This window comes from Borostomias antarcticus (assembly GCF_949987555.1).
Source record: "Borostomias antarcticus genome assembly, chromosome: 5".
In the NCBI taxonomy this organism is placed as follows: domain Eukaryota; kingdom Metazoa; phylum Chordata; class Actinopteri; order Stomiiformes; family Stomiidae; genus Borostomias; species Borostomias antarcticus.
This window is the reverse complement of record NC_140238.1, coordinates 21,471,297-21,528,418: the sequence shown is the minus strand read 5'-3', so window position 1 is coordinate 21,528,418 and position 57,122 is coordinate 21,471,297. Positions and strand designations below refer to the sequence as shown.

Sequence of the window (57,122 nt, the reverse complement as noted above, 5' to 3'; positions counted from 1 at the left end):
TGTGCCCGTCTCCTGGTTCGGCATTCACCCATCACTCCCGGAACGACAGTTGTCTGTAAAAAACACTCAGAAAAAACACTCAGGCCCGATGAATGTGCCTCAAACTATAAACATGAGATATTTAACATAACCATTTAAAAATATATAAATTGGGTTATGAGATGCTGCATTCAGATTAAGACACTGGCAACCCTTATCTATTCCCCCCACTATTATGCACAAACCTTATGTCTTAAGCTATCTATCAGAAAGAGAGACAAAACAAACAGTTAAACAGACAAACAGCAGGTCCCAAGCAGTCCCCAGGAAGGCATGATCCAGGCTCCTCAAAGACCTGCCGCCCAGGGTCCATAGCACCTGAAAAATAAGACTCAAACACAGACTGGGTTCAATAGCAGAGGTGAAGGCCTAAAGCCAACTCCTCAAAAAACACATCATCATTATATGAATGAAATTCATACAGTAGAATGCATAAAACGAACAGCTTATGGCCATTCATTGACTATTGAAACAAACTCCTGAATCAAACACCTATTCAAAACCCTGTCAGACTTTTGAGTTCTCCACTATTCCCTAAAAGATCTGCTCAGAAACATTAACAGCAACTTAAGACTCAAAGGCTCTACATCTATTTCATCCTGCCACCATTATCTTAAAAAAAAATCTCTATCTTGGCTAGTTAAAATCTCCCTAGTGGGTTGTTCAAGGGAACTCCAGCAGGTGGCGCTCGACCCCAAATCGGAGGCTCTTCCTTCCTGACCTGTTCGGACGAATACCTCGTAGAAAGGGGCGCGCTTAACTCGTAAAGAGAAGGGGCGTGGCTAATGGCGGGGGCATTGTTGTGTGATCATGGCGCAACAAGTCGAGGGGGGAAAATATAATTTTAAATCAGAGTTATTCTGCTGGGGAAATGGTGGAGAGACTGTTTGCTGAATCTCCTTATCTTTCCTTCCTGACCTAAAAAAAAAAACAGTGCTCGTGCTACTCTCCCAAATCTTAAAAACAGACCAGTCTATAGAATTAACAGGCTTTTCCCTTAACCTAATCATCTCAACCACCTCTAGCTGAGCCCGAATCTTAGAATTTAACACTAAAATGTCAGATGTGGCTGTAAGAAAATCGAAAATGCTTTAGCGCATAACGAAATCTGCCAACAAACGCTCGCAGAATAATGCTTCAGCGCAACAATCTCATCAGGCTAGACCAGGGGTGGCCAACCAGTCAGAGACTAAGAGCCACAAAAATTACTGTGGTACCACCCAGAGCCACACCATATATACCAGCGTTTCTCAACCTTTTTTTCAGTCACCGCACCCTTCATAAGTAGCCTACTTAAAATTCCAAGGCACCCCAGTCTAAAATAAGAAGAAAAACGTTATTGTCCATTAAATATACATTTAAAGTTAATTTATTTAAAATTAATACATACAGCAAGATATTTTCTGACATAATATATTTTGGACTGGGTTGGGTTACGCTGGGCTGGACTGGGCTGGGTTAGGCTGGGCTGGGCTGGGCTGGGCTGGGCTGGGCTGGGTTAGGCTGGGCTGGGCTGGGTTAGGATGGACTGGGCTGGGCTGGACTGGACTGGACTGGACTGGGCTGGGCTGGGCTGGGTTAGGCTGGACTGGGATGGGCTGGGCTGGGCTGGGCTGGGCTGGGTTAGGCTGGACTGGGCTGGGCTAGGCTAGGCTGGACTGGGCTGGGTTAGGCTGGACTGGGATGGGTTGGGCTGGGCTGGATTAGGCTGGACTGGGCTGGGTTAGGCTGGACTGGGCTGGGCTAGGCTGGGCTGGGTTAGGCTGGACTGGGCTTGGTTAGGCTGGACTGGACTGGACTGGGCTGGGTGAGGCTGGACTGGGCTGGGTTAGGTTGGACTGGGCTGGGTTGGACTGGACTGGGCTGGAGATTTGAGGCTTTGAAATGTCCCAATGATGTCTGGCATATCAGACAGAATGACTTACCATTACGTTCTATGAAGAAAAAATGACTATCCCACTCGAGTAAAAAATGTCCTGTGTTCGTCTTCAAATTTTCTTTTCGCTGCGCATTTCTTTCCAGCCATTCTTTGGTTGTGTACAGTAGCCTAGGCTACGTTAGCTTTTGTCGTAAAAGAGAATGCCCCACGCAAAGCAAATTATTTTGTTTACAATTATTTTGTTACCAAGGTGATTTGCTACCTATATGGTTTGAAGTGGTTCTCACGCGACTTCCTCGCGACCTAGCGAAACGAATCATATGATTTTATGACAAATCTGCAATAAACTAAAATGGGCAGGAAGAAATGCACAGCGAAACTAGAGAGAGAGAGAGAGAGAAACGTTCTTAAGGAATTAATTAATTAATTTTTTTAATGAAAGGATGGAAGAGCCGCAAGCCAACTTTTCTTTTAATCAATGAATGGAGGAGCCGCACATTGACGGGCAAAGAGCCGCTTGCGGCTCGCGAGCCGCGGGTTGGCCACCCCTGGGCTAGACGTTTAGCAGTAGAATCCTGTTACATCCTCTAGCCATATGTTAGTAGCCGGGGTTACAGGGACACCTAGTGGTGGTCCCAAATTGTTGCATGTATGACCCGGAAGTTGTCTTTGGCAGCGCGGGGAAATTTAAAGAAACAAATCCCTAATAACCACGACGCAGCCTAAAACCCCAAAACAGCAATGAAAGGAAACCTTATGGTTAACTCACGGCGGGAAAGAATACAATTTCGAAAGAAACAAAGACACATTAAATTCGACTCACCCAGTCAGGAAGCTCTTTGTTCTCCCTCTGGCTCAAGGCGGATCACCGGGAGAGTTGTTTTCCGGCGTCTCCTAGACAACCAGCTAGCCTACTGGAATCTAGCAGTTACGAAATTTAACAGTCTAAAAAGTATACAAAAATACTTAAAATACTTTACTTGGATCCATGGCGCGCGTAACAAACAATACAAACCAAGAGCCGAGGCTCAACAGTAAACACATAAGACACATAAGACGAAACAAAGGCCCACGTAACAACAAGCATGCCCGGCTGCACCAGCAACTTTGGTCAAGGCTAAACCGGATGTCTAGATCCTACCAAAATACTGTACAGCCACTTGGTCAAAGCTAACGCTCGTTATGTTTACCAAGTCACCCGGGAACAAAGGGGAAAACGTTTCTCCAAGAAACGCGGATTGGAAACACCAATCGCTCCCGTAGCTACATCTCGTTGAGCAAAGCATACAACGACTGCGGTTTTAATTTCACCCGCGACCGGCCAAAAAGGGAAACACGTTCTGTGCCAACTCTTTGGCGTATTAGACCAAACTCACACTTCTTCTGAACACTGCTTAACCCTCGTAACGAAACAAGGACGAAGTCGAAGGACAATACGATATAAATATCTATTGCTGTTCACATCTCCTTGGATAGTTACTTACTTAATACCCACGCTGGGGTTTCTGTTTTCAACACTCCAGACCAACACAACTGAACCAAATCAAGGCAAATACAACTCAGAACCATAAGAGGGTTCGTTTAAACGTACCTGTGAGCCTCAAGAATCCAGTGGTAGAACTGAGGAAATAATCTCGGCGTGCGCTCTGGCGCAAGAGAGAAAATTGATTTTCCAACGCCCACTATGGACCGACACGTCTGTCGACCAATTCATCCACTGGAATCCCGAAGCAACACGCAGGCAGTTCTCCCTTTTTACCATTCCCGTTCGCCAACTGTGATAGTATTTTAAAACTGGTCTAGTCAAAAGATTTACCAAGATACGTTCAAAAGGTTAAGTCTGGTTTATTGTGAAAAACAATACGTGCGCAAGGACTTCCTGAACAACTCAACAAAGGTGGTTTCGTCAGAGAAGTGAATTCAGCCTCTTCTGCTCTGGCTTATATGCAGTCAAAACACAGGTAAAGTCCTTCTAGGATGTGATTGGCTAACTCATTGCACGTCATGTGAAATGGCAGGCGTGGCCAAGAGTACAGACGTGATAAACAAAGAAAACAAAGGTCTGAAGACGAAGGTGTGGCCCTTCTGACTTAAACAAAGAGATGAGGAAGAGCGAGGCATAGGGGGTGTTTATAATTACAAAAGGGGGAGAGTTGAGGTGTGCGAGGCAGAGGGGGTGTTTATAATTACAAAAGGGGGAGAGTTGAGGTGTTTTACAATTACAAAGGGAGATTGAAACTAGGGGTTTCAGGGGACTTGAGGACAAAGGTTTAAGGTGTTTGGATGTAAATTCCTGGACAGTACGCCATGTTTGATAGATCCGAAAAGCGTGTAAATATTCTCGTCGTACGCGGCAGTCCGCCCTTTTCTCGTTTTCATCGTACGCCCTCTTTTACACCTGAATTTACACGCTCTTTGATAAATGAGGCCCCTGGGCGCCGAACCACCGGCCGGTTATCTCGCTACAAGGCCAGAAACTGCTGGAGACCAGGGGCCTGATTTATAAACATTGCGTAGAATCCACGTAACTAAGTTTGCTTAGCTAAGTAAGTACGAAAATATACGCACAAAAAATCTCCGATTTATAAAACGCTGCGTATCACAACCCATGTTCACTCAGGCACACCTACGCCAGCTGTCCTTTATAAATCACAATCAACACTTAACTTGGCGCACGTGAACGCGCGTTCTGATCACACCCCAATTAACACCCACAATTGCCTATAAATGGTCAGTGATACGCCTATACATATGCAACGACAATGGAGCCGAGTGCAAAAGGCAGAAAGAGAAAGGCCCAGTCCCAATGTCCACCCTTGCAGACTCACAGACTTAAGGGCGCGCTCCCGCGAAGTCCGCGAGGGCTTAGGGGTGTCCCAATGTCAAATCGGCAAGTGCATGAGGGCTCTCTGGCAGACATTTTGAGCCCTTTATGGCCCCTTACCATGGAGGTATAATATAACTGGAGACGGCATTGAAAATGGCTGCCTATTCATTTCAATGAAAGTTGCTCACCGGCGCATGAAGCCATTTGACGTAGTGGCCAAAGCCCGGTATTGCAAGTCACGTGACTGCATGCGGCCCAAGACCCTTATTTCCCATGGTTTGTGGATTATGATAGATAGGGCTAGAAAAGGAAAACAAAATTTTTCTCGGTATCATTCAGCATCAGAGACCAATCTAATCAATATTAACTTTTAATTCAATGGGGTTTTGTTCGTTTTTTAAGCCACCAATACCTGTATCGAGCCATTTGAAACATGTGCTGTGCACGAGCCTCGGGGACGCTGGTCGCGCGTTCAAGAGTCCTGTGAACTCGGGAAATCACGTCACCATAGGAAGACCCGCCCTACTCTGCCTCTGATTGAATAGTTTTAAGGATGTCATGCAATGACGTCGGCTAACATTTGCTATGCTTTTAGCAATGAAGCTGCTATGATCATGCTAATCATAGATATGAACGTATGTCTATGATGCAAATGATCATGACATGTGGTTACTTTAGGACATCGTTGGAAAAGATCTAGAGGGTAAGTGGGTCAATGTTGATTAACTTAGCTAACATTATCTAATGTTACATTTCTTTATATTAACATCAACTATATTGATAGGCTAGGGAGCTATGCTAACGGTAGCTAATGCTAACGGCTTAGGGTTAACTTTAGTTAATGCTAACGTTACGTTCGGAGGTCTCAGATGTATTTTAATTTTAACATAATGTTGAGCATGATCAATGTGACATTGTTCATACATTGATTACAGTCTGTAATCTTGTCTGGCATTATTTAGCTATAGTGGGCTGATGCTACTATAGCATTTGCCACATTATACATCAAATTAATCAAGCATAGTTAGTGTTATTACCTGAAGGCATTATTACCATTGCAAGTAAGCATGCCATGTATATGCCATGCCTGGAAATCAAATTAATAGTGTAATTCCTCCCCATCATAGCTCATTGTACACTGATATAATCATTCTCCTTGCCTTTGCTAATACTCATCTCTTTTATCAAACTTTGTGCTAGGAAAGAAATCTGGCTGTGATTCGTCGCTAGTGCTCAACCAGGCTGTTGTCATCTCCCGCCTGGACTCCTGCAACTCCCTACTTGCTGCCATCCTGCAGCGTTGGCCATCAGACTCCTGGAGAAAGCTGCTGCTGACCTGGTGTTCAACGGCCCCATGCTCTTCCACAAAACTTCCCTACTCCGTTCTCTGCACTGGCTCCCTGCGCTGTCCCATCCAGTTTAGGACTGTGGTGCAAGCCTACAGGGCAAATGAACAGCTCCCTCCGACCTCCAGGCTGTGGTCAAGCTCTGCTGCCTTGAGGTGATTGAGGTCAACCTAATGAGACCCTCCTTCATCTTCTTCCACAAGATAGACCAGCTGGCCCCAGTACGCTCCAGCAGACAGGACCAGATACACAGGTGAGGCCTGTCTGTCACGGAGCCACCGCCTCGCTCCGCCTCTGGTGTAACTCGGTTCTTCAGCTTGGCTGCGTACTTGATTGATGTTGCACATGGGCGATTGGAACTAAACTAACCTTGCGTTATGTAATGTTACAACATTAGATAATGTTAGCTAAGTTATTCAACATTGACCCACTTACCCTCTAGATCTTTTCCAACGATGTCCTAAAGTAACCACATGTCATGATCATTTGCATCATAGACATACGTTCATATCTATGATTAGCATGATCATAGCAGCTTCATTGCTAAAAGCATAGCAAATGTTAGCCGACGTCATTGCATGACATCCTTAAAACTATTCAATCAGAGGCAGAGTAGGGCGGGTCTTCCTATGGTGACGTGCTTTCCCGAGTTCACAGGACTCTTGAACGCGCGACCAGCGTCCCGAGGCTCGTGCACAGCACATGTTTCAAATGGCTCGATACAGGTATTGGTGGCTTCAAAAACAAACAAAACCCCATTGAATTAAAAGTGAATATTGATTAGATTGGTCTCTGATGCTGAATGATACTGAGAAAAATTTTGTTTTCCTTTTCTAGCCCTATCTATCATAATCCACAAACCATGGGAAATAAGGGTCTTGGGCCGCATGCCGTCACGTGACTTGCAATACCGGGCTTGGCCTGAAAGCCCATGGTGGCTTCAATGCGCCAAGCTGATCCTGGGGGCTTGGGTCCAGACTAGTCTGATCGGGGAGGGGGGGGGAACGCCCCCGAACCATAAGAACCTGGGTCAATGTTGAATAACTTAGCTAACATTATCTAATGTTACATTTCTTTATATTAACGTCAACTATATCGATAGGCTAGGTAGCTATCGGTAGCTAATGCTAACGGCTTAGGGTTAACTTTAGTTAACGTTAGTTAATGCTAACGTTACGTTCGGAGGTTTCAGATGTATTTCAATTTTAACTTAATGTTGAGCATGCTCAATGTGACATTGTTCATACATTGATTACAGTCTGTAATCTTGTCTGGCGTTATTTAGCTATAGTGGGCTGATGCTTGCTGCTGCTACTACAGCATTTGCCACATTATACATCAAATTAATCAAGCATGGTTATTGTTATTACCTGAAGGCATTATTACCATTGCAAGTAAGCATGCCATGTATATGCCATGCCTGAAAATCTAATTAATAGTGTAATTCTTCCCCATCATAGCTCATTGTACACTGATATAATCATTCTCCTTGCCTTTGCTAATACTCATCTCTTTTATCAAACTTTGTGCTAGGAAAGAAATCTGAGTGTGATTCGGCGCTATAGTGCTCATCCAGGCTGTTGTCATCTCCCGCCTGGACTCCTGCAACTCCCTATTTGCTGCCATCCTGCAGCGTTGGCCATCAGACTCCTGGAGAAAGCTGCTGCTGACCTGGTGTTCAACAGCCCAATGCTCTTCCACACAACTTCCCTACTCCGTTCTCAGCACTGGCTCCCTGCGCTGTCCCATCCAGTTTAGGACTGTGGTGCAAGCCTACAGGGCAAATGAACAGCTCTATACTACCTCCAGGCTGTGGTCAAGCTCTGCTGCCTTGAGGTGATTGGTTCCCCAGTTGCTCCAAGCCCCCCTATGGCAGATTGTAACAGCCAAGGCTCTTTTCTGTCCTGGCCTCACAGTGGTGGGATGAACTGTGCACTGATGTCAGAACAGAGCCAATAATACACACTGTTCATAGTGAGCCTAGTTATTACTAGACTGTTTCCTCTCTCCTTCCTCTCTCCTTACATTTCCCTCCAATGTTATTGCTTGCCCATTTTTTAACCATTTAACTACCAGACTGTACAAAAGAATCGCACACCTATAGTATTTTCTATTGGTGATTTTTTTTACAAGGTATAGCCTACTTCTCCACTTTCTCACAATGTTGGTATGAAATGGCAGTCAAACTATGCAATGATGTTCCACACTGTTTCCACCCAAATTCCCAACAAATGTTCAGGACATTCACAGGTCTTGCTCACAGGGATCGGTAAAAGAAAGGGACATGGTTCCTCCATAATGTGCTAAGGCTCTGCTTAGATCAAAGGCTTGGTCATCAGAAAATATCACAAAGACAGTGATCACAAAACGACAATTAAATACATGTCACCAACTGACCAACTTGACATGCAAGAAAACTCATGTCTTTGCACTGTCCTGCTCCCAGTCCTGTGTCTACAACAGCATATGCCTTAACCCTAGTCAAATTTCTACTATGTGTGAACCATATACATGGCAGTAAACAGATCTTGAGTCATACAAACTGGAGGATGCTTGACTCATACAAACTACTTTAACTCAATTTCAATAAACAACTCCAAAATATGGCAGACAGAAGAGCTGAGCAGACTAGGTAAATGGTAAATGGACTGCACTTATATAGCGCTTTTCCACCTTAGCGGCACTCAAAGCGCTTCACAATGGCCTCTCATTCACCCAATCACACACACATTCACACACCAATGGCGGTAGCTGCCATGCAAGGTGCTAACCTGCTCATGGGGAGCAATTTGGGGTTAGGTGTCTTGCTCAAGGACACTTCGACATGTGGACAGTCGGAGCTGGGATTCGAACCGCTGACCCTTCGATCACTGAACGACCTGCTCTACCAACTGAGCTACAGCCGCCCCTAGGTAGATGACTGGATGATCTTACAGAGAACCAAGGGAAATTGACTGGTATTAATGCTAAGAGTAATGAGGGATGAGGTGCAGCTGGGCAGAGCGGAGACAGGTGGCAGGTGATGCAGGAGATGGGAAGGTGAGTAGGCAACAACCAAGCATGAACTGGAACTGGACCACTGGCTGGCTCCCCTTGACTGTCCAACCCATCCATCAGCGCCAGCAGAGTGGACACGATAGAGCCAGAGAGAGAGAGAGACAAATGCAACGCAAGGTTAGTTCCAATCGCCCATGTGCAACATCAATCAAGTACGCAGCCAAGCTGAAGAACCGAGTAACACCGGAGGCGGGGCTCCGTGACAGACAAGCCTCACCTGTGTATCTGGTTCTGTCTGCTGGAGCGTACTGGGGCCAGCCGGTCTATCTTGTGGAAGAAGATGAAGGAGGGTCTCATTAGGTTGACCTGGGGAGAGACCAACAAACAGCCATCACAAGCTCTCAGTCAACACTGAGGATGATGGTCGGTGTCCTGTCCAATAATTATACTCCCCTCCCCCAACCGCCACAGTTGCCCCATTGGCTAACCTGGTCAAAGAGAAGGCAGAGCTGATTGTGTTCTGATTCACCAACCCACTTGCTAAGGCAGTCAGCTCCTTTCCTTATAGACACCTTTGTGTTTCCCTGCATACACTCGTTAGTCTGCATAAAATCTGCATAAAATCCTCTAAGTCAGTGGACAGACTTCCACCACTGTGAGGCCAGGACAGAATAAATGTACCCATCCATGGGTTTTACCTTTCATCTGCCTCCGCCTCAGTGTCATGCATTCAGGTCCACTCCCCGTAGGCTAACGAATGCATGAATGCATGAATGCATGAATGAATGAATGAATGAATGAATGAATGAATGAATGAATGAATGAATGAATGAATGAACGAACGAAAAGCTTTATTGCCCCAAAGGTAATTTGTCTGGCATACAGCAAGTAACATCAAAACATACATACAGGTAGCAGCAGCGTGTAAAATATAACATGACAATATGTGAGTTTATAAATATCATAAAACAAATTACACAATTCAATGTAATTTTTTATTTGAATTGATAGTAGACAATACAGCAGGCTAACTATTATTAAACTGCCAACAAAAATGTCCAAAAAGGTCTTTCACATTAAAAGATCATCTAGGGATGTATAGAAATGAATTACTGGCTTCTTCCAATCTGTGGACCGATGTTCTGGAAACATTTGCAAATTAATATTATTTTATGTACAGTAGGACCCCACTCATCCGAACTTCAGAGATCCGAACCTCCCGGTCCACCGAACAGGCTTCAAAAAACGTTGTTTTTTTTAGCCTGCTATCTGGTTACTGGTGGGATTTTCATTACAGTAGGCCTACTGTATCCTACTGTGAATAAAAACAGAACTGTATGTAGACCTACATGTTGCCTGTAGGCTGTAGCCTACTGTCACGTTTCATTTCTTTTTTACTCTAATGTCGAGCGCAAAACGCAAACGAGTCTGCTGCGCGAGAGCTGCATTCTTTGGTAGCCAGAAAGCGCGTCAGCAACCTGAAGCAGAGGAGCATCGAGTCATTTTTCGTTCCCAGTTAATGGACTTCAGGAACACAGACGTGTTGTAAGCATGTAGATTAGCCTACTAGGCCTACTGTATTTGTTAAATAATAGCCGACAGCCTAGGCCACGTTAGCCTACATCGGTTGTTTAGGCTGCAATAGCCTAAGACACGACAACTTGTCTGTCATTTCATTTATTTATTATCATTTGCTCTAATTGTTCTAATGTTGGGTTGTTTTTAGGTTATACTATTTTGTTCTGCGAATACAGTAGCCTATCGATGCAGCGTAGGCCTCATTTGAGAATAAAGTACTGTATTTGATCAAAGCACGCACTCGAGTGGAAATTCGTTTATTTTATTCTAGGCTACTATTATATTATAACCTATATTATAATATTATATTATAACCTATTATAGGCTAGGCTGTATGAGTTTAGTTGGCTATTTGATTGCAATTTTGATGCATTTTCACAAGCAATTAAAGGTATGTATCGGTCTATTATGAGTCTATATGAAACAAGTAGCCTACCACTTATTGAATTTGGTGCATTTTAACATATGTTTCAGTCATCCGGACATTTCAGAGATACAACGACCTTCGGTCCCATTGGGTTCGGATAAGTGGGGTCCTACTGTATATGATGCATTATTTGCATATTTAAACATAACATTTCCCAAAACTTTCTATACAAAACATGATTGTCTCAATGTGAGTAATCAATTGGGGAAGTTTCGTGGAGGTATCTATTAGGTAAAAAGTTTTAGTATATTCAACTTTTCTGTTGGAGCGAAAAAGGCCCCTTCTATATCTTGCTCCCCTTCGCGTAATTCGCTCATAGTTCGGGCTGAGGTTGTGATAGAGACATGATCTTGGATGGGTTTTATGCGCTGAGTCTCCCGAACACGTAGAGACAAACCCTGAGTCAATCAGAGCTCCCTACGCTGAGCTGTGGTAACCTTCGCGCACCTACCACACAATACCCTGTATGACCATAACTCAGAGGAGGAAGGTCTGATCGATTCGTGGTTGATCTCCCCGTCTTCAGGAGACCCGGGCACATGAAAACGCCATCGGGATCATGTCTCTAGCATTCCCACAGCCCGATCTATGAGTGAATCTTGTTAAGGGGAGCAAATATGGCAAGAGTCTTATTTTGCGAAAACTCCGGTTTTTAACAAAAGCACTCCATACCTTTAGTAGGTGATAACCACGAATAAGCTACTAAACCAAAAGGTCTATCATATCAAAACATAATCTAGGGATGTATAGGTATAAAAAAAAAAATCACATCTAGAATTTGCCCACCCAGATGGTACCGAAAAAGTGTTTGGCCCAAGGACTATTTGGGACAGACAGCCATACAGACAGGCCAGCTGAACACTAGACTAGATGCCATCGTCTTTTGTATGCTATAACCTTCTGTAATTAAACAGCTTTTGATGGTCGCTCAAATCCCGTGGAGAAAACACAACGCAGAGCTGAATAAGGACAATAATAAAAGACAACGAAAGTCAACAGCGCACATTAGCTACTGACCATTGAAAATACTCTTCTTGACCAAATGGCTGGAATGCTTCTGGTGGAATGCTAGTTTAAAATAATACATTGCAATCAGTCCATTGGAATCATGTACTGTTAAAGCTTCCGTTTAAAATTAAAATAACCACAAGTGTCCCAGAAGACCATTCAAAGTCTGTTCCTCTGTAATGTCCATACAATGTTCCCTCCTTTTCCAATAAACAGATTGGGCCTCATTTATCATTGTGGATACATCCTTTTTCAGTTACACCTGATTTTTGTACTTGCTTGTCTCCGCAAATAATGTGATGTATCATGCCAAAACTCGATGGGAAATATTGTGTATATTTTGTGTATAATATTTAGTTTTGGCAATGATAAATGAGTCCCATTGTGTTCTCAGGGACAGAAGTTTAATAAATAAACAGTTATGCAGCTCATTACTTGGGAAGCCTGCTGGGTAAATACAACCAAAGCAGCACTGCACTCTGACAACTTACATTACACAGCAGAGTACTAAAAATGTCCTTTCTGAGCTTACCTACCTGCAACTGTGTTGCTTCTCCCTGCCTCGCCCTCCCTGTCTTTCAAAGGTACCACCTCATCTGATCCCTGATATGAAAGCAGTTGACATGAACAAGATAACATTGTACAACAGTGCTGAATATGGGAAAGCCAGAGCCATGAAAGGCAATGTTGCCGTTCATCTGAATTAAACATATCATTTAGCTAGTTACAATAGCTTCCTCTACTTCTGTGGTAAACTAAGATATCCGCGGGAAAAAATAATAGACGAGTTCTGTAGAGGTAGTTGTTGCCGCCCTCTGGTGGTGGGTCAGACGTATAACTCATTTTCATAAGAGAAAAATAATTTGTGGATGCGCCCTGTAGTTCAGATACGCTCCAAAATCGAATCGGGTCCACGGTACCTTGGGCGGACATGTACCAAGTATGAACGTCATAGGGCTATTTGTTTTTTAACTATGGTGTGAACAAAATACCCATCCAGCCACCCACATATCCACACACAGCAAACACCCTACTTGCATGCCTCGGCAGTGCAAGTAATAAGATCATGTCACTGTACTTCATTAGCCAAGCATAATGAAGCAGTCCATGTAGAGTGTACTGTAAACACCTGAAAATTGTGCATGTAGAAAACTGTAGATGTAGAAAAATGAGTATGTCACACGTTTGTTTATTCCCAGCTTGATAGAAAACCTTTTATTTCCCCATTCACAAAAGTAAAATAGAAAGGGATACATCAGTTAACATCCCACCTGCACCACAGTTGAGAAAAAATACCGGTACTACATCAAATTAATTTGCCAGACTGATTTAAGATTGCAAAAAAATGATACATGAGTTTTCACATTCTTCCCTTCTTCCCCCAGGTACGCACCAAGCTCTGTCTCTCTCCCTCAGTCCTACCAGTTTACACTAATTTGACTAAATCAAATGGTCCGCTATAAAACAACGAAAACAAAAAATTCTTTAAATAAAAAGAACATTACAGGAAAAAAAACTTTTAAAGTCTAAAACATTTGTGCACTTAAGCACAAAAAACAAAATATAAAAAAATCTCAATGGAACCAAAATGGACATAAATAAAATTTAAAATTAAATAAAAAAACAAAATAAACAGCCTTGAAATAAAAAGGAAAAAAAGAAAAAAGTAATACCTCTACTTGTGAAAAACTGTTACACTTGAAAATAGGTTTGCCTGTATTTTGAGATTAAAGTTTCACTACAATCCTAAAAGGTGCTTAACCTTGACATTTCACCCACTCTTTCTGGCATAAAATCAGGGTAATTTTGGGGGCAGGGTGCAAAGACTGGCTGTAGTCAGTCTGTGCACACCTGCCCCTCTCACCGCCATTTTGAGAGTGGAAACCTATTTTATCAACACTTGCATATCAGGTCACCCCTAAAATATACCGTTTACGTTTCACCTTCTAGGGTGGAGCAGTTTACAAAAGTGTGCAAGGATCCAAAATACTGGAGTATCAACCACATACGTATTTGTGGGTTTGTGTTACAAAACAATCCATGTTGCATGGATAAAAAAAGACATCTGTGCAAATCTGTGCCTTCATTTAATTTACACAGTTGAGTTGATGCTTAAGGCAATGTCATCTTGCTACTGGATATTTGCAAATAAGACAAAGATCTAAACATTTTCAGTAATAACCCGCTAAATCTTAGAGCTGAGCGACCTAGGGTCCGACTGTCAATCACAAACTGATATGGCGACTGACGGGCAAGTGTTGATGCTCCAGGTCTGTCCACGTCTCATGGTGAGTGACATGTCTATGACATCACCTTGGGGGAGGGCCGGTGCCAAGTTCAAGCTGCACTCATACTTACAGTAAAATACAAAGTACTCACAGGTACTCACACGCACCCACACATTCAACTCAATGGAGTAGTCCAGCGTGACAAGACCCACGACACCGACAAATACAGATGGACACAGACGACCACCATTGCAGATGTTACCATGACATCCAATCTCACAGGAGAACTAAAACGAGGATGGGCGTACCCCGACATCCTACACAGTCGCAACGGTTGAGGAAACGGCTCGACGTGGCAACAGCAGCCACCACCTGGAGCCAGCTGAACCTGCACGCTGTTCTGTAGTCTGACTGGAGCTGGGCTGCGCTGTTATTATCACAGACGCATGCTGCGTTGCCTTGAACCATAGCTCTTTAAAAAGGTACGACTCTTTAGTCACGAGAGCGTGCCGGTCTTGAGATGATAGTCTAGAGAAAAGGAAAACGTCACTGGAAACGCATGCAACTTTGTTCATGACCACTGGTAGGAGGGCCCTGTCACGATCTTCCACAGAGACCCTCCCAAGTCTCTCTCCTTCTGCAAAAAGCTCACATAGAACAGCTGGGAACATTCTACTGGACTGGTTGGAACACTTGGATGGGCATTGGGTCCAAATACTTGCAATGTCCCTCCCCTTTAAACCTACCCCACCCGTCGGATTGGATGGGTTACTTAAAGCTACCCTATAAACGGAGGCGTTAGTCTTATCTAGTCTTAAACCACTGCTTTATTATGGTCATTACGTCTGAGCGTTTAACAGTCCTAAAATCACATAACAAAAATACCTATACTTATTGAATGTCATTAAGAGTGAGATTCTAATTTCTTACCAAAGGAAAAAAAGTGCATAATATCAGTAAGAACCTGCAATTCATTCTGTGAAGTTCTCACTAATGCCTTCTCTCTCACCGTCCACGCTAAATAGTCTAAAAACAAGAGCAGCAGCAGCAAATGGGTTCTCTTTTTTACTACAGCATCAGTTGATCTTGACACTATACCCCTGTCCCATGGTAGGAAAGCGGACAGACCACTAAACCCCTGTCCCATGGTAGGAAACGGGACAGGCCACTAAACCCCTGTCGCATGGTAGGAAAGGGGGCAGGCCGGAGCTGCTCACAATAGGGGCGATGGGGTGGGGGCGAAATAATCACAAGTGTTTCATACCTTTTAGAACGATTAGCCTCCTACTATCACCATCTACATGTAAAAATCAACTTGCAGCACCCGAGAAGACGCGCGCACACAGACATACACATGCACGCAACTTAACAAGAGGTCATCGTTAACATGCAAACCTTTCTCTCATTCCCTTATCCGAATTAAAAAAAGAAAAACATGAAAGATTTCAGCATTAGTTAAGATTCCTGGAAGGAGGACTGTGGTGGCAACAACTTAGGAGGAAACTATAGACTAACACGTTTAATTATTCGTTTTCTTTAGTGGGGAAAAGGTATCATAAAAATAAAAAATAAACTACTTTTGCAACCAAGGGAAGAAGAATTCAACTAAATGTACACAAAGAAAAAAAGGTAAGACCCAGTATGAACTGTGTGTGTACAGTCTATGAATGCTTGTGTTGTGTATTAGGAGTAAAGGTGCAATTACTCTTGTAGAACTCCCCTTTATTAGGAAAGCATCTCATGCTTTGACCTCTGGCTTGCCTCTGGGCAGCTAGAAACAACGTTAGCGCTACAGCAACCCCGCCCACAGGCCCATTTTAAAGAGATTATCCCAGCCTACTGGACGATGGCCACGTGTGCTTGTGCACAGGTCTCTGGCTCAGGGCAGCGAGCTGCCTGCCTGAGCACGTCTACATACACATGTGCCAGTCCTATGTATTTATGTGCGTGTCGTTGTGGTTCCCTTAAAACTGCGGGTTCCCCAGGCTGCTTGAAGATAGAATTTTGTTGCGTGTATGCGGTGGCTGCCGACCCCGCCCTCCCCCCTCCCTCCCTCCACAGCTCAGCTCTGCCCTCATTATTTAATAAGAGTTATTATCCAATCAGGGGCCCTCAGCTAGGCCCCGCCTATGCCTCCCCTCCCTCCCCCTCTAGAATCCCTGTGATTTTGCGTCGTCTTTTTTGAGTGTGTCGGATTGAAGTTAGGCGTTTGACCCAGAGGTTGTGGTTTCCCCCCCAGTAACCCTCCCACCACCCATCCCCCACCCTCCCTCACAGAGACACACAGGGCACGGGGTCGTCCGGAGGGGCAGGCCAGTCGCGTTCCTCCTCCCCCCACCATCAGGGCAGTGCAATTACACAGATGGATGAGTTCCCCCAGTAACCCTCCCGTACATTAACCTGGGAGAGAGAGAGAAACAGAGAGAGAGAGAGGGAGGGAGAGAGAATGTGTCGGAGAAAGAAAGAACAACGTTTTACCAGCGGATCACACGCATCGTCCAGAAACACTGAATTTTTGGGGGTGAAAATAGCCGTCTAAGCAGCCATGGGGTGCGTCGGTACCTGACAGGCGTGTCCCATGTCGTCTAGGGGGCGGGGGGGGCTACACGCCGTAGCAGGCCGACAGCCGCTCCTTCAGCAGGGGGGGGAACTGCTCAGAGAACTGCTGCCAGTTCTCCTCGCCAACCTGGTCCTTGAAGCCATGCAGGATCTACAACAACGACAGGTACAAGGTCGTCAGCGGTTGGACCGTTAACATTTCGACCGCCTCACTCCGCAAGAGCCCAAAACATCCACAGACACGGTGGGTTTGGGATCTCGAAAGTCTACCGAGGTCGTGCGGACTAGCGTGATTTCCACCGGGGCCCCAGGCAGGAGCAAGGTTTGATCAATCGGAGGACTGATCGACCTGAGCGCTCACCTTGTAGAACATGTCCCTCAGGTCGTCCTTGGGGCTCACCCAGGAGGCCACGGCGTCACAGAAGAAGATGAAGTCCTGGGCACCGAAACCACACAAACAAGGGAAACGTTTATCATGTTGACTCCGCCCACACCACCGCCTGCCGACACGTTCTCTACACATTTGTCTTGTTGTATTGTCGTAACCATTCAACCTGTTTTATCAACCTGTTTGATCCATCCCGTGCCACAGCATTTTAATACATTTAACGAAAGAGAAAGAGACATAACAATGTTAAAGGAGTAGTAAAGGGGAAATCATGTTTAGCCCTGTTTTAAGGTTACTTATGATCATATACAATGGTTCAGATCAAAACGTTGACAAAACTAGCACTTTTGAGAAAGTCTGATAATTGCTCTACCACCATTTTGGTCATACAATGGATGTGGGTGGGCACCTTGAAAAATCATTCAAAAAACATGTTAAACTATCAATTTCAAAGACAAGAAGCTCACCGAGCTGTTAGTTGGCGTTCTGACATATAATTCGCCATAAAGTAAGATTCTAGTTCATCTGGAAAGGCTTTTTAAAATATTTAGCATATAAGTATTTAGTCGCAGCACATACGTGTGTAAACTTCTGCTTGAACCGATTCCGATCTCGCGCAATGCCTTGATCTCAGGCAGGCTTGAAGCGCTGCCGTCAGTCTAATTCCTCGATCAAATTCATACTCTTCAAGATCAGCCATTTTGATAAGCGTTTTCTGAACTGTAGCCTAGGGCTTCCTTGTCTGTGAGCGAAAGAGTAGCGTGAGCAAACTAGCTAGCCTAGCTAATAGCTACCGCAAGCAGTTCCACTTCCTGAATCCCCTCTGTGGATTGATCTACACCGATCACGTCAATACAAGTCAATGGATTTCATAAAATGATCAATAAAACCCTACAGGATTCATAGTTTGTGGCGAATTTGATGTCAGAACACCAACGGACACCAATTACCTAGGGCTGGGTATCGAGCTATATCGTCTTTAGACACAAAATAGCGTCCTCACTTGCTCCAGCACGCATGCGCACAGCGTGCTGGAGCAACGATTGCGCGCTGTGCGCATGCGTGCTGGAGCAAGTGAGGAAGCTATTTCGTTTCGAAAGATGTTTCTAAAGATCATATTACAGAGGCATGTGAAAAACCACAACAGGCCTATGCTCTATGTAAGCACAACTAGCGATTCATGAAGACAGATTGATGAAAACAACCGCTTCGCGGCAGAAAATAGATTTTTAGAAACTGCATTCTAAGTGCCCCGGCCACCGCCATTACATGGATATACTGGCTCGCGCTGGATTTTAAATTTCTTCTACATGCCTCCGAACTACACCAAAGTGATCTCGGTGAGTCAAACGTCTTATAATATGTCGTAAATAAGGTCCAGGTTGTCAAAAACGAGCATTGTCCTTTAATTACATGACTGCCAAGTTATGCAACACATCAGTACTAGGGCTGGGTATCGATACAGATTTCCAAAAAAGAATGAATGAATCATTGAATGAATTAATGAACTATTGATACCTTCATTTATTCATTAAATAAAAGATCGATTTTGGGATTCATGAATCGATTCTGAATCATTTGATTTTAACATGTTTTTGAATGATTTTTCACGGTGCCCACTCCATTGTATGACCTAAACGGTGATAGATGTTATCACTCTTTCTCAAAAATGCTAGCTTTGTCAACTTTTTGATCTGAACCATTGTATATGATCATAAGTAACCTTAAAACAGGGCTAAACATGATTTTCCCTTTACTACTCCTTTAAATATCATGTCTGTTCAGTCTTTGTCCCAGTCTTCATGGTGCCTCTACAGTTCCTCTCTCTCCGCAGAGCCATCTCAGAGTCTAACAACATCCACACGTCTGATTCAGATTTCGAATGTCTGTTTAGAGTTCATCACAGATACAGAACCTGTAGAGGCCACACAGCCCTTTTCCACCAAAGTAACGGGACCGCGTTTCGACCAGTTTTGAGCGGAACCGTTGTACGTCATTAGCTTGGAGATATGTGTAAAAGTTGTTTAGGTGGTTTGTCAAAAGTGGCTTGCGTAGTCTAGTTCATTATAATTGTAGTAGGTTGTCATCACACTATTGTTTTAGGGATTGTCAATTATATAATCTGTATAAAGTCAGTTTGATGGCTGGTTATTTATTCAGATAGTTGGCACTTAGCATAGAGAATGAGATCATTCACACTTGGGAGCCTTCCTGGCGCACATTTACAGATAGCTGAAGGGCTCGATTACCACTCTTATCATCGAGTAACATGTGTTTACAGCAAATTTAGTAAATATATAGACCACGCCCGCGATATCGTCACGGTTCGCTGAAAAACCTATTTTTGGGTGCTGGTTCAGAACCAACTTTGGGGTTCCCGAACTAATTTATTTTTGGTCGAAATGCTCGGAACCGTTCAAAACTAGGTTTGCGAACCGGCACCATACCGGTTCCTTCTTGGTGGAAAAAGGCTAACAGAGAACCAGGACAAGATGGAACCAGAACAGATCCTAACTCAACATGGTTACACTCTCCCTTGCTGTGCAGCCGTTTCTATATGTGATGTGTGTGTGTGTCAGTTCTTAGCATGAGATTTAGACCAATCAGGAGTAGCCAATACTGCTGCACATCAGCAGAGGGCAGTAGAGACTGTTAATTAACCTAAACTTCACCACCTGGGTGGGATTTTTCGTCTTATAATGGAAAAGGATGAGTTGGGGGCTCAGGGTGGGAGAGTCAGAAGACTGAGGTCTAGTCTGGGCTCAGGGTGGGAGAGTCAGAAGACTGAGGTCTAGTTTGGGTCAGGGTGGGAGTTCAGAAGACTGAGGTCTAGTCTGGCTCAGGGTGGGAGAGTCAGAAGACTTAGGTCTAGTCTGGCTCAGGGTGGGAGAGTCAGAAGACAGAGTCAGAAGGTAGGTGTGTGACTGAGGTCTGCTCTGGACAGTGTGGTGCTCCTGACCTGCACCACGCCCCCAGGGTTGACTCCAATCATCATGCAGATGCCACGGAAGGCCGAGTCCTTCTCCTCGTTGTCCCGGATGTTCCTCAACGACGTGCACCTAACCCAGGGGGAGCATTGTTAGTAACAGGTCAGGACTGCAACATCATTGTCTGGCGGACTACACGACACCCCGCCCCAGCTTCCACCCTTCACGATCTCCACCTCATGTTCGGTTTCTTATCTGAGTAATGCAACGAAGGCCAACGCTCCATATGTGCGTGACTAGTCCTGGCAATGCAGTTTGACGTGTGTGGGAGAGAGAGAGAGAATACAAGTGTGTGTGCGCGTGCGCGCATGCAACTCACCACGGCCTGATGAACTGCTGCAGCTGCGGCGCCACCTCCTGTGGACACACGTAACCCAGCCGGCCAATCGTAATGGCTGCCCAGGGGGGAAGAAAGGAAGAGGTGGGGTTTTTAAGTGACAGGATCACCACCCCATGAAGGCTCAGAGGTTTTAGGAGCCTTATTGTGCTATAACATGCTAGCCACACGCTCAGAGACATAACTTCAACAAAGTACAGTTCAGATTTCGAATGTCTGTTAAAAAGAGTTCATCATTGGTGTGGACTGCCAACAGTCGAAGCTGGGAGGTGTGTGTGTGTGTGTGTGTACCTGTATTCTCCAGGAGGGTCTTGGGTGTGTTGGGTCTGTTGATGATCTCCACCAGGTTGTTGAGAACCATGCCCACGTAGGGCTGCATCTCAGCTCCTGAGGTCCCAGAGAAGACCCCACGGTCAGTCCCCCATACCCGCCATCACCGTTCCCAACCGCACTCCTCCTCCTTTCCATCAATCTGACAATACACTGTAGACGGCTACGGACGTTTGTACTTCTATCGTGATCTTTGGGCATGGTTGGCCTCCCTAGCTCACCTGGACAATCCCCTTCCTCCTGCTTGTGCTCTCTGCCTGTAGAGAATAGTACACACACTGTCACTACTCTGGCGGCTGCTCTGACATGCAGGGGCGCTCGCGCGCACACGCACACGCCTGGCACACTGTTAAAGAGACAGCAGGCCGGCCTGGCGGCTCTGGACCAGCTCGGGATCATCTCCTTACTGGAGGCGGAGGGAGAGCCTGACTTCCTGGTTAGGGCAACACTAACATGCTGGGCGTGCAGGAGGAGCACCAGGCCGGTGGTCCCACCTCCGCGTGGGCGCGGCTTCTACTGAACACACTCCTGCATGCAGGTGAGACCAGAGACCACGGCAGGTGAAACCAGAGACCACGGCAGGTGAGACCAGAGACCACGGCAGCGGCCCCGGCGATGTGTGATCCGCTACAGAACCACCGCTTCTATGCTTTCAGTCAAACGCTCTAGCCTTGTTGGTGAGCGTCAGAACAGAGATAGGAGAGAGAGAGATACATAGGGGGGTGGATAGAGATCAGTGGAGAGAACACAGACAAGAGATGGGCAGAGGGGGACAGAGAGAGAGCAGTCAGTAAGCTTAGCTCACCCATCTGCATGGAGATCTCCCCGATGGCCCACGTGGCGTTGTTACACACCGAGATGAACTCTGGGTTCAGGTTCAGGCCCAGGATCGGCATGAACTCAGCTGAGGGGGGAGGGGACACACACACACACACGTTAGTGCTCACAGATACAAAAAAAAAAAAACACATTAGCCCATAAATACCAAGAAATAAACACAGATTAGCGTACAGACACACATAACCACGTTGTTCTGAGTGCAGCGTTTCTGCTGGTAAGGTTTTGCTGTGGCGCACCGCCACGGCAAGATCCTTGCCGCCACACCAAACATTTGATAGAAAAATACAATACAAATTAGGCTATACTGTATATATAAAAGTCTTAAATTAAACATCTTAAACTTTCTAAATATTTCTGCCTAAATGCGCTTTCAAAACCACCGTCATGCCAACATTAGGACTATTTATTTTCTATAAGACTAAGAGCCTATAGGCCGCGCACTCTGTGCCGCTCCATGCTGCTCCTTTCTGAGGTGATCGGAAGACTCGACGCGTGAAGGGATTTTTTCTTTAGTGAGCGGCATGAGGTTACAACTAAAGATAGGTAGGCTATTGACGCTCAAATATTAACATAGTGTTAACCAGTGTTTGACTTGGGCCAAACACTGGTGCTGGCACCTAGGCCTACTCCTCAAAATGCCTAGCCTACTGTCTAAAATACATTTATGTTAGTAATCTAAGTGCCGTTATAGCTACAGTTAGACGTACCAACAGCTCCTGCCCATCTCAAGCACGTTGGCAAAGCCTTTGGTTTTATAATTTCCTGATGACAACTAGTGGATCCTATAACCTAATATATCAATACAATTTGCCAGATAGACATACGACGATTTTTGAAGAGGAAAAGAGAGGGGATTGATGAGACCAGTCAGGTAGCCTAGGTTATTGGCGGCTAGCCATGATTCACACCGGGGGATTAAGGAACAAGGCAAGCTACCTGTATGCTAACAGTTTTGCCAGCTTCCCAGCGAACAGTAAACTCTGTTTGGACAAGAGGAATGCCTCATGCAGTCGTCTGATCGGACAAGTAAAAAATGAATATGATAAATTGGCCTTGTGTTGCTAACGTTACGTAACGTTATCTGAAAATACAGTTTGAGCCGAAGCGGAGCCTGCTCCACATACACCACAAGCGCGAGTAGGTTTTGCAACTTTTGTGCGAGTCAGGTGCAGTGCTGCCTGATTGTGCGACCGTCTTTTTGGCTGGCTGAACTAACACTAGCTTGCACCACCTAAAAAGTGCCAATCAAAATAACAGAAAAAGCAACAAATTATTTAGGCATGTTTAAAGACTAGCTTACCTTTAAAAAAAATCTACAGCTGCTGTTATAATGGTAACCTGCAATACATCTGATTAAAATATGTCTATAAACCATATGATTTATGAAGTGCCTGTGTGGGTTTACTGTTTTATTCCGTCCAGTTACATGTCATTAATTACATTTTAAGCTCTATGACTTTACCAGCCTTACGAGATAAGTTAGGCCATCTTTATAGGCCTACTCTTCAGTTAATTGTTTTTTTTAGGCAGAGGCAGGGATTGTGGTAGGAGAGGACAGGACTGTGGCACAGGCACAGAGTGGAGACACAGGTGAGAGAGGAGAGAGCGGTTGTTGAGAGAAGCGCAAGAGAGGAGAAGGAAGGGGACAGGAGAGGAAGAAGGGTGGTCTCCGATCCCCCACTGTGGTTTTGAAATCAGACTCTTTTTTTCACACACCACCACACCAAGAGATCAGTTCCACAGGAAACACTGTCTGAGTGTGCAGCGTACTCTACGCCCCGGGGCACGAGACTCACCGATGCAGGGCTTGACGTGAGGGAAGCAGGCCTTGGTCAGGTCCCCCAGCAGAGCGAAGGAGCTCTGCCTCACCTCCGGCATACTGTCCTGGAACACACACACACGCGCAAACACACACTCAGACAAACCCTGGTAAACACTGGTAATGCATGTGAAATAGACAGACATGCTGAGTTTAGATCTGCAGAGGCGAAGGGTTAGAATTGAATTGAATCCCACTTCAACTCAAATCTCTCAACATTGTGGGAGATGGTACCTGTAGGTTCCCGGCCCTTCCAGCCCCCCCCCCCCCGCCCAGCCAGCGCGCCGTACCTGCATGCACTGGAAGAGCAGGGTCATGATGTTGGAGCGAGCCACCAGCTGCTCCACGTGGCCCCCCAGGCCCTCGGCCAGGCCGCTCAGCAAGTCCAGGGCCACGATCATGAAGTCCTTGTCAGGGGCCTCGTACTGGTCCGGGTGCTGGTTGTACATCTGGAGAGGAGGGGGGGAGGAAGGAGGGGGGGTGGGGAGGAATTTATTTATGTATTATTTCACGACTACAAAAGTGGACAGAGGAGCGCTGCCTAGATACACCGCCAACTTTGGACTAAACATACATAATAAAAACAGTGGCAGGGTGTGTGTGTTCTGGCTGGTCTCACCATGGCCTGGGCCAGGGTCTTCTGTACCAGGGTGTGTGTGTGTGTGTGTGTGTGTTCTGGCTGGTCTCACCATGGCCTGGGCCAGGATCTTCTGTACCAGGGTGTGTGTGTGTGTGTGTGTGTTCTGGCTGGTCTCACCATGGCCTGGGCCAGGGTCTTCTGTACCACGGTGTGTGTGTGTGTGTTCTGGCTGGTCTCACCATGGCCTGGGCCTTCTGTACCAGGGTGTGTGTGTGTGTGTGTGTGCTCTGGCTGGTCTCACCATGGCCTGGGCCAGGGTCTTCTGTACCAGGGTGTGTGTGTGCGTGTGTGTGTGTTCTGGTTGGTCTCACCATGGCCTGGGCCAGGGTCTTCAGTACCAGGGTGTGTGTGTGTGTTCTGGTTGGTCTCACCATGGCCTGGGCCTTCAGTACCAGGGTGTGTGTGTGTGTTCTGGTTGGTCTCACCATGGCCTGGGCCAGGGTCTTCAGTACCAGGGTGTGTGTGTATGTGTGTTCTGGCTGGTCTCACCATGGCCTGGGCCAGGGTCTTCTGTACCAGGGTGTGTGTGTGTGTGTGTGTGTGTGTTCTGGTTGGTCTCACCATGGCCTGGGCCAGGGTCTTCAGTACCAGGGTGTGTGTGTATGTGTGTTCTGGCTGGTCTCACCATGGCCTGGGCCAGGGTCTTCTGTACCAGGGTGACGCAGCGCTGGTAGACTGGCTCACAGTACGGCAGGAAGCCACTCTGCAGCGCTGTGGCAACGGACGACAGACACTGGAGGGACAGAGGAGAGAGAGAGAGAGAGTGAATCACTGCAAATACACCAACCCCCCCCCCCCCCTCTCCTGAGATCCACCCCCCACCCCCTCCTCTCCTGAGGTCCACCCCCACACCTCCAGCAGGGGGAACAGATCCTTATCCTCGTCCTTCAGCTCGTTCCATTTGGCGATGAGGGGGGGCATCAGCTTCTGGATGTACTCCTGCACAAGGACGCACAAACAAACACACCTCAGCGCCATCTTTCACCGCCCTGAGATTGGGAGGTTCGATCCCCGGCGGAGTCATACCGAAGACTTTTAAATGGTACCCAATGCCTCCCTGCTAGCGTCATGTCCGGGGGGTGTACTGGTACATCAAGCTGCCTCATGCTAAGATATCAGGAGATGGGCTCCTGCCCTGTGGGCCAGTTGGCTTATTATATTAAATCACTATGGACCAAACGAGCGAAAGACCAGGGCAGCGAGACATCGTGGGAAATGCAATTGTCGGTCGCGGTGTTTACTGGTAACGTCGGGGGTCCACGCTTACCGGCTGGTTGAGGTGGTGTCCCACCGAGTCGGCCAGGGTGCCGATGGCGTCGTAGAGGATCAGCAGGTTCTTGTGCTGGTACTTCCCGAAGGCGAAGACCAGCGTGTCCAGGATGAAGCTCAGGTAGGGAACCAGCTCCGTACACGCCTCCTCCTCCAGGGTGGCAAACGCACTGCGGGGGGGGGGTTAGTGAGGGGGGAGTGATGATGCACTAGACCTGCATATACACGGGTATCACACTATGGATTAATGATTCTGCTGCAAATCTAATTTCCATGTGAAAGTTTACTACTAAACTACTACTGCGTTTTCCAGGAGCTTGCTCGATCATCTCGTTGAGAGAGGTCAGGGAATAATTTTTACAGCTCACTTATTCAGCTCTTGGGCGAACTGGATTTTTGCTTTTCTCTGTAATATGTAGGGGTAGGAGGACCTATGTCCACCCCCCCATTGCTCTCTGTAAAGCGCATTGTGTGTATGAAATGCGCTACATACAAATAAAGTTTGATTTAGCATATCCATGAGCTCACGTAAGGGTAACACAAACACGCGCGCGCACACACACACACACACCTGCAGGCGGCCTCCTGCACCCTCTTGTTGCCGTCCAGGATGCGTTTGAGCAGCTCCGTCATCAGGGGCTTGAGGTGGGAGTCGGGCGGCTGGCTGACCACCCAGTGGGCGTAGCGGCTCAGTGTCCAGCAGGCGATGGAGCGCACCAAGGCCTTCTTGTCGCACAGACACTGGATGAGGTGGGGGATGAGTTCCGGCAGGTAGGGCACCATGCCCTGCATGCACCCTGGAGGGAGGAGGGGGGGGGGGGGGGGGGGGTTGAGTAGGGACTATCTGCTTCCTATTTCCAAGTCTAGTGAATTGTGAGATACCCTAACGTAGGGCAGCACAAGAGTATTGCATTTATGTGCATTTTACATTAACATTCATGAATGTTAAGAACTAACATTAATGAATGGTTGTGGTCACTGTGGCTTTGATTTCCATCAAGTAGCGTGCGAGCGACCATTCCTTGTGTCCAGTAAGCCTCTTTGAAATGACACGGTTCCTTCCTGTTCACACATCCGCTATCAGCGTCAGTCGTTGCCATGAGACGCTGGTCATCTGGGGTGGCGTGCGCGCGTGTGTGCGTTTAAATAAAAAATATTATCTGGAATGAAATCCAGTTAGTCCATATCCTATTAGGCCATGCTAACTGGGTCAGCAGTTCCTACATCTGTCACCATAGCGCCAGATGTGCAGAGTCACGGTAGCAGAGCTTCCTGTTAACGTCTAAAGCGTGGCGGCTTAAGGATGAATCACTGGCTGATGATGGGGCTAATAAAAGACTACTTTCACAGGACTAATAATGGGGTGGACACATTTCAGAGAAACCTGAACCAGACAGACGAGGACAGCGAGAGACAGAAGGAAGAGTCAGACAGACACAGAGAAAGAGAGAAAGACACAGCGAGAGAGAGAGAGAGAGAGACAGAAGGAAGAGTCAGACAGAGAAAGAGAGAAACAGACACAGCGAGAGAAAGGGAGAGAGAGAGACAGAAGGAAGAGTCAGACAGACAGAGAGAGAGAGAAAGACACAGCGAGAGAGAGAGAGAGGGAGAGAGAGAGACAGAAGGAAGTCAGACAAACAGAGAGAGAGAGAGAGAGAGAGAGAGAGAGAGAGAGAAAGACAGCGAGAGGGAGAGAGGGAGAGAGAGACAGAAGGAAGAGTCAGACAGAGAGAGAGAGAGAAACAGACACAGCGAGAGAGAGAGAGAGAGAGACAGAAGTAAGAGGCAGACAGACACAGAGAGAGAGAGAAACAGACACAGCGAGAGAGAGAGACAGAGAGAGAGAGAGAGAGAGAGATACGAGCCAGTGTGGGTGTGTGCGTACCCTCAGCGATGGCCCCCAGCACCAGGATGCCGGACTCCTTGATGACCCAGTCGGGGTGGAAGAGCAGGCCCTTGAGCAGAGGCAGCAGGTGGGGCAGCAGATCATCACGGAACACGTTGGCCAGCACGTCAAGGGCCGCCGCTGAACACTTACCTGAAAACGGACGGGGGGGAAAAAACAAATTAACGCCGCAATTAACACTGAACTACCATGAACACTAACACGTGTTCGCAGAGCCACAGGCAGCCGTCAAAAAAGAATGATAAATGGACTGCATTTATATAGCGCAGCTGCCATGCAAGGTGCTCGGCGGCTCATTGGGAGCAATTTGGGGGTTCAGCTTCTTGCTCAAGGACACTGACGTCAGGAAGGGCGGGATTCGAAACGCCAACCCTACGATGATTAGACGACCCGCTCTACCTCCTGAGCTACAGCTGCCCCTTAGAAGCCGTTGTACATGGTATGATTTTGGTTACTGGTTTTTCTGACCTCCAATAAGCAGTTGCCGGGCCCACTAGAATATACTTCAGACTGTGTGTGTGTGAGTCTGATTAAAGGTCCACCACTCACCAGGAACTATAGTGCCAGAGAGCACCTATAGCCAGAAAGCGCCTATAGCCAGAGAGCGCCTTTAGCCACTAAGAGGTGACTTGTTGTGGCATGGAAAAAGCTTCCTAACATGGAGCCATCGTCTCCAGAGCGCTGGGTCAGACAGTATGAATACCAGGAACATCACAGCTGAGGCTCAAAGGTGAAACTGTCATCACACCCAACCAGTCGAGATGGAGCTAGACAGACAGGCGGGGAGGGGCTGAAAGATGGCAATGGAGGGAGTCTCACCTTTAGAAGGATGATTTTGGTTACTGGTTTTTCTGACCTCCAATAAGCAGTTGCCGGGCCCACTAGAATATACTTCAGACTGTGTGTGTGTGTGAGTCTGATTAAAGGTCCACCACTCACGTAGGTTCCAGTCGGACAGCGTGTCGTCATCGTCGTCGTCATCATCGTCCACGTCCTCCCCCTCCTCGCCTTCGCCGCCCTCGTGCTGCAGGGTGACAGTGCGGGACTTGTGGAAGCGGGGCTTGATGTCCTGCTCGCTGTCTGGCACGGCCTCGTCCTCCTCCACGTCACCCTGGAGGAGGGGAAGACAACGTACAGAAACATATGAAGGGGAGGGGATAATAGATGCGGATGAGAGAGAGAGAGAGAGAGAGAGAGAGAAAGAAAAAGCATTCATTCTGTAAAATAGGTTCTACTGACATTCAGACTTAAGAGCGCAGTGCGCATGTTTTGCGGAGTTGCTATGCTCGGGATATTATTACCAGCTAAGAGGAGAACATTCACAATGTGATGAGTGAAGTAGTCGCTAACTGCGGAGGTTGGTGACTACTTCACGTACGAAGTAACATAGGCGATCCATATTAGCTCTACTGTCTCGGTTTAAGTTTATACTTGTGTGCGTTATCTGAGGCTTAAGTAAGCACGCATTTCTATAGTTTCGGTTTAGAAATGTGTTTCCTTGTTGGTTCAGATAGCTAGTAACAAGCTAATTTCAGTTCAGATGCTAGCTCAATTGTAGCTATTCTAAGTGAAGCTATGGTAATTTCACAGTTAAGTAACAATTGTGTTCTATAGAAATGGTGGCCCCTGTTAAGGCTGCCCCCTTAAAGTCAACGAGTCGCATCATCAGTCAGAGATCCGCAAGTCGACAGATTCTTGAAGTGGAGCTGTCGTTTTTTTGCTCCATTGTCAAGATGCGCTGTTGGGCTAAGACCGACCACTCACCCGCCTTGGGATTCATGTAGGACAGGCTAATCATTAGCTGACCTGGACTATTACCGTAGCCATTAGCTGTGCAGTAAAAGGAGACCTCAGACTGATATAGTGGAGGGAAGGCGGCAGGGAGCCTCTCTCCCCTCTGCTATGTGTTCAGCCTACTATGCGCCAGCAATCACCTGCATTTCACAAACACAATATCACAACACAAAACTGCTTTCTAGATCAATATTCTTGTATTAACCAAGATATCCGCTGAAAAACTTTTACCGTAGACAGGTTGAGCTCTAACATCCACAAAAATGCTTTACAGCCAAAACATTTCCTTGTTTACTGCTGCCCAACGCATGAGCCTATTCGCGCACGCTTTCAAATGCACAGTTGAAGAGACTGTCGTCAAATTGCCCAACTGTAGGCTATGGGAAACGCTGCATAAAAACAAGGGGGCATCTGAAGTAGATGGACAATGTGGGCTAGATGATGCATGTTTAGCAAGTAAAACAGCTGTCTTTTGTGCTGCCCCTGAGTTTGAATTTGAAGTTTGACAGCTGTCCCTACTCCGAGTCTCCCCTCAGCCTAGACATATGAAAACAAAAAAAGGAGGAACGAATGGTCGAATCTCTGGTTTGAACAGGCGAATCTGATTCAACTCACAAAATTCAGAGTTGGGTACAACCCTAGTTATAAGGGAAGTCTAGGTTAAACTTTAGTTGTATTATAATGAATACAGCCTACCTTTTCCTGTAATGTAATGCAGTTGTGTATTATGTTGCTTATGGTGTTAAGTTAGATTATTGAAGGGTTATTATGCATAAGGTATACATGCGTGTGAGCCTACTTGTTTATTGGTAATTGTATGTTATACTGCATAGTGTGTAGACTGTATAATGGATGTTATGTTTTGTTTATGGTGTACTAAACCAGCTTTTATTGCTTGTTCCTTTTAGACCGCACGCACGCACGCACACACACTTGTATAAACTCAAATATGGGAGAAATGTAACAACTATGGGAATTAAACTGGCTAAAGGACAAGACTGCCACAACTTGTGTTCTTATAGACGACCACCCCATCTGAACCTCTAGTCACCTACACCTTCACTGTTCTCTATAGACGACCACCCCATCTGAACCTCTAGTCACCTACACCTTCACTGTTCTCTATAGACGACCACCCCATCTGAACCTCTAGTCACCTACACCTTCACTGTTCTCTATAGACGACCACCCCATCTGAACCTCTAGTCACCTACACCTTCACTGTTCTCTATAGACGACCACCCCATCTGAACCTCTAGTCACCTTGTCCAGGAATTTACATCCAAACACCTTAAGCCTTTGTCTTTGTAATTTATCACCTCCCCCCAAGTCCCCCGCAAACCCCAGTTTCAGTCTAATGTAAAACACCAACTCTCCCCCCTTTTGTAATTGTAAACACACTCTGCATAGCTCTGCCTCGCTCTTTTGTCCAAGTCAGAAAGGCCACACCTTGTCCTTCCTGCCCTGACTCAGACCTTTGTCCATATTCAAAGTGAGTTTCATCCCACATTCCTTTCTTTCCCACTGAGTGATATCCGTCCCCTCACGATGACGCATGGACTGAATATAAGCCAGGGCAGAAGTGACTGACTTCACTTCTCTGACTTAACCACCCTTGCTGTGTTTTGCAGGAAGTCCTTGCGCAAGTATTGTGTTTCACAATAAATCAGACTTAACCTTTTGAGCGAATCTTGGTAAATCATTTTTACTAGAACAGTAATTTCTTTAACAATTTGGCGACTCTGGTGGGACCGGCTACTGTGAGGTTCGCCTGGAGTGAACAACGAAGGAAGCCAGACGTGCGGAGCAGTAGCGAGCTCTGGAAAATCTTCTCTCTTTGCGCCTATTGCATTGGTTCGGAGAAGTCCGCCTCGTTTGGTTTCACTCGGCTAAACTCACGGTACGTTGAAAAACGAATCCTTTTATGCTTGGTATTTGCCTTGGTTTCGTTTCAGATTGTGTTGTGGGTCTGGCGTATTGTTGAAAGCAAACTCCCCGGGGAAGGTGGTGGCGATAAGGCGTTGGTTTTAACAATGGCAATTTAGGATTGGTGATATTGCATTGTTCTCTGACTTCGTCCTTGTTTAGGCTACCGGGGGTTCTCTTCAGAAGAGGTGTAATTTTGGAATTGGGACTCGTTCCCTTACAGTTGATGTAGACTACAGTTTAGATTGTTTGTCGGCTCGGCTGTAGTTAAGAAGTGAGAGTGCACTTCTAGGATAACGTTTTGGGTTGCTTTAGTTCGATGTTCCAGAATTAGCACAGAAGGGAACCTGTTGAAGTTCGCAGATAGTGCGATTTCCACAGAATTGAAGTTCGCAGATAGTGCGATTTCCACAGGGTTGAAGTTCGCAGTGAGTGCGATTTCCACAGGGTTGAAGTTCGCAGTGAGTGCGATTTCCAAATGGGTTGAAGTTCGCAGTGAGTGCGATTTCCAAATGGGTTGAAGTTCGCAGTGAGTGCGATTACCAGCTAATCTCCGGAGTGTCTGTTTTTTGTCCCCGAACGGGGTTGTGTTGTCTTTGTTTGTCTAAGCGCTATTTTTCGCCGGCTCAGTGGGATTTTTGATTGCATTTTTGAGCCTCGGCTCTTGATTGTATGTTTGTTACGCGCGCCATGGATCCAGGTAAAGTATTTTAAAGTATTTTTTGTACACTGTTAAATCGTAACTGCTAGATTTCCAGTAGGCTAGCTGGTTGCCTAGGAGACGCAGGAAAACACTGTCCCGGTGATCCCGCCCAAGCCAGAGGGACAACAAAGGACCAGTTGCTGGGTGAGTTAATTAGAATTTTAATGTGTCTTTGTTTCTTTCGAAATTGTATTCTTTCCCGCCGTGAGTTAACCATAAGGTTTCCTTTCATTGCTGTTTTGGGGTTTTGGGCTGCGTCGTGGTTTTAGGGATTTGTTTCTTTAAATTCCCCCGCGCTGCCAAAGACAACTTCCGGGTCATACATGCAACATTTTGGGATCACCACTAGGTGTCCCTGTAACCCCGGCTACTAAAATATGCTAGAGGAGGTCACAGAATTCTACTGCTAAACGTGTCTAGCCTGAGGAGATTGTTGCGCTCAAGCATTATTCTGCGAACGTTTGTTGGCAGATTTTCGTTATGTGCTAAAGCATTTTCGATTTCTTACATCCACATCTGACATTTTTTAGTGTTAAATTCTAAGATTCTAAGCAGCTAGAGGTGGTTGAGATGTCTAGGTTAAGGGAAAAGCCTGTTAATACTATAGACTGGTCTGTTTTTAAGATTTGGGAGAGAGTAGCACGAGAGCGGGTTTTTTAGGTCAGGAAGGAAAGATAAGGAGATTCAGCAAACAGTCTCTCCGCCATTTCCCCAGCAGAATAACTCTGATTTAAAATTAGATTCCCCCCCCCCCCCCTCGACTCGTTGCTCCGTGCTCACACCCAACCAGGCTGTTCTTCCCCATCTTCATGCTCCCGCCATTAGCCACGCCCCTTCTCTCATTTCGCCCCTTTCTACGAGGTATAAGGAAGATTTGGCTAGAGCTATATCTGAGGCTAAGGTTAATTTGGAACAACTGCAAATGGCTAGAGATAGTCTGGAGGGACCGCAAATACACGCGCCTCTGATACGCTGCCCAAACCCTGTTCCTCGCCCTTCACAAATAAATTATGCAGCTGGTTATGCGGCCTGGACTCCAGAGATTACGGTTTATAGACCCTGGCGCTCTGATGAACTACGTGAAATAGCTAAAACCTTGCCCGATCCAACCAAAGACATTGACGAGTTTGAAAATCTTTTTAACAGTTTAGTTCGTATGTATGAGCCTCACGCAGAGGAAATCGCCATGATCATGAGACAATGCCTTGGGCTAAAATGGGTGGATGTGAAACATCCGTTTGACATTACATTGCCTTTTAATCATGCCGATTTTTCTGACCAAAACACTGCGCTGTTGAACAGAATCAAAGCTCAATTCCCTAAAAAGATGGATTGGGACCGTATCACATATTGCAAACAAAATTCCGATCAACAGTTCGAGAGATTTTGGGAACGACTAGAATCAGTTTTCGCCGCACACAGTGGCATGGACAAAGCGAACGCCGATTATAAAAAGATTTTGAAACAACAATTGATGAATAACTCTCTCTCCTCTTTGTCCGACCAAGTTAGGTTGATGTGCCACACCTGGGAATCGACTTCTCTCGAAGAAGTTGTTGATCATTTCCGCTATGCGGAGCGTCTTCGTGATCACATTGAAAAGAGGGAGTTGAAAGAAATGAAGCTAGGTGCAGCCAGATTACAAGCTGCTCAGTTACAACAGCTGGACAATCAAACTGCTGGTGCGAGGTGGAACCAACAACGACCACAGTGGCGACAGAGAAACAATAGGAAGCGTTCTGGTAGGGTTAGGCGAGGAAAAAGGTATAATCGAAGTGAAGATAGAGATGATTCATGCTTCCATTGTGGTCAGTATGGCCACTGGATTGAACGGTGTCACAGTTACCGCAAGCTGAATGAAAAGGAAGAGCCTCAAATTTGGGGTCGAGCGCCACCTGCTGGAGTTCCATTGAACAACCCATAAGGGAGATTTAAACTAGCCAAGATAGAGAGTTTTTTTTTTTTTTTTTTGACAGGGTTTTGAATAGGTGTTTGATTCAGGAGTTGGTTTCAATAGTCAATGAATGGCCATAAGCTGTTCGTTTTATGCATTTCTACTATATGAATTTCATTCATATAATGATAATGTGTTTTTGAGGAGTTGACTTTAGGCCTTCTCCTCTGCTATTGAACCCAGTCTGTGTTTGAGTCTTATTTTTCAGGTGCTTTGGACCCTGGGCGGCAGGTCTTTGAGGAGCCTGTATCATGCCTTCCTGGGGACATTGGAACCTGCTGTTGGTCTGTTTAACTGTTGTTTGTTTTGTCTCTCTTTCTGATATGTAGCTTAAGACATAAGCGTTGTGCATAATAGTGGGGGAATAGATAAGGGTTGCCAGTGTCTTAATCTGAATGCAGCATCTCATAACCCAATATATATATTTTTTTAAATGAGTATGTTAAATATCTCATGTTTATAGTTTGAGGCACATTCATCGGGCCTGAGTGTTTTTTTCTGAGTGGTTTTTTACAGACAACTGTCGTTCCGGGAGTGATGGGTTAATGCCGAACCAGGAGACGGGCACAGACCGGAGGTGGAGATGGAGATTACTGGCCTGTTTCCCTACAGATAAGCGATCTGGGGTTCGTGAGATGCAAAGCCAACGCCACGTCACCAACTCACTGTGAGCGACAGATAAGTATGAAACATAGAAGAGACCATTTTGTCCGAAGCAGTGCCCAAATACTCTGTCCTCAAATGCAGAAGAGGGAGGGTTTAGATATACAAATTTTTAGCTATACAAATGAAGCTTTGATGGAGTTTTTTGATTAGTTAATTGTAAATGAAGCCAGTTCATTTTAGTGTCATTTTCTTTGCCTCATCTCTATTTTTATCCTGACTTCAGGAAATTTTTGCTTTCACCCTTAGGGGGTGTTGTTTTGTTGAGGCGAGAATATGGTTATTTTATTTTCATAAAATCGTGAGAGAAATGCTAGAGCCAAACCCAATTGCCTTGATCATGACTGGGGACTGGGCGTATTGAAGTCATTCTAACGCTGCCCCTGATGTCACTGTAGGCTACTGCAGACTGGCTCTAAATGACACTTGAACAGTCACCCTGTTTAAGTTTTCCTGACAGAATAACAACATTTTTTCCCCAAAGCAGGAGCTTGCGCTTAACCATGTTTCTGAGTATCTCCTACAGACTGTTGAATAACCGTTCCTGACCAAAGAAGGGAACAGGGAGACCAGACCAGAGGACTCTCTTTTGCTCTTCTGTTTTGTCTCTGTTTGTCTCTCTCATCTGTGGATCCACAGACGGAGCACTTCATCAGCCTGTGCTGGAGGCGGGAGCGCCGAGGTGAGCCCTCCAGCAGCACGACCCGGGCCGGCCCTACGTGGAGCAGTACAGGGATGGACCGGGTTCAGTTCAAGAGCCTACATTTCTGACCTACAAGCATCTGCTCCACCTGCGGAGAAAAAGAAATGAAGGACTAAAGTGAGGACCGCCATTTCCTGAGGCTAAGGAGGGGTTCCTGCATCACATCTCTCCTGGGGATTGGGTCCTGGTCCACGACCACAGACGAAGGAGCTGGAACTCGCCGAGGTGGCTCGGGCCGTACCAGGTTCTACTCATCACGCAGACAGCGATCTGAGAGAACTTCGTGGACCCATGCAAGCCATTGCCGACGGGTCCAAGCAGCAGAGGACGGTCCACCAGGGGATCGCAAACACCAGGAGATCAGAATGCAGCTGAACCAGAGGGCTCAGAGGCCAAAACCATGGGCCATCACACTGTCCTCTCCTCTGACGAGGAATCGGAGGAAAAATGACCTTGCTGGTCACCTCCTCACAAGATGCACCACACACGCACATACACCTGCACACACTAACATTGAACATAACTGATTCAAGCAACGCGACATTGAAGTTGCGATCTAGAAGAGAAGACGCCTTGCATTCCCCAATGACATTCTATTGCCCAAAAGAGAAGTGTCACCTAAATGACTGTTGGGATACACTGTGAACAAGAGTGACCTTGACAGTCACCGCCCACTCTCCTCTCCTCTGATGGGCAATCGGAGACTGACCTTGCCGGTCACCTCCTCACAAGAATGAATGAACTTTGAAATAATCTGAAAAATATCATATTTGTTTACAAGAATTGCAATGGTTGAAACATGAGTTGATAAATAAGTTTGGGTTTTTCCTCTAAATTGACCAAGAGGTTTTTTGCCCCTCTTACACTGGTAACCATTTTATCTTTTTTTTTGCCTTGTTAAATCAAGTTTGTTTTTTGGTGAATGGTTGTCCACTCTTAGACTATAAATAGTATATAATCATGTCAATTTTTTATCTTGTTTCCTGTCAAATTTCTGAAGCAAGGGGTTTTGGTGTGTGATTTTGCACGTTGAGAGAAAATAATTAAAGTTTCCACCTAGTGGAGAGATTATTTCCTTTCCACATGTATAGCATAGCTGACTGTTTACACTGTGTTTGGATTTTATATTTTATTTTTGTGTGCCTGTTCAGGCACAAATGAGGGATTGTCCAGGAATTTACATCCAAACACCTTAAGCCTTTGTCTTTGTAATTTATCACCTCCCCCCAAGTCCCCCGCAAACCCCAGTTTCAGTCTAATGTAAAACACCAACTCTCCCCCCTTTTGTAATTGTAAACACACTCTGCATAGCTCTGCCTCGCTCTTTTGTCCAAGTCAGAAAGGCCACACCTTGTCCTTCCTGCCCTGACTCAGACCTTTGTCCATATTCAAAGTGAGTTTCATCCCACATTCCTTTCTTTCCCACTGAGTGATATCCGTCCCCTCACGATGACGCATGGACTGAATATAAGCCAGGGCAGAAGTGACTGACTTCACTTCTCTGACTTAACCACCCTTGCTGTGTTTTGCAGGAAGTCCTTGCGCAAGTATTGTGTTTCACAATAAATCAGACTTAACCTTTTGAGCGAATCTTGGTAAATCATTTTTACTAGAACAGTAATTTCTTTAACAACCTACACCTTCACTGTTCTCTATAGTCGACCACCCCATCTGAACCTCGTCACCTACACCTTCACTGTTCTCTATAGGTCATGACAAAAAGATCATCTATCCCCCTTCTTACTGAAATAGACACTAGTTAGACTTTAGTCTAACTAGCCCACTGACGTCAGGATAGCAGAATCACGCCCATCTTTCGCCGCAGGCTCAAAACTCACCTCCTCAAGAAGGACTACCAGGATCCTCCCTCTTAAGCACCTATTCTACTATTAGCTTGCTATATTCTTCACTTTGCCTTCTGCATTAGATTCATCTCAGTCTGAGTCACTTGTTTTAGAAAGGAGATGCACTTTTGAGTTCTAGCAAGTAGTAGTACATTTGCCTTTCCTACATCAAATGCAATTTTTGTAAGTTGCTTTGGATAAAAGCGTCAGCTAAATGACTAATGAAATGTACAAGGTGAGCAGGCCAATAAGAACCCAGATTGCAGCCAGGAACAGTCGACCAAATAACACCTCTGGGAAACGTGCAAGAGAGCGCCTATAGCCAGAGAGCGCCTATAGCCAGAGAGCGCCTATAGCCACTAAGAGGTGACTTGTTGTGGCATGGAAAAAGCTTCCTAACATGGAGCCATCGTCTCCAGAGCGCTGGGTCAGACAGTATGAATACCAGGAACATCACAGCTGAGGCTCAAAGGTGAAACTGTCATCACACCCAACCAGTCGAGATGGAGCTAGACAGACAGGCGGGGAGGGGCTGAAAGATGGCAATGGAGGGAGTCTCACCTTTAGAAGGATGATGTCGATCTCTGAGTACTTCATGCCGTTTACCAGGATAGGGATGAGTCTGTGGGAGGGGGGGGGTCAAAACAAGATTTCAGAGAATACGACGCCTAGTTAAAAGTAGTCTACATTGTCGTGACTTTTCTTAACCCTTGCCCGCCTATATACTATATATCACATGGATTGATAGAAAAGTGATTTCCACACGTCCCGACATCTCTCTGTACATCTCCCCGACTTTATGGGATTAGAAAAGCATCAGTGTCCCCCAGCCAGGGCGGGAACGCTGCGGAGCTGCTACTCACTGCACCAGGTGTCCGGACAGCACCTCCTTGCAGATTGGCTGCTCAGCCAGGGTGAGCCAGAACTCGCAGGCCTCCAGCGCCACGTTCTCATCCGGGTCCTGGGTGCGCTGCAGCATGTACTGGAGGAGGGGAGAGGCCACGGCGTCAAGAGGCGGGGTGGGCAGCAGCGTGGTCGAGCGTCCCGATTGGGTCGGCACCGCGAACCGAGAAGTGGGGGGGCGGGGGCTCACCTGGATGATGCTGTGCATGTGGGGGATGAGGCGGTCGATGCGGACCTCCAGCAGCATGACCAGGGCTCGGCACACGTTCTTCCTCACCTCGCAGTCCTCGTCTGCAGCCAGCGCAAACAGGCTCTGGGGGACGGAGGGAGGGAGAGGGAGAGAGAGAGGAAAAAAGAGAGAGAGAAAGAGGAAGTAAGAAGGAAAGAGTTAAGAGTGAAGACCCGAATCGTCATTGACTGACTTGGACGAAGACGCGCCTCGGTGGCCCCGTCCCCCGGCCCGGCCTCACCTCGATGAAGGTGTCGATGTTGTCCATCAGCGCCTGGGCTCTGCCGATGATGAACTGGTTCACACAGGCTATGGCGTGGGACCTGAAACACCGGGAGAGGGGAGCAAGGCGGTTACGGAGTGACGGGACGCGAGGCGGAGCGTCCTCAGGAAGCGTTCAGACTGGGGGGAACTGGGGGTGGGGGGGGCGCCGTGCCGACCTGATCTTGGGGCTGCAGTGCTTGAAGAACTGCAGGAACTTTGGGATCATGATGTTGAGCGGCCGGTTGAGCGCGTCGCTGTCCAGGAGCTCAGAGGAGTCCTCACAGATCTTCTGGAGGGCGCCAAACGAGCCCTGGAGAGAGAGAAAGAGAGAGAGAAATAAATAAATAAAACAGACATGAGTCAACTCAGAGCGACACGCTGCGTGAGGGGGATGGGGGGAGCGGCGGGTCTCGGATCAAAGGGGGGGGGGGGGGGGGGGGGGGGGAAACTAGCGTTGCGCAACACATCCGGGTGGCGGCAGAGAGGGCGGGGACGGAACGGAAAGCGCAGAGGGAGTTCTCTGAGGCTACGATGAGATTGGAGCTCAAGAGAGAGGGAGGGGTCAGGGTGATAAAGGAGTGCAAGGGAGGGATGGAAAGGAGGGGAGGGAGAGAGGGAGGGCGCAGCGCGGACCTCGCAGGTGTTGTAATCCTCCGAGTTGAGCAGGTTGCACAGCTGGGGCAGCAGCTCCGGCCACGTCTGCAGCTCTCCCTTGGAGGCGATTGTTGTGATCAGGATGCCTAGGACAGAAAGACAGAGGGGAGGGACAGGAAGACAGAGGGGAGGGACAGAAAGACAGAAGGGAGGGACAGAAAGACAGAGGGGAGGGACAGGAAGACAGAGGGGAGGGACAGAAAGACAGAGGGGAGGGACAGAAAGACAGAGGGGAGGGACAGAAAGACAGAGGGGAGGGACAGAAAGACAGAGGGGAGGGACAGAAAGACAGAGGGGAGGGACAGAAAGACAGAGGGGAGGGACAGAAAGACAGAGGGGAGGGACAGAAAGACAGAGGAGAGGGACAGAAAGACAGAGGGGAGGGACAGAAAGACAGAGGGGAGGGACAGAAAGACAGAGGGGAGGGACAGAAAGACAGAGGGGAGGGACAGAAAGACAGAGGGGAGGGACAGAAAGACAGAGGGGAGGGACAGAAAGACACAGGGGAGGGACAGAAAGACACAGGGGAGGGACAGAAAGACACAGGGGAGGGACAGAAAGACACAGGGGAGGGACAGAAAGACACAGGGGAGGGACAGAAAGACACAGGGGAGGGACAGAAAGACACAGGGGAGGGACAGAAAGACACAGGGGAGGGACAGAAAGACACAGGGGAGGGACAGAAAGACACAGGGGAGGGACAGAAAGACACAGGGGAGGGACAGAAAGACACAGGGGAGGGACAAAGACAGAGGGGAGGGACAAAGACAGAGGGGAGGGACAGAAAGACAGAGGGGAGGGACAGGAAGACAGAGGGGAGGGAGGGTTGAAGAATCATTGCTTATTCATGGACAGAGTGCGTGAAAGACGGAGGGGTAGACACGGGTTGGGAGAGAGGTCTCTGGATCAGACAGTATGAATACGAACACCATCATTAACAGTCAGCTCTCATCGTGGTATGCATCATTTCCAGAGGGCCAGCCAGAGAGAGAGAGAGGCCGACAGAGACAGGCAGACACAGACAGATAAACAGAGAGAGAGAGAGAGAGAGCGAGCGACAGAGAGAGACAGAGGTAAAGAGTGGAGGAGGGGAAGGGAGGAAAAACATGCTTGAAGAGGGGGAACCGACAAGAGAAGGAAGGCAAGACGGCCGACCCCCCCAGAGAAGACCACCGGCCAGCCACGCCGAGACAAGACGCCCGCGCAGAGGGCCAGGCTCACCGATAGTGGCGCGGATGAGGGGCGAGGGGTCGCCGATGTTGTTCAGACATTCCTGCTTGATGAAGTCGGCCACGGCCGGGGGGAAGCTCTGGTAGTGGGCCTTCACATTGTTCTTCAGGATCAGACCGCTCAGCGAGCGAGTGGGTTCATCTGGAGAGGGAGAGAGAGAGAGAGGGGGAAAGAGAGAGGGAGGGAGAGAGAGAAGGGGAATCAAATCATGATCGACCTGGATATGGGTGCAGACAGTGTATAAGTGGAGTGAAGGAGTGAGGAGGAAGCAATGAGAATAAATTCATTAAAAAAAATAAAGAACGGTAGGTGGCAGTTGAGGAACGACGAAAAGGCGCCAGAGAGAAAGGGGAACAGCGTAGACGGGGTGGCTCGAGGCGTTTGGAAGAGAGGAATATCAGAAATGTGAGAGCGAGGGGGGGACATTACCGTCAGTGAGACAGTAATGACTAGGCTCGCCAACCGTGGAATGCTGACTGGGGAGTGTCAGCGGGTGAGAGAGAGCTCAGGACGCCAACACATCAAAGCTCACCTGGCCACGATGACTCACTCTTAAACGGCAGAAGGCATTCCCAGACATTCAGGGTTAGTTCATATCTGCTACTCCATAACACCACATCCATCAGCTCCCGCTACACCAAACTGTCCCGTTTGACGCTTCGGTCAGAACTTTTTTTTAGCTATTCTTTATGGCAACATTGAGGAAAGGGGATTTGCTGGGCTAGCACACATTGAGGGGGTAGATTAGGTGAGGCAGGTAAGCCAGCAGCAGAGGGGAACGAGGGGGGGGGGGGGGGGGGGTTCCACTCACCTTCGGTTTTCAGTCTTGTGAGGACGAAGATGAGATAATTGTTGAAATCAGGGAACTGGTTGAGCTGTTCGAGTTTCTGTCAGCGTGGTTAAGGGCAACGACACATGGGCGACTGTGTCATCGTACAACAACAATCACACAACGAGTGGTATCATCACGGGTCGCTCACAGCGGGGGGGAGATTTCTGCTGCATTATATTTCTGCAGCATTGACCCCATTTGTTTTCATGCAACATAAAGAAAGTACACAATGGCACCGTTTGAACACAGATCGACGTCACCCCGCTGGATATCATCTCCGTCTGTGAGATGAAATACAATAGCACCACTGCTACAAGCATTCAGGACCACAGCTACTATAGCTCTTAAAAACGATTCAGCGTTGCCAGAACAGAGAGCAGAACACAGAATAGCACAGCTTACTAGCAGGATGCCAGTTATGCAAGCGTCCACACCCCACCAACTTCCTGTGTCCAGTCAAAGTTTAAGGATACTTGTTGAACAGCTCTCTGTGTGGCGGTGTTGGGGGACTGGGAGTCTTTGAGGAGCTGGAGGACCTGCTGAAGTCCCTGTTCGTCTGGCTGCCACTCCATTCTGGACACGGACACACACACACAAAATCAATGAATGCACAAACTGTTACACACAGCTGTTACACACCAAAGTAAAGACGAGCAGGAGAAGGGATAGTTGACTGTATGTGCGTGTGTGTGTGTGCATGTGAGTGTGCGTGTGTGTGTGTGAGTGTGTATGTGTGCAGTATATCAGAGTAGAGGAGTGCGAGAAGGCTCTGGATCAGACAGTATGAATACAAACACCTTCACTGACAGTCAGTTGTCATAGTGCTATGCATCATTTCCAGAGGGATGAGAGTCTCAGATAAATAAATGCGAGTTCAAACAGGCAGGCCTGTGTTGGAATTGTGGGAAGGCTCATTGTTGCTAATGCTGCACGCTGACCTTTTTGCAGTTTGAATAATTAATGAAGCAAATAATATGGTAGTCACTGAGCCCTGGATAACTCTTTGAATAGGACAAAGAGAGAAATCTGGGTGTTCCAAGGAACAAGGAATTCGATTGAGTTGTCTCAAACATGTGCCAGCTACTCATTGCATGACTTGGTGTGAGATTCAGCCTATGCATGCTCGAATACCAGACTGAGACGGAGCAAAACAAAGACCATATGCTCACTAACTACTCGTATCATGAGTGGCAATGAGGTGAGTGGCAATGAGCAGTGCACATGTTCATTACCTAGTGGGCTTCTGGTGGCCAGATAAAAACACGCGGCATGCTAGTTTCTCGGCGTTCGCATGCAACGCCTAAATTATAATTCGGTTTGTGGCACAAAAACGAGGCCATGTCTGTTCCAACACAAGGAACAAAATCTCTGGATGACCCGGCTTAGCCGCCCTAATCCTCCCTCCCCCACGCCACCCGGCTCGCTTCCGCCGGTGGGCAAACTCTTCTGGTTTGAGGTTGGGAACTTGCAGGGTTCTAGTTAGCTCTTAGCTACCTAGGTCACAACATTTAAATTGGCACAATGGTATCTTAATAAAGTTTGAACGTGTATGACTGACTTGAGTTCGGCTCAACTAAACCTCACGGCACTATGATCCAGATGAGATAGCCCCCGCCACACGACTCGCTTGTTGCTAGCTAAGCTAACTAGCGACACACTCACTGCTATGGTGGCTAAACAGCAAATAGACTGAGCATAACTTTACTTCACATCTGATCAGTCTGCTAACGGAGCTACATGTTTGGGGAAAACGACCTGGCATTTTCAAGGGAGTCTTGAAACAACAAAAAAATCTTTCCAAGCCAAGTTGGGTCGACGCCACTTAACTTGTCCTTCTCGGCACGGCAGCCCCCGGCTCAAGGCACTAGTCAAGGCCACACATGCGGCCTCGACACAGAACAACACGCATGGACCACAGGGTCGACCAGTAGCCATGTCGCTAGTTTCAACAATTCACTATGTAACTATATAACAAGTCAAATATGCCAATATTCAAGGCGCAACGGTCGCTAGACTTAGCTAGCTACGTTTTATTGCTAGCGAGAGATACTAGCTAGCCAGGTTATTTCTTCGCTAGGGCTCCGACTATTCCCTGGAAACGTCACGACCCATGCATGCTTTTCTCTGTCTAATGTTTACAGTTTTCCGTCGTAAGTAAGTAGCCAAATTAGCTTGCAAAATCAGAGGCGACTATACAAATAATTAAGACGCGTGAATAAAACTTACACCACTTAGATCTCAAAGGGTTTCTTGTTCGGCTCCGAACCACAGGACGGTTCTAGTCCAACAAATATACTGAGCCTAATTAGCTAGCTAAGCTAAGCTAGTAACACAGCTACGTTTGGCTAACATTCCAATTGCTCAGCTATTTGCTAGCTAACAATGTATTCTTTGCCCGTTTTATAAATGTCAATCTGTCCACGTCAAAGTAAAAAAACGAGGTTAAATAATAAGTTGTGAGATATTTACGTACAATATTGATTTATAGATTGAAGTTTTTCGACGGGGCCGCTTCTTTCTGGTGCTCGTCCGCGGGTCCTTGCTAGCTACTGAACCAACGAGCACGCCGATTCACACACTGATCCCTGTCGGCTTCCGTCCTTTTCGCAGACCGTTTAATCGAAGAACAAAAACCTACCTCCCTGCTTTGGCACTTGGCAAGTCAAGACTACCAAAGAAACGTGTTGCAGCACAAAATGTCCACAGGTTGAACTATTATATATAATGTGCAACATATCAACTTCATTGTATTTTAAAAATCGTATCTTTTTTAGAATCAAAAAAATATATAATAATATTAATAATGATAATAATAATAATAATACTAGTAGGCTAATAGTAGTAGTAGTAGTAGTAATACGAATACTACTACTACTCATAATAATAATAATTATTATTATTATTATCTTTATTTATAGAGCACCTGTCATGACATAAAATGCAGTTCAAAGTGCTTTACAGAAGATCTTAAATTTTTTTCCAAAAATTCAAAATGGTGAAAAATCTACATAGCCGTAAATTATGGATTGTGGATTATTATGGATCTCAGCGGAGAGGATGATGCGCTGCAGTCTGGCCTTGTCTTTATCTGTTGCGGCAGAGAACCAGATGGTGACGGAGGAGGTGAGGATGGACTCGATGATGGAGGTGTAGAAGAGTACCATCATTACCTTTAGCATGTTGAATTTCTTCAGCTGCCTCAGGAAGTACATCCTCTGCTGTGCATTTTTGGTGACGGAGCTGGTGTTCAACTCCCACTTGAGGTCCCAGGAGATGGTGGTGCCCAGGAATTGGTAGGAGTCAACAGTGGCCACTATGGTGTTATTCAGAGTGATGGGGGGGGGTTCTTTCTAAGGTCTACAACCATTTCCACTGTCTTGAGAGCATTGAGCTCCAGGTTATTTTGGCCGCACCAGGACAGCAGCTGGTCGACCTGTAGGTGGATTCATCACCCTAGGGCATGAGTCCAATGAGGGTGGTGTTGTCCACAAACTTTAGGAGTTTGACAGACTGGTGGCTGGAGGTGCAGCTGTTCGTGTTCAGGGAGAAGAGTAGAGGGGACAGAACACAGCCTTGGGGGGGAGCCTGTGCTGATGGTCCTGGAGTCAGAGACATGCTTGTCCAGTTTCTCGCGCTGCTTCATGTCAGCCGGGAAGTCTGTGATCCACCTGCAGGTGGGGTCGTGGACCTGCATCTGGGAGAGCAAAAACCTTCATTGCTACAGAGGTCAGGGCAATGAAGGGAATTTCATATCTTCCTTACATTATCATTGCTATGCCTGTGTAGAGGGAACCCTCCATATATCACTGAATAGCCACCAAGTTATTGTTGGAATTCCAGTGTACAGAGGAGTCCGCCAGCGCCCTTTATATCATGATTTCCTTAGTCCTAGCATCGCTTACATTACTGAAAAGAATGAAATCCAATTTCAGACATATATTGATGTCTCCAATGTATTTGTATTTGTCCTGTACAGGACATTATGTATGTGTATAGTATTTATACAATCTTCCCAGAGCTTGTTCAATGGCATACAAAATGCAGTCCAGTGTATATGAGCAATGTATTTCATTGGCATTTTCAAACATGTACAAAATGATCTACCTCCCTTTTCCATACAAAATCATATCAACAAGCACAAAAAAGGGTGGAGTAGAGGAATTGGTATTTAGTCTGGGATCGGGATTTTGTGTTCCGGTACTCACTGTTAATCAATGTATTCAGTAAATAGAATCATTTCAGAACATACCAAACAAAGTAAAAAGGTAAAAAAGCTTATTGTAAGACATTTGGAGTTATGTGCCTAATGCACAGGAGCATTGTAGTACTCCAAAAAAAATTGCCGTGACTTCCTGAAATACAGAAAACCCAACCTGGAACATGTCAGACACCATACCAAATGAGAGAACATAACGGACACAAGAATTCAAATAGGGCCATCACCATAGAGGAGAGTAGACCATGCCGAGAATTCATTGGAATTTGGTCTTTCTGCAAAACTCTTACATACAATACCACTAAAATAATCATCAACATGGTCATACACTTGGCGAATAAAAGTGTTCAATGTAGCCTAACATTTACAGAAACACAGCTTTTAATGACACTTTAATTGTCTTCATCAGTTAATATTCCTCTCAGATGGGTGTGAAGGCTCTCCACATGTAAATTCAAGAGTTTGACTTCAACGGTTTCATGCACAGGTCTCACCTGAGGGAGCAATAGTCCAGTCATCAGTGAGTGTGTTCAATGATCTACTTCATCAGGTCTCCTCCCATTCAGCTTAGCTACAGTTAAAAGAGTTGAGGTGAATATCTGCCTGTGTCGCCGGGTCATTCATCCATGGCGGTTGGCATGAAGTGCTTCTCATAATCTGAAAACTGGTGCTCTTTTTCGGAGCAGCTTGAGGACTCCGCCATGTCATCCCCGTCCCTCTCCTCGTCAGAGTCCAACATGTTACTGTAATCCTCCCCTCTGACTCCACTCCTCCCTTTTAACAGTAGCCACTCCCCCTCTCTGACAGCATCCTCCCCCTCTCCCCCCTCTCCGTCACTCTCTGTCTGTAGGCACTCCTTTCCTGTCAGTCCGATCCCCTCCACCAGTCTCCCTGTGTTAGTTTTTCCAGGGGAAGCTGTGACATCCTGGGGCTGAAATAGGACCACCTCCAGATGAGAGATCTTGGGATTGGGCTCTGAAGGAGCGCAGAACCAGGTGAAGGAGCCGTTGAACTGCAAAACAACCACAAAGACACAAACAGGCAGACATGGTTATTATTATGGCCCTCTGTCACACCTGTGATCAGGCAATTTTCACCTTTCAATCCTGGTTGGAATGTCTACGTTAAAGTAAATAGAAGTGAGGTGAAATAATGAGTTGTGAAACATTTACGTACAATATTGATTTATATATTTATAGAGTTTTTCGACGGGGCCACTGAAACTGTAGCAGTAGGCCGATATCGGCCATTCACAGTCACACACACTGGCTTGTCTCTCACCTGGGACTTCATCTGCTTGAACAGTTGGCTGTTGCTAGGGTCAGGGACCTTGTCATAGCACCACACAGGCACCAGGGGGCAGGCTTCCCTCTTTAACCTAGACACAAACTCCACATGCTCAAATACACAGATCAGCCATCATAGAGATCACAGACCATTACCCCCAATACTGTAATAGAACCTAAATCTATCTAAATATCATACAACCTTGAAAGAAGTTAAATACTGCATTTCACTTGCTAGTGTTAGTCAACCACTGATTGTAAGAATGGAAGGGGAGGGGCAACTTTCCTGCCTAACAACAAAACAGCGACACACTCGGTTCTGCTTCCCTAAGTGTGGTTTCCCTGTAATTTCCCTTTGCCATTGGGTAACATTGACGAGATGGAGAACTGAGAAAGCCTAAACCCTAGTTATCTCACTGGCAGGCATCGGGGAGAGAGTCTGTTAGGGTGGTAGTATGGTGTGGTGGAATTTGGGGAGTTTTTCTCATCTTCACGACCATATTATTGTGTTTTGTTATAATGGACCTGTTATATGACCTGTCTAGTGTAGGCTTGAGAAAATAGTGACCTTTGACCTTAACCCATTTAGTGGGGGGGGTACGGGAACGCTGTTTCATTGGAGCCTTACGCTAATCGACTTCTCATGCGATCTCATTGTCGCAGACAATGTCATAATAAAATCTGGTGAGTTTTGACGTAGCGCGCTCCCGTCATCTCGATCGTTTGGCGTAAGGTGGCAGTCCCAGCTGTCTTGAGTCAGTCTTTTTCTCGTCTTGACATTCCAATAAAATCAAACGTTCAATATTATCAGAAGTTTGTAGTCTTGGCTCATGCAAACAACCCTGCATGATCCCAGACTTATAGTCTGTGACTAAAAACTCAACACACTTTAGATGTGAGAGGGTGTTATTTAGTCTTTTAGTCTTTAAGTCTTTGAGTGTATGGTAAACTACATGACCAATAAACTGATTTTGTATAACCAGATATAGTTAAACCAATGCATTGGTAGAATGGATGAATTTAACTGAACAGTGTACAGTATAAGGGGGGTGGAGATGTCTCTTGCCAGAGAGCTGTTGTGAACTTTCTCTCCATGCATGAATTAACCTGAATGATTCTTTGTTTATTTGTAACACAGGGGAAACAGCCTCTTACATCAGAAGGAAGACAATGCAAGCCACCAGCATGACCATGACCATGACTACTGTGACTGTGTAACCTGTGACAGACGGGAAGAGGGAGAGAGAGAAAGAGAGAGAGAGAGAGAGGGTGAGAGAGAAAGAGAGAGAGAGGGAGAGAGAGGGAGAGAGACAGAGAGAGAGAAAGAGACAGAGAGAGAGAAAACAACAAAAAACACACTATGATGTTACACACATAACAACTGTGCAGGTAAATAAATATGATCTATTTAAGGCATTAGACACCAAACCAACACATATCTTCTCACTGTAACATCTGAGCTAGCCGGTCAGTGTTACAGTACCGTAGTTGTTCTCCTCAGTGGAGAACAAGATGGTTCTAGCAGGTCCAAACCCGGCCTCAGTCTCAGCACGGAGCCACAACCGGTAGGACAGACCCGGCGCGAGACCAGTGAGTACGTAGCGGTTCTCCTCCGCACTCACACTGTACACTGGCCAAAAAAGAGAGAGGGAACTTGGAACATGGTAGCTCTATCTCACGCTGTCTCCAGAAACTGTGTGGCTTTAGTATACCAGCTAAAGATGCTACCGTTGGCTAGCTGCACATGGCATGTTGGCTGAGGTACACGCTGTGCAGTTCTGGTCTGCGGCTAAGATAGCTCAAACGTGCCCTAGTAGTGAAAATGTGCAATATACATAAAGATTGATTAACTGATATAGACAAGTTGACTAAGTTGTGGCCTGGTATCATCGAGGAAAAATACATATTTTAATCCTGTCAAGTCTATGATCTATCTATGATGTCATTGTTGGATCATAGTGGTCCTATAAGACCACCAACCCGTCTGGTTGTCTGTCCCCAGCTGGTAGCGTGAGATCAGCCCTCTCCTCTGGCTCAGGGGAATGTGACCCCAGGTCACGGTCACCTCACAGTCGCTGATGTCCTGGACATGGATCCAGGGCACCTGGGGTGGGGCTGGGGAGGAGTGATGGAGAGAGAGGGAGGAGTGATGGAGAGAGGGGGAGGAGTGATGGAGAGAGGGGGAGGAGTGATGGAGAGAGGGGGAGCAGTGATGGAGAGAGAGGGAGGAGAGTTAGAGAGAGGGGGAGGAGTGATGGAGAGAGGGGGAGGAGTGATGGAGAGAGGGGAAGGAGTGATGGAGAGAGGGGGAGGAGAGTTGGAGAGAGGGGGAGGAGTGATGGAGAGAGGGGGAGGAGAGTTGGAGAGAGGGGGAGGAGTGATGGAGAGAGGGGGAGGAGAGTTGGAGAGAGGGGGAGGAGTGATGGAGAGGGGGGGAGGAGTGATGGAATGGATGTGGCTGACACACTCAGGGCAGCTGTACTTAAATGCAAAAAAAAAAAATCCTTATTTATTGTAATTTGATATTGATACTGAGCTGGGTATTGTACTATTGTGCATTGCCCTACTGAAAGCTATGCCTTCAATCATGCCGATAACCATTTAGGTGTACTAGTGATTTGTGAGGAGGTGCTTTGCAAGGCGTATAATATTGATGCTAACATACTTACTGCCCTGAAGCGCATATGTGACTGTAGATGAAAGCAAGATGCTGATGTTTCTGGATGTGGCAAACAGTGACCCAATGTAGGGAGTGTAGTTCTCAAAATAACCTGCAGTTGAAGACAGAGACAGGAAATCATTTTAACAATTACATTAACAGGAAGTCAGTCAAGGGTTTCCTCGGCTGTGTATGATAACTGAATGAGAATGGAACCAGAGTGCCCCCAGACCTGTAAGATTGATCGATGTCTGGCTATTGTTCACTTTTGTCCAATCAAACCCCTGGGACGGAGGAAGTCCCGCCTTTTTGTACTGCACCACCAGCTCCTGCAGGGTGTCGCTGAGTTGGGGGGACAGATCCCAGGACACAGACAAATTCCCTCCATCCATCTCACAACTGAGCTTTTGCTCTGGCACCTGTGGGACTGTGAAACCCACGGATGTGTGTTATCACTGTGAAGTCACTGAGACACTCCACAACCAACCTGGACCTCATGCACAGACACACAAACACAGGGACAACAGCAAACACAGGGACAACAGTAAACACAGGGAGGACAGCAAACACAGGGACAACAGCAAACACAGGGAGGACACATTTTCGGGGGGAAAAACATACTGGAATATAACTCACATGAGTTTTTCATCTAACCACTTCCCCGAGTAACCAGCTAGGTTAGTCATGATCGTATCAGATCGTAGATAAACCAAATATCATATTACACATCGGTCTCTAAGATGTTCTGGTGCCTTCAGGACTCATTTGCATACCGTGTGTGACGACTGCTAAGGACGCCGGTTCCGTCGCGCCCTTCGAGTTGTACGCCGACACGTGCACCCCTGACACACCCTGCAGAGAGGAAGCGTGATGACAGCGCTTCCCTTCACAACCCCACGAGTCAGAGCTCCGGTCGGCCGTGGACCGGTTCACCACCGCCACCGTCCCGTTAATGTACTCCACCGTCAGCACATATCCCAGGACCTCGCCGCGCACCAACGAGGGGGGCGGTTCCTAGGGAGCCAAATGGGTTACGCCGATATACATGTTTGACATTTCAAGTTATGAGGGAAAAGAATGATCATTAAATTATTCTCATATGGGTGTAGTCTTTAAGTTTTTATGTTTCATCAACACACCTTCCACATAACGGCACACTGAGAGAGGTCAGAGAGGTCACAGTCACGCCAGACATCCAGCTCACCCACAGGGGCTGAGAGAGAGAGAGAGATGGAGAGAGAAACCACAGGACATGATGTTCTAGCAACATAGTACAGGAGGACCATAGTCTCCAAGTGGAGTTGAGAGGCACTAAAGGCTAAAATCAGAATCAGAATCAGATTTTATTTTTGTTATTTTATTTTTTACACATAGTAGGAATTTGTTCTAGTCAGTTGGTGCACAACACTGATGGATAGACAACAACACTGATGGATAGACAACAACACTGATGGATAGACAACAACACTGATGGATAGACAACAGACAGGCTGCAATGACTAGATGGGACAGCGCAACTGACAGGAGAGTGTAAATGATAGGACAGTGTAAATGACAGGACATTGTAAATGTCAGGACAGTGTAAATGTCAGGACAGTGTACATGACAGGACAGTGTAAATGACAGGACAGTGTAAATGTCAGGACAGTGTAAATGACAGGACAGTGTAAATGACAGTGCAGAGGCAGGACAATGCAAAATATATAGTAATGCAGGGAGCAAAGGGCAAATAAATAATGATGTGCAGTGTGTATATACACAGTATAGCATGTACCCACCCGCCTCATCACTCCTCAGAGAGTAGACTAGCATGTACCCACCCGCCTCATCACTCCTCAGAGGGTAGACTGAGGTCCACTCGCTCGTCAGCATGTGTTCTCCACAGACACAGCGCACCTGGAACTCGTACACGGTGAAGGGCTCAGGGCTCAGCAGCAGGAAGCTACTCTGGAGCATGTCCTCATACTGAGTAGCACAGAGAACACAGACACATCAACATATTACAATTAACAGAACTACAACAAACAGACTACATTAGTCACTCAGCAGACTTGGAAGACTCGAGCTTGGTAGACCATTCTTTTTTTTTTCATCCATTACTTATACAGGGAAAAGGTTTTTGAGACCTACGTCTCCTGTTTAAAAGCACCCTGTGAGTACAGAAATGAAACCTACAGACAAGAATGAAACACCTGCAGTACATGAGCCACATTTACAAACAGGCTACAGCAAAGGTACCCAAGAACAAGAAGAACAGACACAGCAGACTTTGTAGCATGTCAATGGGTCAAGTTTAAAACGGGTAGAGGATTGGCATATCGGTAATGGACACCGAGGACGACTGAAGCAAGCCCAAACCGAGCTCAGCTCACTGACCTCAGGCCGGTCCTCCGTGCCCTTAGCCCAGTAGCGGACCTCACAGTCTCTCTCCGAGAGGCCGTGCTGCGCGCAGTGAGTCGTCCACCTGATCTCCACAGGGGCCTTGCTGTGCTCATAGATGGTGGGAGTGGGGGACATCACTGATGGACAAATGGACACCGGCAGGAAAAAACACAAGAGAGGGGGAGAGAGAGAGAGAGAAAGTGGGAGGGAGAGAGAGAGAGAGAAAGAGGGAGGGGGAGAGAGAGGGGGGGGGGTCAGAAAGATACTTTAAGGGAGTAAAAAGAGTAATGTGATCCCACCAGGGGACCAGGATTGTTAAGTAAGTAAGTAAGTAAGTAAGTACATTATATTAACATAAAACTTCTCACAGAGAGGACTCAGAAAGTGCTTCACACAGGTTCTAATGCATACAAGGAATCAACAAAATTAAACACAGGACAACACAGGCCACAGGACAGCAGTCGTAGCCATGCAGTCAAATGAGGTGACTCACTGATCTCATCCGGGCTGATGTCGAGCTTGCCGGACATGGCGGAGCCGTGCTGGTTCTCGGCCTGCACCCACACGGTCAGGGGGTGGTGTCTGGGGATAGGGTCGCGGGGGATGACTCCGCTCACGTTGGTCGCCTTCACCCACGTCCCATGGTAATCCAGGTAGCTGTAAAAACATCCGTCCACAATGCAATCCATATGCTGTATACACATAACACGTGGCATTTATAAACGTGAACAGTAAGGGTTTGGTGGTCCGCGTGTGCAGGATTGAGGGAGGGAGGGTCTTTACTAGTCTGGGCCTGCGTCCCAGTGCAGGCTGTAGGAAGTAGAGGTCTGTGAGTCCTGGTCCTGCCCTGGCTTCCAGGAACAATGGATGCTGATTTCATCATGAACCTCAAAGGGTATAAAACACTGCACATTGGAGGGAGGTGGGGGAGGATCTGCCGAGAGAGGTAGAGAGAGAGAGAGAGGAAGAGAGAGAAACAGAGAGAGAGGAAGAGAGAGAAACAGAGAGAGAGAGAGACAGAGAGAGGAAGGATGAGTGAAACAAGCAGAATCTGTAACTTCTTGTAGCAGCCCCCACTTAAAACAACTTTGAAACCACCAAGTGCACAGAAGTGAGACTGTTTCGGAGAACATGTGGCACGTTGCACAGAATGCGCAGCCTCAGCAACTACTCGTACGTGCTTGATACAGAATGTAGGTACAGTACAAGGCAACAAGGCAACAAGGCCAGCTCCTTGTACATCAAATCCCTTAATCTGAGGCCTCGTGTTTAGAAATAAGGACTGTGGTGCCACCACAGTCATCAAACAAATCATAGCAAGATAAATTAAAGAGATCAATCATAAAGAGATAAAAGATCAGTTCAAACAATTTTACTCCTCGTTATACACCTCAGAGTCCCCTCTAGACCTTTTACTGATTGATTCATATGCCGAATTTAGGCAAGAGTGAGTTTTTTCTTGAGTCGGACCACTCTAAATTGCTCTTTCACAATCGTTCAGTTTAGTTGTCTGGCACCAATTTACCTATTTGGGAGCAGGAAAGGTTCGACCTCCCCCAATTCTACTTCTTTCGTTATCTATAAGATTAGGAATTTTGTTAAAGCTAACACACCTGAATTTCCCAATAGGCCTGTAGCTATTGAGAGCATCTCAATTAGAGTTAAAGGAGTAGTAATGGGAAAATTAATGTTTAGCCCTGTTTTAAGGTTAATTATGATCATATAGAATGGTTCAGATCAAAACGTTGACAAAGCTAGCATTTTCGAGAAAGTTGATAATTGCTCTACCACCGTTTTGGTCATACAATGGATGTGGATGGGCATCTTGAAAAATCATTCAAAACCATGTTAAACTCGATTTCAAAGACAAGAAACTCACCTAGGTGTTAGTTGGCGTTCTGACATATAATTCGCCATAAAGTAAGATTCTAGTTCATCTGGAAAGGCTTTTTAAAATATTTAGCATAGAACTATTTAGTCACAGCACATATGCGTGTAAACTTCCGCAAACTAGGTAGCCTAGCAACATAAACAATAACAATAGCTACCGTAAGTAGTTCCGCTTCCTGAATCCCCTCTGCGGATTGATCTACACATCTACAACGGTCGCTTCAATACAAGTCAATGGATTTCATAAAATGAAACCCTCGGTGAGCTTCTTGTCTTTGAAATCGAGAGTTTACATGTTTTTGAATGATTTTTCAAGATGCCCATCCACATCCATTGTATGACCAAAAAGGTGGTAGAGCAATTATCAACTTTCTCGAAAATGCTAGCTTTGTCAACGTTTTGATCTGAACCATTGTATATGATCATAAGTAACCTTAAAACAGGGCTAAACATGAATTTTCCCTTTACTACTTCTTTAACTCTGATTGAGATGCTCATCTCATACTGTATCTCATACTGTCGAAGTGTCCTTGAGCAAGACACCTAACCCCAAAATTGCTTCCAATGAGCAGATTAGCACCTTGCATGGCAGCTACCGCCATTGGTGTGTGAATGTGTGTGTGAGTGCCGCTAAGGTGGAAAAGTGATATATAAGTGCAGTCCATTTACCATTTACTGTATATGCAAACCATAGCCATATGCAGAACCCATCTTGGCTATTGTTAAATACTCTAAGGGCAAACAACTTGGGTGATGACATGTGGGAATCTGTAGTTCACAAGATTCCTCCTCTTACAGCACAAGACACAGCCTTGTCAACGCATCCACCTACTTGTTGGATACAAAGCAGCTCCAGACACACTTTGGGACTATCATAAACTGTCAATTTTGTCTAACCCATAGACCCCCTCTCTCTCAAGAGCTCAGACAGACACTACTGCTTTAACTCACTCATTTAGCTGTATGACCAGGGGTGTAGTAAATGGTAAATGGTAAATGGACTGCATTTATATAGCGCTTTTCCACCTTAGCGGCACTCAAAGCGCTTTACAATGGCCTCTCATTCACCCATTCACACACCAATGGCGGTAGCTGCCATGCAAGGTGCTAACCTGCTCATTGGGAGCAATTTGGGATTAGGGTTGTCTTGCTCAAGGACACTTCGACATGTGGACAGTCGGAGCTGGGAATCGCACCACTGACCCTTCGATCATTGAACGACCCGCTCTACCAACTGAGCTACAGGCGCCCCTTACCGTAGTGGTAAATACAGAGGTGGGTCAACGCTGTCGAGTGCAGCAGAGTTTACCCACCTGTTTTCCCCTCACTGATTAATACAGTTGGTCAGAAAACCACTATCTGTGTTATTGTATGTAACCATCTTTGTTATTTTTGAACTGTAAAACAGCGTCTATTGTCTTAACTTTATTTTTTCACTTTCTGGCTGACTGTACTGTGGTGCGAACTGCATTTACTAAAGAGAACCTGAAAAGAGAAGGGCAGAACCCAAACAGGAAACCAGTCTGTGCGCAGGCTGAGAGGAGGAGCCAGTGACACTAGTGGCAGCATCCTTCCTTTCTCTGTCGAGGGAGAACACTTCTCTACCACTATTATCAGTTTGAGGGATCAAATCAGGACTGGGGAGACACGACACAGTACCACACTGTAACACGCCACCATGCTGTGCCCACCATGCATCTAAACTCCCAACATCTGACCCTTTATATCTACCCAAGACACAGGGCCCTACCTGGCCTGCTGCACCTATTGCAGAAAGCATTATACATATTTGACATTGGTGAGAGGACAGATGCTGACTTTCTGTACACACAGCAAAGAGTTGTGAGTCAGAGCGGAGCCGTTTACCTGTCTGGGTAAGACTGGTGGACAGGGTGACTAGCAGGAGCAGGGATGTGACCCAGACCATGGGTCTAGCCATCACACAGGGCACCAAGCCTTCAGCACCTTGAAAGTACCCATACACGCACCCACACAGGCACACAAAGAAACAAATACAATCTTCACGCTACACACAATCTACAATGTCAATGTACATTCCTAGCCTACTATGAAAGTTTACTTTGCAAAATGATTGATAAGAAACATTTCCGAAAGAACTGTATAGTTATTAATTTCCTCTTAATTTGTTATCTGTAGCCTAATTTTACTTTCAAGAACGTGTTCATGAGGAATAAGAGCAGAGGGTCGTTTAATGAGACGGAGTAGTGAGTGACGTAGGCGCTGTGTTGCACTTAGGCTACTTGACTTGGCTACTAATCCACACACAACAGGACGAATTCATATAATTTACAAAAGAGGATATAGACAACGTTCTGTAGTAGACAGCCCAATTAGGCTATTTAAAATAAGTTGTATCAACCAGAAATCAAGTTAGTTTAAGTCAATCGCATCAGAGACGCAGCTGAATCGTTGTTGTGGCCCATAAATTATGGAATTTTCACTTATCTAGACACTTACCTCTTCATGATGATCAAAATAGTCCCTGTAGTTTGTATCGAGTCATCTTGCGTGGGTTTGTGACGGAACACATGCAAAACGAAGCAGTGGAGTAGCGGAGCAGAGCCCAGCAGCGTGCGCGTTCCCGAGCGTACCCGGATAGACCTCTACGGAATTTCCGAGAATTTCCGAGTAGTGTGTAGCCTATACCACCATGGGTGTATCTGCAGAGCCGCAGAGCGGGGTCTACAGCTCGATGTGGCTAGTGCGCAGGATCGAATTTGGGTTGCTGGGTTCTGTTTAGCCCTTTTCAGTCCTGTAGTCGCATTACTTACCCCATATTAAAATAAATAGTAATTTCCCATTTAAAGAGCAGTTATGTGCTGGCCACTCCGTTAGCGCCCTTTCTAGTTACATTACATTACAGTCATTTAACATGGCCCTAACCCTAACCCTTTATCCAAAGCGACTAACAATAATTGCATTTAACGTAGGAAAAGCCAATGTACTACTACTTTCCTGAACTCACAAGTGCATCTTCTTTCTAAAACAACTGACTAAAAGCATAATCTAGTGCTGAAGGCAAAGTGCAAGAATAGCAATCTAAAATAGTTCCCAGCTCACTCGCTTCTCCCTCGTTGTGAAGCTAAATGTTTACCCTTCGATCAACTCTTTCACAATGTTCCAAGTAGCAACAAAGGGCTAAAATCATGCCATATCTACAAGGCAAACTTTTGACACAGGGCTTGTACAGTATAGGCTATAAGACACAAAACGATAGCAAAACATGAATAAGTAGGCTAATTTGTTAATATTTTGTTAATATTCCTTATTGATTAAATTATGCATGAACATGTTATTAAGACACTAATCCTACATGTTATTAAGACCTAGTTCTAATTCTAACCCTAAAGCAAAAGATTGTCACCATTAACATACATTGCAGGCTATATTGATGTTATGAAGTAGGCCTATTCCTTCATTTCATGTGGTAGCTACAATGTAGAGCAGGCTCGCTGGAGAGGCAGAACAGAGACATAATAAAACAAAAGCATTTAATTTCAACAATTGAATAGTCACAACAGGCTGCTGGATTTGTATGCATCAATTATACACTGTCATCACATGT

At 46.4% G+C, this 57,122-nt stretch overlaps 2 protein-coding genes across 3 annotated transcripts; both read right to left on the bottom strand.

The window, feature by feature from the left end:
- Window positions 1-16,601: 16,601 nt before the first annotated feature.
- Window positions 16,602-43,647, bottom strand: LOC311308831 (transportin-2). 2 transcript variants are annotated; one of them, XM_084437893.1, is made up of 25 exons: window positions 43,577-43,647; window positions 41,577-41,676; window positions 41,083-41,158; window positions 40,263-40,412; window positions 39,021-39,127; window positions 38,564-38,697; window positions 38,365-38,446; window positions 38,085-38,207; window positions 37,855-37,973; window positions 37,553-37,613; window positions 28,344-28,515; window positions 27,384-27,536; window positions 26,070-26,295; window positions 25,497-25,668; window positions 25,082-25,168; window positions 24,855-24,962; window positions 23,880-24,038; window positions 23,567-23,654; window positions 21,736-21,834; window positions 20,892-20,987; window positions 20,583-20,658; window positions 20,236-20,335; window positions 17,250-17,324; window positions 16,892-17,039; window positions 16,602-16,729 (listed from the first exon to the last, which is right to left on the bottom strand). In XM_084437893.1, the coding sequence occupies exons 2-24, from the start codon at window positions 41,673-41,675 to the stop codon at window positions 16,932-16,934; spliced, it is 2,670 nt and encodes an 889-aa protein (XP_084294019.1). In that variant the 5' UTR covers window position 41,676; window positions 43,577-43,647; the 3' UTR covers window positions 16,602-16,729; window positions 16,892-16,931. The 2 variants fall into 2 exon arrangements, with proteins under 2 accessions (XP_084294019.1, XP_084294020.1); XM_084437894.1 differs by lacking the exon at window positions 43,577-43,647 and adding an exon at window positions 43,330-43,458.
- A 2,288-nt stretch (window positions 43,648-45,935) lies between these two features.
- Window positions 45,936-56,312, bottom strand: il12rb2l (interleukin 12 receptor, beta 2a, like; the record flags this gene model as incomplete). The annotated part of the gene is made up of 15 exons (XM_084438998.1): window positions 56,015-56,312; window positions 55,403-55,501; window positions 52,430-52,580; window positions 52,140-52,303; window positions 51,641-51,783; window positions 51,085-51,229; window positions 50,404-50,477; window positions 50,038-50,278; window positions 49,497-49,691; window positions 49,275-49,376; window positions 48,586-48,720; window positions 48,089-48,235; window positions 47,761-47,824; window positions 46,601-46,697; window positions 45,936-46,331 (listed from the first exon to the last, which is right to left on the bottom strand). The coding sequence occupies exons 2-15, from the start codon at window positions 55,473-55,475 to the stop codon at window positions 45,936-45,938; spliced, it is 2,127 nt and encodes a 708-aa protein (XP_084295124.1). The 5' UTR covers window positions 55,476-55,501; window positions 56,015-56,312.
- Between the last annotated feature and the right edge of the window lie 810 nt (window positions 56,313-57,122).

Coding starts and splice junctions, on each gene's coding strand:
- LOC311308831 (XM_084437893.1), bottom strand. CDS start 41,675: ATGGAGTGGCAGCCAGACGAACAGGGACTTCAGCAGGTCCTCCAGCTC. Junction 39,128..40,262: donor CCTCATCCGCGCCACTATCG/GTGAGCCTGGCC, acceptor TTTCTGTCCTAG/GCATCCTGATCACAACAATC. Junction 37,614..37,854: donor CTGTCCGGACACCTGGTGCA/GTGAGTAGCAGC, acceptor CCCCTCCCACAG/ACTCATCCCTATCCTGGTAA.